The 72,089-nt window shown below is 38.8% G+C and overlaps 1 protein-coding gene across 1 annotated transcript; it reads right to left on the bottom strand.

The window, feature by feature from the left end:
* Positions 1 to 26,733: 26,733 nt before the first annotated feature.
* On the bottom strand, positions 26,734 to 48,806 carry LOC145981631 (lipopolysaccharide-induced tumor necrosis factor-alpha factor homolog). Its single transcript, XM_083115012.1, has 4 exons — positions 48,708 to 48,806; positions 42,320 to 42,470; positions 34,632 to 34,758; positions 26,734 to 27,325 (listed from the first exon to the last, which is right to left on the bottom strand). The coding sequence occupies exons 2-4, from the start codon at positions 42,456 to 42,458 to the stop codon at positions 27,223 to 27,225; spliced, it is 369 nt and encodes a 122-aa protein (XP_082971138.1). The 5' UTR covers positions 42,459 to 42,470; positions 48,708 to 48,806; the 3' UTR covers positions 26,734 to 27,222.
* Between the last annotated feature and the right edge of the window lie 23,283 nt (positions 48,807 to 72,089).

Genomic DNA, 72,089 nt, shown 5'->3' with positions numbered 1-72,089 from the left:
GCCGTCGACGTTGAGATATTTATATTGCAGATGAGCTGTACACCCTTGCTGTCTGGCTTCATAAGAGATGCTGCCTAACTGTCGTTGTTGCCTAACTGAAAATTAATAGTCTTGCTCGATGTAAATATTTGAGCCTTTCAATTTGCTGCTACTTCCAAGAATTTTCTCTTTCTCCGTATCGCGGAGGAATCTGCACACAATGGGACGAGGTTTTCCGGACCGCGTGCTTCCGGTACGATGAGCCCTCTGGATTGCATTCGTTGGTAGGGAAAGATGAAGTATTTCTTCGACTACTTGTCGCAGTGCGCTAGCCAATTCATCCCATGTCTCGTTCATTTTTTCATGCATGTCGTGGAAAACAAGGTTTTGTCGCCTCGATCGGTTTTCGAGATCGTCCAGATGATCCTCCAGAGTCCGAACATACGATTGAAGCTCGCCGATGTCACACTTAATCTTGCTTGTCTCGGCCTCAATCATGTCAATCCTTCCAACGAGTTTGTTCACAGTAACGGTCAGCTGCTTCACCTCACACATAATAACATCGTTCGAACTTTTCACTTGAAGCAAAACTTGCTTCCGTTCCATAATTTCGCTTGAGAAATCAACATTGTTACGGAGGCCTGGATTTTGCTCGATGCCGCCTATAATGAGCAATGATAGCAGAACCACTCCATAAGCATGGAACACAGTTTTCGGAAAAACACTTCCCTTTTCTGTTCGGATGTTTGGGCACCAAGCTGCGCGAAAGAGGCCGATTGCCTGCCGCCACTGCCCCACGGAATTTCCCATCTTGCTCCGCTTCGCTGCACTCTGGAGACCACCGAAAACACGTCCGTTCGCTTTCACTTCCTCGAAGGGCGATTGTGTTATAATATCCCCTACCTCCGATCGCATCGGGACCGGTTGAATTCGGATAAATCCAGATCCTTAATTATACCTAATATGATCCAGCACCGTCGCCACATGACGTCATCGACGCCTGGAAACCTTGCCTGACGCCATCAAATGGCTTAGAATAGCCAAAACGTGTCCTGAAAACGCATTAACTTCAAGTACCCCGACTGTATAAATCATCCCTGACTCATATCCGGCTGAAACACATATATAAAGTACAACAATTGTTAGATTAGGGTAAATAAAACGGACTCCATAATAGTGTATTTTGTACATCAATGGAAAACCATTAATTCCAAATTCCCACATGTGCATGAGGCACCCATAGCTCATATCCGGCTGTAACGCACATATAAAGTACAACAATAGAGTTAGGTTAGGGTAAAAAAACGGGATACATAATAGTATCTTTTGTGCACTAATGGAAAATCATTAATTCCAAACTCACACGTGTGCATGAGTCATCGATGACTCATCTCCTCCTCCACCCCCGACACGTGGCGCTTGATTAATTAACAATAGCGTCACCCCTCGATAAGGAATTAAAAAACCATTAATCATAATTAAAAAGCCATTAATGTCAATTTAAAGGTCTATTGTTAGGCTCTATCAAAGTTATAGTATACTGGCTGTTTCCATTCACCTGTCATTCCTCTAAGCATTGCAACCTGAACATTTCTATGGGAACCCAAAACTCTTGTCATTTTCACTGTCGTAGCACACTCGTCCGTTAACATTCATTTCATCAAACAAGAGGACACTTAGTTTATCCACTTCAGTTATACACTGTCCCTGCTGTTTCATAATATTCAAAACTGGTGCAAGAATTCCCGGTGGGAGTCTCAATTTCTGCGCCCAGCGACGAAGTGTTGTAATGCTGGGTAATGGAATTCCGACCTCTGATCTCATGTGAGTATACAATCGTTCACTGATCGCCCTTTGTGTTAATGCAGGAATTATATCTTCCTGTTTCCACCTATGCTTTCTTTTACCCTTAATTAACATATTGATTTACCCTGGAGTAAAGGTTTTGCTCAAAATGTGTCTCTTTTATGTTCACGATAGTTTTCACTTTCTTCCGTTCCCTTGTTTTTAAAACCCCTTTTGACTGAAATACCTTCTTATACCTTGCGTGCCATTTTTGCAAATTGATTTTAAGGTTTTTGATTTCTTCATGACAAATATTTATATCTGTCTTTAGCTTTTTATTTTCCCCACGAAGCACTTCCAATTGTTTTGTGTTTTTGATTGTTTTAACTTTCTATTGAACAAACGAATGACAACACAGATAAGGGCTTTTGTTCTTGAGGTGGCACGCTGCTGTTCAAAAATAATTGTTCACTTACCTTAGAGAGAACCCTTTTCCTAGCACATCTTGCCTTTGCACGTCTTGCACGAACGCTGTTGTCGTCACTGACCTGCACATGTGTGACTGGAAGTAGCAATGTAGGAATGGCATCTTCCTTCAGTCTCTTCTTTGGTGTGATTCCTAATAATTCCGATTTTAAATCGCGTTCGTAACATTCTGGTGAAAAATGTGCAGAACAAATATTCGAGTTAGCAACCTGAAATTTGTCTTTTCGATAACATTTACTCTCCCAGATTTTTCGGAACTTCTCGTTGGGAGGAAATTTATGGTAAACAATATCAAAATTTTTAGTTTTCCTGAGATAGTTTCGACATGTGCTCACAGCACAGTTAGACATTATTATTATCACTCACACTACAATATGAAAAACACAACAAAATGACTAAAAATACACACGAATACACGAGCAAGGAAAGAACACAAAGACGTTTCCCCTGCTAAAACTAGCGGATACTAAACTTTCCCCAGCGATCTGTCATGTGTAATACGTCACAGTTTTAGAACCACCTCGGCTTGCTCAAAAGGCCCATTATGAACGGACCTTCCAAAGCGAGCGGCAAACACAAGTCAACGGACCTTGAATTGAGAGATTTAGTTGTTTTAGTGCATCTGGGAGGATAGTTTGATGGATCGGCATTTTCAATTTTCTCTTTGATGATACTTTCCAACCAGTATTTCAAGACTGAGGTGACACTGTAGATGGCCAGATTAGATGTGGCATCAATGGTGGTATCATAGAGGACATAATGAATCTGCTTCACGTCTTGCACTAGCATAAGGAAAATATTTTCTTTGGGATACACAATAAAATATTTCGTAATTACAATTTTTCAACCTTCATTTTAAAAGTTGTTCAAAGGCAAAAATCCTAATTAGGGGTTATTTTAAGGATGTTTGTATTTTCCATATTGGGTTTGCTCAATTTCCTTATAGCTTTCATTTGAATATTGGGGTTTTATAAAAATTTCGGGAGGTGAGGTGCCCCATCAGCTACTCTCTGCGTGTGAAAGTGACTCCATGTATGCTGTTCTTGTGTATTGTGAAGTCCATCTGTAAACATGTACTCTGAGAAAGACACCCCACCGCATCAAAGGGGCTGAGGTTGGCAGATAGTCCTGGTGGCAGAGACATAATGGGGCCCCTTGCAGACATGGATCACTTGCCGTTTGTCATTGTCACAAGCCATGTATATTTTCAAGCTGACACTAAAATTGGGAGTATTTCACAGCAATACCGTATGTCATGAGTTGGTGGCTACAAGACGTGTTGTCTGTTTACGGCAAAAGGTGTCGGAACTGGCAAAACTGGCAGCACTGATGCCTCTACTGTTTTTATCAGACACACCAAGGCACCGCATGTCTAGTGTTGTTGCAATCCGAATGCACAATTTCCATTTTTTGCCCAGTTTTCCATTCATCTCATATAATAAGTAGTAGTGGTAGTATTTTCATTGGCCCATGTTCATGTATGTGAAAAATGTTAACAAATTAATCACATCCATGCTTATAGCTTCTTCTTTGCCAGACCAGATTCACTACATTCGAACCACAGTCAGGGATGAATGTACAATTGTGTACATATTGTCACTATTAACCAAAGATGTAAAAAAGGAACATAAAATAAATAGAAGCACACATGAGCCTTGTATTCCAAGGATAGGATATGAGAAGACATAGCAAAAGACTATGGACGTGAACCGAAACCTATTCTAATAAAAACCTGGCTGAATTTCCCTGAAAAGTGGAAATATCTCCTCATGTGACAACACTGCAAGTGCAGAGGTGGCAGATAGTGAGGGTGGCTGGCCGAGGAAGAATTTGGCAACAATTTCGGGATGGCAAGCTGAAGGATTGGTACGTACCATTCTCTCTAAAATTCTGTCTTTTGTATGTATTTCGCTAACTGTACAATTTTATATCAATAATTTTCATCTTCTGTTACTTTTGTTCATTAAATCAATACTAATATTTCTGTAGGTTGATGCTTTCTATGGATTAGCTAGTACAAAGAATAATGCTGTGGTTTTTGTGACCACAAATTTCAATTTTTCTGATACGAGGGGGAAATATTGGATGGAAAAGTGGTCAGATTGTGGTAACACTGATGTCAAGCGTTCGAGTTGCATATACAGTCACTCCTGGCTTGATGTGTCAGACTTGTCAGTTGGGCTGTTTGTGCCAAAATCAATGATTGTGTGTGGGGCATCCAACCCACAAGTGGTGACCTGTTGAGCCCTGTAGAGACTGCATTAGTTAGGACCTGGTCATGGGCTATCGATGGCAGGAACCAGTAACTATAGGTGTCACGTCATCAATTACATGGTTGAAAAATGCAAGTTTGCAATTATCTCATAAAAATCCCTGAACATAAAAATCAATATTAAACAAATATTTATCAGTCTAAAGACAACAATGGAAAGTATTTATCACAAAATATAACAAAATGCAGTATGAATCTTGCATAGCTTAAATTAACCTTGAAGAGGTTTTCTTGGGCAATCAGCCAGCTTGAAGTGATTCAATCCCTGAAGACAAGAGTGACTGTAGCTCTTTAAAAATCGGAAGTCTATCCGGAAATCACATGGCTGATTGCCCAAGGAAACCTCTTCAGTATTCGCCATCGGGAAAGCTTCAAGAATTATTTAAATTAACCATGTTGCCAACATGGGGGCTTCCAACTGCGCATGGAAAGTAATTATCACAATTTTAATTATGTAAAAATGTTACCATGTTGTATATAGTGTTACAGTGTCTTCACCTAAACGCTATATGTATGTACATCTATACGCTGATAATGTAGAACATGACACACATTAAGACAATGCAATCGACATAACTATGGTGGCCAGTGCAGGTTAACATCAAGCACGGTTACAAGGTAATTTGTTTTAACGGTTACAAGGTAATTTGTTTTAAGTCCAGAACAAGGTAATCAGCACTGAAACTATAGTTTAAGAAAAGAGAGAGAGAGAGAACATTAATTACTAATCTTTGTAAAGCAAAATTTCAGCAACTTATGGTTTGTTTTTATTGTAAACATTTCATGTTTTACATAAAGTTATTACAACAATGGTAATGTGGTGTAATATTTGACACGTACACATTTAATAACAATAATAATAATACGTATACTTTTTGTGATGTTACCAAGCATCCTTCTCATTATTACACATTTGTTACTGGAGATACACATAAATAATATTCCTACTTAAGTACTATGTCTTGCCATTCTTTCAAATACTGTTGAATGCAATAAGTATAAAACAAAAGATAGCAATATTTCTCACAACTTAGGGATTGGTAAAAGCGCTTAAGAAAACCCCCAATAATCCACACAATTCTCTACAGTTCTGCCGTGCAGGGCAAAGATGGTATGACCTTTAATAGATTGCACCACCTGTTCATTGTGAAAGTTTCCTTGCATTAATAAACAGTTTAAATCAAACAGGAAAGGTAATTACCACCTCAAACTCTATTTTTCTTGCTTGACACAATATTCGATCCAGCAACACAACTTATAATGCACTACCATAAAAAAAAGTTCACTAGTAAAAAAAATACTCTATACTGAAAAAAATACATTGACGTTTTTCAAACAAACACATGCATTGTGGTATATGAAAATATATTTCACTTAATACTGTATTCACTAGCATTATTTTAAAGAAAAAAAATAAGTTCAACTTTCATAATATATTCACAAGGAATCATCAATGCTAAATCACTATTGCGATTATATACATTCCATTTTGGTATCTTCTAAATTACCCTGAAAAATAAACATACTTTAAACTTACTATTATCAGATTAATTTAAATGCATTAACATGCTTCTCTCACCTTTTCACAAGAAGTTAAAATTTAAATAAAATGAGATCATGAGAACAAGTAAACGAAATAAGGGACAGCACAGTGGGACAGAATGCTGAAAATTGAGACAAAAATCTATCTGGGTGAATAAAGATAGTTTGCACTGCCAGTATTTATAATATCAGAATATATATACAGTAAAACTTCTCAAAAATGGACAGGCCTGGGGGGGAAAATAAATGTCCGTTATTAAGAAGTGTCCGATATTCAGAAAGAAGTGTAGGATCACCACCAAGGATAATGTCTACTGTCTGCAGAAATTGCGACCGTTTCCTTTCAGGCTGTCTGTTATTAAGAAGTTGTATTTGCGTTGAGAGGTAGTTTTCAGTGTCCGCGTCTGTTATGAAGAATATCCATTATTGAGAAGTAATATTGCCATTAAACCCATGTATTTCTGCCGGGGAATTTAAAAATGTCCGCTATTCAGAGGTGTCCGTTAGGAGAAGATTTACTGTAATACATAAAAAAATATAAAATGATTGAAATTCTATGATTATTCACACGATGACAATGCAAAGTAATAAAGTAACTAATCGTGAAGATGAGGTGGAGTGATTGTAGGATGAAATTGATGAAGGGACACTCACATGCCTAGGCCAGGATTCAAACCTTGGTACTCCTGGCATCATTTATGTAAATGATCTACCCAGCTTCATACCCCATAAAACAGTTTTGTATGCAGACGATACTACTTTCCTCACAATTGGCAATAATAAATACATACTTGAAGAACTGGACGAAGAAATAAAAGAGAAGTCCACTCTCTGGTTTGAAACTAATCAATTGACTATATTAATCAAAACAAAACAGAGAAAATAATCTTCACCCTAAATAAGGACATTGGATGTACCTCAGTAAAGCTTCTTGGATTCAAAATTATCCTGGGATGTGCAAACAAACAAATTATGCTGCAAACTGGCCAGAGTCATATTTTTATTAAATAAACTTAGATCCTGTGTAAGTGAAAATTTATTGGTACAATCTTATTATGCTTTTTTCATAGCCATTTAACATACGTGGTTTTATTATGGGGTAACTCGTCAACTGCTGGCAATGTATTCATTTGGCAGAAAAAGGCAGTAAGAAATATGGTTGGAATATTCAATCAATCTGTTTCATGCAAACCTCTTTTCAAACAATATCAAATAATGACTGTTCCATGTCTATACATATTTAGTTGCCTAATGTTTATCAAAAAAAATATTCATAAATTCAACATAAGACACTCTGTACACAGACACAACACAAGATTCAGTTATAAGTTGGACACACTACCAACCAGGCTAAGCAAAGTACAAAATAATTACAAACACATGGGAATAAAACACTAAGCACCTCTTGAAAATTTTAGAAACGTTCTGCAAGACTGGCTAAGAGAAAAGGTTTTATACTCAATAGATGAATTTATTCTGCACTCAAAAGAAGATTTAAATTTCTAGAACTTTTAATATGTGCAATACTATTCTCTCCATACTCACCCTATGTATTTATTATATATATATATATATATATATATATATATATATATATATATATATATATAGGCTTGTTTATGCTATTCTTGTATTGAGTTTTATATTTAGATATATATGCTATTCTTGTATTCTGTCTTATATTTGTATGTTTATGCTATTCTTGTATAATGTTTTACATTTGTACCAATGACGACATCTATTGCATTATTGTAATGCTTAATGATGAATAAACATATTGATATTGATATGTTGTCAGCAGGGGCGGAGCCAGAAATTTTCGACCTTGAGCAGAAGCTCCATAGTGATAGATTAGGGTGAGCAGTATAAATTTAAGACCATGTATGTGTACGTAAGACGTATGTATACCCCTCTGTCTTCCACTCCCATTTTCCTCTTACTTCTTTTCCCTTTCCTTGTTTTCCTCTTTATTCTTTTCTAATCTATTCTCGCATCTTGTTCCATTTCCTTTCGTTTTGTCTGTGATGGACACAATTATTTCAAGGAAGTGTTTACACATGCGCAGCCATACCCCAGCCATACATTCTAATCCAATTCTTTCATGCATGTTAATACAGTGAAATAAATGTGAATTAGGTTTAAGCTTGTGTTGCAAATACAAGGCACATACTTGATTTTATGTATTCGGCGACAATGATAGAAAGTGCGATGGTAGACAATCATGAAGTTTCTCGTAATTTAAATGCATGTTCCTGAGCATAGTATTTTCATCGTATAAGTTTTTGACTGAAAGAGTTTTCTTACTCCTTGGGGGTTACTTTTCTTAGCTTACAAGGTTTGTACAACTGACAAATCTATCTGAATGTTTGTAGTAGCAGCGATTGGGTGCCAACATTTGAGGGGCAAGGACAATATACGCAGGGGTGTCCATCCCCCAAGGCCAATGGCGCATCCCCACAAAAATCACGTCCATGTCATCCGTCACCCCCCACCCCCACCCAAATCATATCATTTGCGCCCTGAAACTATATCGTAATCCCTACACCGAAAGTAACTTTTTCCTTAGCTTTTTGTTACAAATGATGCACCTGCTTTAAAATAAACAGTATACCAACACTAAGCACTATATTTTAAGAAGTGATGTTACTCATGAATATGGAAAATATCGCTCATGTCTTGTAATGCAGCTATAGCATAAAAATTCACATCCACCTCAGTAAAGCGCCAAACACGCATTGTTGTAACAAAAACATTATTGCGAGCGAAGCAAGTCTTTTCCAACTTCTGTTTTGGCACGTTCGGGGTCGAAATCGTGTGGATACCATATCGCTAAATACAGTCTCCAAAATTTAATGTTCAAACTCTCTCTTCACTACAGAAATCCCTTGACAATCTAAGATTTAACACTTTATCAAGAGCTTCCTATCTCCCCCTTTAAATTTAATACTCAATCCTACCACAAAAATGTCCATGCCAATTTTAGACTTACTGTTGATATTGAAGACTGGATATTGCCTCCTCCAAAAAATTAATTCTCTGTCTCCACATCAGAATTTCTGCAACAGTCTAAGACAATAGTAATACACAAGAATTGGATACCTTAATGCTCAATGCCCCTCTAACTAAAATACCCGCCATAATCTAAGACTTAGAGTTGAATACTGTTCCCGCCAACGTTTAATTCAGAATTCCCCCCAGACCCCACGTGTCAATTAAGGTCTAATATATAAGAGTTGGATATTTGTCCCCCCCCCCCCCTTCGCACCTTCAATAATGACCTTAAACGCTTTCTTTTCTTCATCTAATGGATTAAATATGGTGAATTTAAGGTGTAAAATTTTTAGAATATTTGGATTAAAATGAACGTCTTATTAGGAATGATTTAAAGCACTATAACCACGACGTTCTTTCCTCGGCAAACTGACAACAAGTCGTAATTATTTTTTCAAAAGAATTAATGAAAATTGATTTTTTGATTATATCATACGTTATAAGAAATTCAAGTCAAAATTTAATATCTATTTAGTTACCGACCCAATAGTGATTTTAACTTTAAGAGTAATAAATAAAATTACCAGGAATTGATAACTAACGAGCAATGTATTAAAAGAAAATTAACAACATTGAAGCATGCACTTTTCATACTATTCAGTGTACATATATATCATAAATTGAGATTTTGCTTTTTTAATATCACTCTTTTACATTTTCATCCTGTTCTTTTCCGCATTAAACCGGATATCATTTCATTTTCTGATGACCAGTAATATCTTTCACATTACGTCAATTTAATCGAGATAACTCGTTTCACTTTTTACAAGTTAGTCGAAAGAAAAATTCACCACATGTCATTACAAAGTTCTGTGGATACGTCAATTTTAAAATAAAAGATGATTGTCCACGTTATTGACTTATATCTTGCATTTTTATGGCTACATGCAATTCGAGAATACTTATCTGAATCTTCCTTATGAAGAAAGGATGGCGGTCAATTTTCGTCTTTCCGACAGGTCACTATTTTAATGTCCTTTGAACTTTAACGGCACATCACGGCCTTTTTGAAGATCGAAAAACAAATACGATGCTTCTTTCAACAGGATTATCACATTTTACGGATAAATCTTGTTTTCGTAAAGAAAATAGACCCAATTTAAGTCTCTGTAAAATTTAACGACTCCATCCACTGAGTCAGCGACCTTTTAGATCATGCAGTGTATCCAAACTCACACTGTTACAACCATATGCACAGAATATAAACTTGTTAATATTTTTTAAATGATAATCATACAATTGTACAGTGTTAATACATGAAAATGATTGTAAAATAAACTTGGTACAATAAAACAGATATTACAATACTCTATTACGTGTTTTCGTATCCTTTTTTAATTATCAAAGGTAAATAAAGTTTTTATAATTTTAGTGGGAAAAAGGTTTTTTACGCACGTCTTAGATTTTTTCCCTCTATGAGAGTTGGCTATGTTTCACAACTTTATAACTTTAGGATTACTCTTCAAGACGCTTATTGTAACAAATCTTAATTTTATCGTCGAAATTCTACCAAAACTTATTTCAAATGGTTTGTATGTGTTAGTAATCAGTATGAAATGCATTTTTGTATCCATATACTTATGAATAATCAAGTAAACTCTGGTGAAACCAAACTTATGTGCGATTTTGCATTAATTGACAATCTACGGTAAGTACATTCCTGATCCATCACAAACCAAATTACATCGCTGAGTTATAAAAATATTTTAAATGCTTGAAGTTTAGATAGGTACTTCAATTAAAACAAAGCCAAAGTGATATAAATTTAATTTTGGGCAAATATAAACCTCCAAATATGAACTCAAATCGTAAATTTTAACTGATCACATCATTTTATTTTTTACGTTATAATGGTACTCATTATGGTACCGTTATAACACACACGGAAACAAATCATTGTTCATTGTCCATTAAGTATCCCTAGGCTAATGAAAGGCTATTTTGACAAAATATCACTCGTCATAAGTAATAAACAAGTAAGATTGGGAAATCTCTTCAGAATTTAAGAGATTATTAGCTAAGTTGCTATTCGTTTTCTGAAGAACTGTCATATTACTAATGTGGGAGAAGCAATACACGTATGGTTACATGAACATATTTTTTGAGGTAACAAAATGATTTAGGACGCAAGGAATTCATCGAAGTTGATCATCGTACCAGTAATACTTAATTTTTTTTCATCGGGTTGTATGGCGTGACCATTTCGAACACACTAGAATGTCAACCTCTATCCTGTGCAACATACCCTGGAAACGTTACTTTCATCTAATCACCATTGAACCTTATAACGTCGTCATTATTAAAATCACTCTTCCAAAAATGGAGTTTGATTAGTTTATACCTCTTAGAAAGTTGAGGTGGTAATTTCAATCGCACAGCGTTTCATTAGTGCATCAAGGCAGCTAATTCCGTGAAGAATGACGTTGTTTTCCGAAAGTCTCAAATATTTTTCTCAGGCAATCACCCTCTTCAAATAGACGCACCTTCTGTGGTGATAAACTGCCACGTTTGGTGCGAGTTCTTTCTGTATATTTTTCCCCAATGGCATAAATCTGTCGCATTATACTAAAGAGGTCCTGTGTTTGACTCCCCCCTCCTCTGGTGGAAGCACAATGCACACTGGTTCGGACTAAACGTTAAACTGTAGGTTTAGTCCCGATTAGCCTATCTGAGCATGAAAGTGGGCTTAGAAACAAACTAACAAAATCGTCTTCTATATACTTCGTGACATAACTTTTTTTCTTTACTTCAGCTGCATCTACAGATTCTGTTGACATTTTCGGCTGATTCATGTGACAGAATTTATGTGTGGAACGAGGATTTCTAAATAGGATAAGCCACTCATTAGCAATTGAATAATTCTGTAGCTTTTTCCATATATAACTGATTTATTAAAATTTATTCACTTCGGTATTGTAGTGATTGTTGTGATTCCTTCTTATTAGTAGAACGAATATAAAGTTGATATTTCGTATACCATATTGATATTTGAAGATGACAGGTATATAAAAATTGTAATGAAAAGAAAAGGGACACTTCTGGAATTTTAATGCAGAGCTAATTAAAATTATATTATACTCTATAGCAGGCATGTCCAACTTCAATCAAGCAGTGATCTACTTTTTATTGTCACCACAGGCAGTGAGCTACTATTAATCGTTAATCTTTGCAAAAATTTGTACCTACTCAGCCATTATACATTATAGAAGTTGGATTCAAATAACGTATATTCGTATAATTACAATAGATAACTGCGATCGACCAACAAACGCCCCGCGATCGACCGGTCAATCGCGATCGACGCATTGGACATGCCTGCTCTATAGCATACCTAGACCCGAAGGTTTATGGCTGCAGCAACACAAGCCTTCCATCTGTCCCTATCCTGGGTAAGATCAATCCAATCTTTCCCATCCTTACACATTTATTTTACGTCCATCTCAACGTTATCCCTCCATCCTCGTCTTAGCCTTTCTACAGGTCCCTTACCACCAGGTTTCCCAACAAGAATCCTGTAAACTATTCTTTCCTCTGCCATTCGTGTCACATGGCCTGCCCATCTAACTAAGTCTTCTTGATTAAATTAGTCTAATATTAATTAAAAAGTCGAAATAATTTATTGTGTTGCTGGAAGAAGTAACGCTAAGATGATGTTTAGATTTGTTAATTTGGAGATTATTTTAACCATAGCCAGGCCGGAATATATATACGTAGTGGAGGCCCGGAGCTGCAGTCCTCAACTTCACCCTCAATTCTGATTTAATCTTGATCATACCCTGCATAATTTTGAGCCTCCTAAGCCTACTAGCTGCCTTTAAACATGGAAGTATTAATTTGATCACAGTTTTTGTTTCAACAAAGACAAAAGTGGCTTTTTATGGGTTGATAATAGGTGAACATTTTCGGCATAGATAATATTCACAAGTAAAATATACATGTTATGAACACCAGGTTACACTTAAATATTTAATCATTCATATATCCCCGAGTATATGTACTTATTGAATTTGATTGGGTGGGCAATCGGGTGGGCACAGGAATTTTTGGGTGGGCGCTTGCCCACCCGTGCCCACCCTTGTCGCCGTCCCTGCGTAGCACGATGTTTTTACTGACTGAAAAGTTTCTGTTTCGTAATTTTGATTGAGCAGAGGGGGGCTCTCTCACTGCACCAGCCGCCACCAACCCTATGCTAATCGTTTGAGTATCTTGAGTTTGAGTTACTGTTACTTTATATACAGATAGACTAATCGGGACTGGATCTACATTTATACATTTAGGCGTCCACCGGATACCAGACTCGGGACATTTTAAATTACAAGGGTCACCTTTACCATTATTCTATAGTGGATGCAAAATATATCTGAAACTAAGAAGAAATTTTGAATGGAATGTAGAATGAAGAAGGCACCGTTCACACTGAAGGGGAAGAAGCCAGGAAATTCTCCCTCCCCTTTCCTATCCTGTAAATATCTAATTTGATTCTCAGCGAAGGCAAGAATTTTATCCAATATTTTCTATCACTTTTGTTATTGTTAATGAAGAATTCGAAGTAATAATTAGTTCTAGAAATATTTTTAATGTTATTCGTAATACCTTTAATTTGCTGCGTGATTTTTGTGTTATTTAATATTAAGACCTATTACTTATGATATCACAGAATAGTGACTCACCTGTATGTATATATCTTGTAATACCTGATGCTATGGTAATTATGGACTGTGTTTAGTTTTTAGCTTTGGCTATCGCACCCCTCAGGATACAGGATAAGTCACGTATCCTATCTGGTCATCTTGCTTCGAAATAGGCATATTCTGCAGTGTAGATGGAACAATCATTGCAGAGGCAATCACTAATACTGTTTTCGTAGTGAGAATAACACTATAATAGTTTGTGCTAAGGAAAGAAATGTAGATACATATGTACAAATGAACTATCATGAGTGAATATATTTTACAGTATTTTTCAATAGCTGTTAACTCGACATAAATCTTCTTTACTGATTTGAGTTGATTTTTGTTATTTAGCGTCGCATTCCCGTCACTTTTGGCTAATCGCGACGAGTTTAAAATCCTTTTTACACCACAGTAAACTATCTTATGAACATGGACGTCCGCAGGATCTTTTCCAGGGCGGGGGGAGGGGGGGCAAAGAAGGCAGATTTTCCCCATGATAGTGATGACCCCTCAAAAAACATTATTTCAGTCTGAAATTATCACGCTCCCGAAACGCAATTATAATGAGTAACATAAATTACTGTGATGGAAATTAAATTATCTGTGAAATGTATATATATAATTATTATGTGGACATTCATTCTCCCGTAGGGGGGACATGGCCCCTTCTTGCCCTCCCTTCCGGAAGCCCATGCTTATGAAGGTACAGGAACTTTTTTCCCAAAGAGAAAATAAACTGAATAAACAACAAGCTATCTGTCGTTGACAGATAGCACTAAGTTCCTCTGCTTCAATGAGAAATGGATATTTCGTCCATGCTTTAGTGTATTAAATTTTATATGTATGTAAAGCAAAGGAAATATACCATGTTGCATGAACAATATATTGTTAATTTCATACAATGTTTATCCTCTGCATATGTTCTTAATTATACATTTTCGTGGTTGAAAATTACACGTTTGACACGTCTGTATTTGTATTTTATTTTCTGCTTCTGCCACGTTTGACAATTAGCGACGAGGAGGATGAATGAAGACACGCAATCACACACACACACACACTCTCTCTCTCTCTCTCTCTCTCTCTCTCTCTCTCTCTCTCTCTCTCTCTCTCTCTCTCTCTCTCTCTCTCTCTCTCTTTTACACACTCGCACTCTATGTCCAGGCTGATGCCACGGCTGGAACGTGGAACCTTCCATGGTCAGACCATCGGGAAACTGCTGAGCGCGCTCGGCCACAGTTTCCTTTCTTATAATCTTCAAGTCCCTTTGTGCAGTTCTCATCGTTGAGTTCACAGCAGATATAATGGGCCAAGGTTGATCTGTTTGGTCTATTTTACTTCGCCTTCCTGCCACTTCTTACTATTAGCGAAGATGGGAGGGAATGAGTGATGATATGAAATTGATGAAACAACACCCCATGCCCAGGCCGGGATTCGATTGATTGGTTTCAAACTGAAATTTCAGTCCAACTAACGATAGTATGATCTTCGAGATGAGCACTATACGTGTTACAAAGTACTCTTAAAAAATCCCCAGCGAATTGGTCAAAATAAATAGACAGAATTTCGAGGAGAGATCGAGCGGCTGTGGGCCCACACCTTACGACAATATACGTAAGTAAACCCGTGGCGCAACAGCCCGTGAAGGCAAGGGCCTACTCACTCACTCACAAGGGCCGGCCTCACTCACACTCCAACCAGTTACAGGGTGACGTGTGGTCAGCACGACGAACCCCCAGTCGTTGTTGAAGGTTTTCGTGACCGGGTTACTCATTCGTAGCTCCCCAATCTCCTCAACAGGTCCTATAGACCAGCCATGTCAAACTCAATTCGTGAGTAGGGCCGCATAACGATAATGTCAAAACTATCCGGGCCACACATCAAGAACCCCAACACCTTGAAGTCCAGAACTAAGTGGTTCGACCCAACGGGGCCGGGGGGGGGGGGGGATTCCAGTGATTATTATTGCAGCATCGATATGTAAATTATATATAGACCTTCATGGTTATAGTATTTTACATGTTAGTTTCGAGTATAAATTGGTTACAATTGTGCAAACATTTTTGCAAGAAACTGTTTGTGTGCAATTATAGTTTCGTTTCGCACAGATTTGACAGTTTTTTTTTAACAAGCTTCTCAAAAGTCTGCAATAAGTTTTTTTGTGAGCATGAAACTCTTAATGCAGACAACAAATGTTTTGTCAGTCATTCTTGATCATTCGGCTCGGCTGTTTCATTAATCTTCATTATGGAAAACAACTTTTCATCAAGGCAAGTACAACCAAAATTAATAAACTTTGTACAGCAAAATAGCTTATTCGAGGATACTGCTATGGGAGATATGAGAAAAATCAAGGATAACCCACCTCGCGACATTTATTTTTCAATACGAGTTGCACTGCAATTCAATAAGTTCCATTCGAACGCAGGACTTGCACACGCATCATCAAAAGAAAAGGGAGCAGAGCAGAACAAGAATATTGCCCTTCGCACCCTCTGAAGTCTTGAAACCTGTTTCCAAATTCATCACGTAGTATTTTTACTGTGGACTAATATTCCTGCCATTCCTGGTATTCCTGAGAAGTTGGGAAGGACAAATTATAACTTTATTAAAAAGTTTTAATATAACGGAAGACTGTAACTTTGCAAAGTGGCCTCCACTTCCTTCAAAATATCAGCCCTTGTGTCACGGGGAGGAATCATTCAAGTAGTTTTACTGTCATATCGAGATGAGAATCGCATCCACGAATGAAGGGAGCTAACCGAGCTAGCTCGCAGACGTTCGTAATTTCACATATTGTGAGCGAAAAGGCAACAACACGAACAATTTTCGCTTTCAATTGTTCGTTGACTAAGTCATCAATCCTCTCCTCAACTGTGTTTCTGAATTTCTTAATATTTTTTTTATTAGCTTTGCTTTTCTGCCACGTTTGGCTAATGGCGACGATGAGGATGAGTAATGGTATGATGAAATTGATGAAGAGACACATACAAGGAACACCCATGCTCAGGCCAGGATTCGAACCCGCAACCTCTTGTGTGGCAACGGACTGTGCTAACCACTCCGCCACAGAGGTTGGCAAATTAATTTCGTGATAAAGAAATACTTCTGAATGAATTAACTTTATCAGGGTACAAAATTTCTACGCTTTTCACTATTCACTTCACAACAAAAGTAAGCATTTCACTTGAAAAATCTACATTCCTCTTCTATAGTCCTTTTTTTACTCCCACGAAGTTTGCGCAGCGATATGGTTCTCTGAAACTTTTACAGAAACTGACTTTTCTTCCAGATAAATCCTTGAAAATCAAGAAACAGACTCATAGGCGACAGAAAGTATGCACGCTGCCCTCCCCCAGCTGGCAAGAAATTTTCGTACTACAGAAGTAACCTGTCAATCAGCTTGCTTAGTTGACACAACACCTACTTACTCTATAATGGAATGTATATCTGTGTAGGGAAAATTGGTCAATGTGTTGAAGTTTGGATGAGTCTGGTCTTGTATCACGAGAAAAGAGAAAACTACAAATGTATAGATAATTTCAAGCATGAAGTGTTAAGTGGGGCTAAGGCGGGCCGCATTAACGGATGCTGGGGGCCACATGCGGCCCGCGGGCCGCGAGTTTGACTGGCCGAAATATCAGGAGAAAAGTTGTTACGCTTCTTCCAGGAGACTCGAACCTGCGCGCGTCCCGTAGTTGGAGCCCAAAGCATGACGCCTTAGACCGTACGGTCACGATGCAGGACAGCAGGCCCGTAGGCAGAAATTTTTTTTGGCGGGGGGGGGGGTTGCTCATCCCTTATCAGCAGCTTCCATCTAAGGGCGAAAAAGTGAGCGAACCCCTGAATATAAGTTTTGGTTTCCTAATTTTGATTTGCCAAAGGGGGGCTCTCTCACTGCACCAAGCGCCGTCAACCCTATGCCGGTCGTTTGAGTATCTTGAGTTTGAGTTTCTGTAAGTCTACTTTATGTATAGATAGGCTAATCGGGACTGGACCTACATTTATAGTGGGATTGAACTATTGGGTATCCACCAGGTACCAAACTCGGGACCTTTTGACATAACGAGGGTCATCTTTACCATTACGCCATAGGGGAGGCAAAAATATCTGAAACCAAGAAGACATTTTGAATGGACATGTAGAATGTAGAAGGCAGGGTTCGCGCTGAAGAGGAAGAAGACTGAATTCTCCCCTTTCCTAACCTGTACATCTCTATTGTAATTCTCAACCAAGCCAAGAATCTTGTCCTTCTACATTTTATGTCACTTTTGTTTTTGTTAATGAAGAATTCAAATTAATAATTGTCTTTAAATCTCAAGTTAGCAAGTCAGCCAAAATTATGTTTTTATACTAAATTTTACATTAATTGAAGATTTGCAAAGAAACAGTAGACCTTTTCATGATCCTTCCACTCCAAAAACAAATGTTTTATAAGAGTCACATCGAGTTTATGCTTGGAAGCAGGGACGCCGACTTGTCAAAATTATTGGGGGGGGGGGGCTCTGATCACTGAAATAAATTAATGAATGACTCACTCCCTCTCTTTTTTAAGTTTTGGCCTCAGTGTTCGGAATCTCGTAAAAGCCCATGAATTCCTCAAAAATATTAAAATTTTTATTTACAGTTCGAATGCAAAATGTCAATTGTTCACGGATAGATATGTCACAAGTTTCGTCAACCATAATAGCAAAATATTCCGACTTTTAATATCTGCTACCACGGAGCGCAAAACAGATCCCTCTAATATATCAATTATCTCGTTCTGAATGTCATGTGAGAGCCATTTGTAGCCCGAACGTCCCATCCACTCTCCTAATTCATAACTGGTTTTGAAACTCTTTTTAGTAAAAATGTTAACAATAATCATAATTATATACTTAGTATATAGTAATAAGTCATGTGTTTTGCTGTCTCTGGTCATAGCCCCCCCCCCCCAAAGTTGATGGTTTAGCGGTCTCAGCCCCCAAAGTTGATGGTCTATAACATTTCAAATGTGTATTTAAAGTTAAGTTCATTTGGCACAATTCAGAGTAAACTTTACAAGAGGAGCAAAATAATACATTAGATCCTCTGAAGCAAAATTATTTGGGGGGCACGGCACCCACATCGTTAACATTGGGGGACTCGAGCCCCCCCAAGCCCCATGGAGTCGGCGCCTATGCTTGGAAGTATTGAAGTTCTAGGAACCACACACACACATATATGTAAGCAACAACAATAGTAGGCTATTGTAATCTGGAGAGGGTGTGATTTGTGAGGGGAACAAGCATGGGAATTTAACGAAGTTCCTTTGCGAATCATCAATTATGTATGCATGTGTGTGTGTGTGTGTACACGTATTTCCTATCTGCACCGTTGACTCACAAAGTACTACATGTGAGGTAAAACTATCGAAATGTAAAAAGAGGAAGCGCTACCACCCTCCCCGCCCTTTCTACATTTTATTCAAATAGAACACGAGGAACGTATCTAGATATATATTTCGGAGGGACGTCCTAACGTAATGTCTCAAAATAATAATATTAATAATGTTAAATTAAAATAAGTATAATTACATTAAATTAATTAATATATTTTTATTACATGAATAGGTAAGAAGGCTATATAACAACAGTGATACAGTATAACATCACGTATTCATTATCTAGCTTACGTGTAGTTAAGGTCTGCAAAATTTGTAAAAAAAATAGAAACTGCCCTGGCAAGGAAATTAATGTCAAATAGATAAAGAATATAATATTTATTGAGTATGAAAAAATTATGTTAGATCCAGTTGACGAAAGTAAAATTCCTGGTAATATTTTGCATGTTATTATAAGTAGTAATAATTCTTGCATAAATATTCTTTGGTACTGTCATTCAAAGTCGTATTGCTTTCCAATATTTTTGCGGAAATACACAATTTGCGATTAAACAACAACCTTATTTTCATTAGTTAATTGAAGTTATTTTATGATCTCATTATTTAATTTTTTGTACTCGGTAAGTCTTTCGGGGGAGGTTGGGACACCTGAACCCCCCGAAATACGTCCTTCGCGGTAGGGGTTGAGATAAAGTTACTGTGTCACTGGTTCCAATTCACGGTAAATATGCTCTGCTTCTCTACACTCAAACATACAAAAACTCATGGCCTTTCTGCTTTCTTGCCTGGGAAAGAGGCAATAAATCAAGCTGTGACAGCTACGGGACCTTCTGACGAGGGGACGGAACCCAGCTGTGCAGAGGATTCAAACACCCGAGCGAACTAGCCCTCCCCGTCAGCCTGAGGCAATTTTAGAACAGAGACATCTAGTGGCCAAGTGGCGAACCGCTTGCGTTTTCAGAACATGCTGGCGGCCGTATCTTTAGCCGTTGATAATACATGAGTTTTTAAACAATCATTTTGGTCTGTGTAAGTGACTTTTAAAAGAAAAGCCCTCCTAGCTTAGTCATAAAAGGATTGAGCATTACGTTAGTATGCATCATAATGGCCATTTTCGTTGGTGCTACCCACAAATCGTATAATCATTCTGTGCTTATTTACGTATTTCCTTATGGGAAATTGAAAAAAAATTAAATTTGTGCACATTTATCGAATTGAAATTGTATAAATGTGTCATGTACTCAAAGTTCCATAAAGTAAGTTCACATCTACTGCGTGTTTTCCGGCAAATTTTTGTCCTAAAACGTTATATTCAACAAAATGCAAAAAAAAACCTTGTTAAATTTAAGCGCTTTCCACGGCGACCTTCGCCAAACTCCACCTCCCGGTCAGGCGGGGGCTTACCTTGGCCGCTGTCCGTTGCACGTGTCTCCCTCGGCGAAGCAGAGATAATCGTCGGGAGAAAGCCTGCCGCTGGAACAATAAAACACCTCTCACTGCATTTCCACTCACTTGGGTTAATGTTTTTACCGTCGGCACTGTTCAATAGCAATAGCTTAACACCCGTGCAAAGTACCACAATGAAGAAATAAACTGAGAACACAGAAAATCCAATCTTATGCGGAGCGCGATCCGACAGCTTTCTACAGCTGGCGGCCATCTTCATTTGCTGTATAACAGGTGGTTTCTGTCTCTTTGACCACAGCAAGATAATCACACTCCGCAGCTCGATGGCCGTGTGCACGAACGAGGATCAAATTTTAAACTCGGATCGGGAAAGGATCACTGGAAAATTCCATTGCACGAAGACGGTTTAACACTTGATCGCGATCTAGGAACATCAAAACGAGTTTATCTTCTGATCGGCCATTCGCCACCGTTTTGGTGTCTGATCCTGGTTCACGATACTGACGCTTCGGCTGCAGGCAGTTGTTTTTTTTAATATAAAAAGAGCGGAAAGTGATATCGAGGGCTTGCAAACGCTAGAGATGTTGGATGTACAATGCTGATAATTCCAGAACTGTGTAAACTAAAAACTGGCAAAATAATAATAATAATGTGTGGTTCTGTGGTGCAAAGTCGTAATGTTTCAATATACTCTACTTTCTATCCCAGAACACAAAACATATATAAATGTCATATATTACTTGCAAGTTCAAGGTAAATTAGAACAGAGCAATAACGATATTGCTACATGGTGTTCGAAATATGATTGTATAAATTTACGAAAATACATGTTACGGGCTATTTGCACGAGACGCCAATATAAATATATAAGAATTAAGAAATTAGAAATACTTACCACAGTAATAATAATAACAAATCTTTATTGAGCGGGCGAGGTAGCGTACGTACGCTGTTCTCTCAAAATCGAATGCATTTCGTAAGGCATTAAAGTCCCGTTGAAGAAGGTTCCATGCTTTCTCCTTATACTTTTGTCTTGTGCCGTCAGTTCTTTTTTAATATTTTTTTTTTTACACTCTACTACATCCTTGTACACGTTGACAAGGTTGATTAGTACATTTCTCAAATTCAGAGAAGTTTGCAGCCCGAATTATTTTCTTCTCCTACATGTTGATACTTTAACACATCAAACTACCTGTGGGGTTCTTGATTGTCATTTGTTTTAGCCAACCAATCAGGTATAGCCTTACAAATTAATCTCGGATCAGTTGAACGGAATCTCGTGATCGTCGTTTTTCGTTGGTGCAATGCAAATCATTAAACCAAGTTCATTTAGAGTGGATTAAAATTCATCTCGTTCATCTGAACTTCGAAATAATCGGCGTTGGTGCACGCGGCCATCAACTGTGTCGAACGTCTCAAGTGTAGCTGCCATTTTGAAACAACTGCCTCTCGGCGTGCGCAAGGTGTGCACGCCTGCCATCTCGTGGAAAGGTGGCGAAATACATGTACTTCGAAATGTATATTTCAGTTTTTGTGAATACATTTCCGTTTGGCTGTAAAAAAAATTACTCAATTACTTTTTGATATTCCCTCGCAATTAGTGTACCTGCTATTAATGTTCAAAGAGTATAAACACTATTTTGGGAAACTGTATAATCAATAAAGCCCGCATCACACGGAACTGGATTCCCAGTAGGTATGCCCTAGTTGGCGCTGAACTGGCTACCAATTTGCTAGTTTTCGCCTCACACGATACTTATCAGCGTACTTTTCGATAGACTTTTGTTCCCATACGAGGGAAGTTGTAATGGCGGCCGCGTGAGATGTAAACAATGTATCACTTCACATTTTTAAAAGCCGATAACTATTCAACAGAGAGAAATAACGTTTCGTATAAAACGTTTTTAGGTACAAAACAATGGCGCTGCTTAAATACATACTTTACAACGTTTACTGTACACGTATGGAAGAATATTTTAGTTGTTTCAAATGTAAACACCGTGCACTCAGCATAGATGGTGTAACCCAACGCGCCTTTCATGCTGTATACGTTATACATTGCTGGAGTAACACTCGGAAACCACAGACAAAAGCGCTCCTTTGCACACTCACAGATTATCTTCACATGGCGAAACTTTGCTCTGATTGGCTGTTCCACAGAATCCAGTCGAGGAAAGCAAGTAGCAATTAGAACATGTCCTATTCCTCCAAACCAGTCAAGCAGTCAGCCAGGCGGCCATGATTGCTACCTAGAAAGTTAGTTCAGCGCCAACTAGGGCATTCCTACTAGAAATCCAGTTCCGTGTGATAGGGGCTTAACATTTCCGTATTATATGTTTTGAAGTATACCTCCTCGACGTATGCTCTTACAACCAAAATCTTAAAGACTTTTATGTATTCATTTACTCTTCTTAAACATGGCGGAGATTAAAAGCTCTTACATTTAGCCATGTGTAATTAATTACATACAATAAGGAGATTAGATCGAGAATGATACAGGAGACTTAACAACAGTAGAAACTTATTTTTCGATCCAGTTTTTGGTAAATTATAGAAGCAAGACAAAATTTCCTTTGTGACTTATGTACACACACATATGTACCAGGTGGTTGTTCAGAGTGGTACAGCATGGACTGTAATGAGAGTAGCAGTCTGAAACTTCGTAGATATCCTAATGAAATAATGCGCTCGCGAATTATGAAAAAAAAAGTTCCAATTCTCGCCACCAGGGTAAAAAATGGCGTTGTAAGCAGTCAAAACGTGGAATTTTCCGTAACTCTGAAATCAAAGTCGCTGACATTGCCTAACCATTGTGTGAGCTCCCTGGTTATTGTTGGTGACGCTTGTTGCTTTTTTCCCTTTAGTGATGTGAATGTTCGCCAAACATTAAAAGTTTGATTTTTTCCGTGTAAAAAGCAATGGCTATTGCGAAGAAAGACCATGCACTGCTAGTGAAGTTGTTTTACCAGAATGGGATCAATAGCAACGCTGCACTGCGGAAATATCGCCAACAGAAAGGGCTGAGAAGAGGGCCAATGTCAATTAATGGGCTGAAGAAGATGATGAAGAAATTCGAGAAAACAAGTGAATTGGGTGTTGCACCAGGGAGAGGAATGCGGCCCATCCCCGTGGAAGTTGTGGACGAAGTTGCTGTAGCAGTAGTTGACCGTGCAGCACATGCCTCAACTTCTGCAACCCGTGCTAGAGCTGTGGCACGTGAATTGTCACTCCCCTGGTCAACAGTTCGCAAGGTTTTGCGGTGCATTTTACACTGGTATCCCTACAAGATTCAAACTGTGCACCAATTGAAACCTTAAGATATTCCACAACGCAGTGAGTTTGCCCATCGGTTTTTGGCACGCATGGAAGTGGATGACATGTGGCCGGGGAATATTCTGTGGACTGACGAGGCGCATTTTACTCTGGACGGTGCAGTGAATACTCAGAACTGTCGCTTATGGGGTTCCACTCGTCCACATGTTGTGCAGGAACAACCATTGCACTCAGTTTACGTGACTGCTGGGTGTGGGTTCACTAGCTCCTTCATTCTTGGTCCGTTTTTCTTTGAGGAGATTACACCTCGAGGGCCTGTTAGGTGTACAGTAACATCTGCACGTTATAGGGACCTCCTTGTGCAACACGTGATTCCAGCTTTCAGGAACGGAACTGTGATCACACCACCATTTTCATGCAAGATGGGGCAACACCACATGTCGCTCGCCACGTGAAAGATTTGCTGCGAGAAACCTTCACTAATGACCGCATCATCTCTAGGCAGTTTCCAGATGCATGGCCTTCCAGATCCCCCGACCTTAATCCATGTGACTTCTGGCTGTGGGGATATTTAAAACATCGGGTCTATCAGGGACATGTCCGGTCTCTGCCTGATCTGAAGGCTAGCATACAACGACATGTCGCTCAGATTTCACCAGACATGCTGCGAGCAACCGTCGACCATGCCGTGTTACGAATGCAGCATGTTACTGAATTGGGAGGCCATATTGAACAGTTCTTGTAACCGTAGTTCCTAATAAACATGCCAGAACCATTGTTCTCATGTGTTTGATCTTTCCTGCCATTTTCCTGTGACTATACCACATTTTGACTGCTTACAGCGCCATTTTTTACCCTGGTGGCGAGATTTTTTTTTCATAATTCCCGAGCGCATTGCTTCATTAGCATAACTACGAAGTTTCAGACCGCTACTCTCATTACAGACCGTTCGGTACCACTCTGAACACCGTCACTTTAATTATAACCACTTGGTATATTTGTACTTACAACACACTTTAGCATTTAGCAGCAATCTTTTAATTGATATCATTTTTCACGATTTGAATCTACACTAAGATCAGTATTTTTGACACATTGAAAAGAAAATCAAATACGTATAATATAGAGGGTTTATATGTGTTGGTACGATTGTAGAGTTCGATAGGTGGGGGGGAGGGTTGTTGTTGTTAAAATCCTAAACTAATGGCATTAGTGTAATATGTACAAAGGTACTATACAAATAATGTGGTACTGTAATGTACTATACATACGAGAAAGAGCACAAAACTCGACTTGCATTGAGAACCAATCATATAGTGTATATCAAAGCTGGTATTTTCTGTACTACAAGAAACCCTCCTGTGTTTGCTCCTGTATTTGCATGTATACTGAATTATGTTATGGAATAAATTTTTACCGTATTCCCATTTCTTAAAATTCCTATGACAATGTGCTCTGTCATTTTCGAAATTGCATGTCAAATTATATGTTAAAAACTCGATAGATTCTAAAATAGATAAACACCTCAATAAAACCTGGGCGACAATCTAACTTTTAAAATCTTTCAAAATTTAAACATTTTTCAAAATTTTGGCAAATATTTCAAAAAGCTCTGCCTCATTAATTTTGTTCACATTATTATAATTCCTAGCTAGGCACTTCCTCTATTCATTGGCAGAGCTTGGTGAAGGTAACTGATTCTATTTTAAAACTCCTGACTAAACAAGAAAACACTTCATGACATAAAATGTGAGGGTTCGAAAATTATTACGTATGGTACGGCGACACCCTTGGGGGAGTTCAAGGAAGAGGATGCTGAATTTTAGGCATCAATAAGGCTTCATTTACTATATTTATTATAATAATAATATCACAATCAATTAATTTGAGAAATGCCAGTGGTTTCATCTGTACTGTAAAGGTGTCTACAATTATAGTAAAGGCTTGACTATTAGCATACAATCTAAATTGGACTTTATCGAGGCTCTATCTTTTTATCTTGTACATTATCCAGTGTATATCATTTGACCTACTATATATTCTATTACTATGTCTCGATTCCCACCACAAACAAAATTACACATGTTCAAGAGAAGAGGCTCTCTCTCGAATCAGAACGATAGAATATTACGTAAAAAGATCAACAATGGATAATGTCCAATTAAGATTGCATGTTAATAATAAAAATCATTACCACTAACGAGGGTGGTCATGATTTTTTATTTTAAAAAATTATTTTCATGATTATTTTTATTTAAATCTATTTTTTAAAAAAACTCTTAAAATTGCTTGTATGGTTTCTGGCACCATACATATATGTTTTTCTTACAGAAAGGCTTTTACTGGTAAACGGCCGTGTAAAATATTTGAACAGTTAAGCAAATTAAAATTATATATTTCTGTTTCTGATATTACGTATGAACCTACTATGGAAATGTTTCTTTATAATAATTTCAGTAACTTTTTTACAGTGAGAAAAAAAATTGGATGTACTCTATAATTGTAACTTCAAATATTTTTTACAGTCTTTCTAACTGAATTTTGGCAATTTCTTTAATGATAGTTTGGAAAATAGCAGCTGCCATGTTTATTTACAGTTTAATGATAATTACACTATTTACGGTTTAACATGATTCGTATTTTGTATATTTTTCTACACAAAATGAGGGGTATTTTTGCCTCCAACAATTAATGAATTTTAAATCAAGAGAAATTTAAGTGTGCTTACAGTTTACATATTACATTTCCTTTCGTATGAGCTTCACCCCATCAGTACACATATTTTGTTTCATTTCTTTTCCTTTCTCAGAGTCTAATAAACACTATTAGATAATTACGAGATTAATGTATTTTCATCAAAAGTGATTCTGATGTCTACAAAATCCATATGTACATTATTCTATAAATTATTTAATTAAATCGCGATTTTAATCAACCACCTTGCCACTGACATTTATGCAAATATTAAACATTTTAGTGATTCAAAGATTCGAACCCAGTAACATAAACTTTAAAGATAAGAATTTTCAGTCGCCAATATAACACCATCGATTGTCAACTTCCATTATAGCACTGTCAAGTGGTGTAAATATGTCACCATTCACCACTTGGATCCTCAAGCACATCAGGAGTCCTTACGAAAATTCTTGATTCCAAACGGCCCTTGTTTTGGCCAACAACAATTTCATGCTGGCCTTCCTTCATTTTGATATGAATTAATCCATTGTTCTCGTGTCGTCTATCATCCACTTATAATACCCAACACAGCTTAGTCACTTAACTGCAATTGTACAGATAGTATCATCAAACAAGAACGTGAAGCGATTCCTGGATTACGTGATGGTCCTTTCTTCTGAATTTTGTACGGCATTGTACCTGGTTATCCATTGTTAAGATGTGTATGCACCTACATAAGCCTGGCAATTAGGGCAATAATGATTGGCTGTTTTGCAAGAATCCATACAGTATGGGAAAAGACAGCATGGCCAACACCTGCAGTGAAAAATAAGTATTTTTTTATACTGGAAGTTGCACAAGAAAAATCTGGCAGCATTTACATTTTTCAGGATATATGTTGTGTGACTAAACAGTTGATAGTTTATTTATAAAATCTATTCTTCGTAACGTAATTGTAATTAAATTTACGTACATTAAATAATATCTTGTGAATTTCTAATTTTGTTTCTAGAATTGATTGATTGGTTGATTTGCTTTATTTTACTTCTCTTCTTGTGCCACTTTTGGCTAATTTGCGAAGATGTGGAAGAGTGATGATATGATGAAATTGACGAATGGACACTCACAAACATTCATGCCCAGGCCAGGATTCGAACCCGGGACCCCTGGCGTCGGCTTTTGTCTCTAGATGTCGAAATAAATGTTGTGGTGATAGTTGTTTTGCGATTTATATTATCTCAAGGCATGAAAAATAATATTCGATCGTGAGAAAAAAATGGGTTATACAACTTTGAAGCTTTATATTGGACATTAAAAAAGAAAGAAATAGTGAGTGAAATTCTCACACGTAAACTTGTGTCTTGAATATATTCTGGGAAGTTGCAAGAGTAATACTACAATCTTCGGCCATTAGCAAAGTCCTTCTCACAAACCTTTGTTTTTGGTCTTATCTGATCAATATTCAGATAAGGAAAGGGAGGAGGAAACGTGATGAGAAAATTAAATACATTATCTGCCTTTTAAAATTATCAATATCTACGTCACAATTGACATGCTTTTGAGGTTTTTTAGTTGGTATGTGAAAAGTGTGATTCTTTATTTCCCTCCATCATAGGTTTTCTCCTCGTTCCATGTACAAGAAGCAGGGATAGAAACATTTTCATTTCATTAGAAAGCCAAACTCTTATATCACGATAATGGCACTTTCATAATTAGAAATATTATAGCTCCATTGTAATAACTAATGTAGCTTAGGTATTACTTAATACAGGATGATCAAAAAGAGACGCAACATTATGGGGTAATGTAATTGATTATTATCACTATATTTTTGTTTGTTAGGTGGTAACACATAAATTGGGGCTGTAGACTGCATAAACAGCTGATTAGGCAAAATTGTATGGTGTTTAATGACACACAGTAGCATCTTCATAACATTCTTTTATGACACTGTGAACAGTGACCAATACATACATGGGGCGAGAGTTTGTTGACACTATACAGGCAGATTTCAACAGGATAGTTCTACAGCGCATACCGCCAACAACGTAATGGCGTATTTGGTACACTGTTTTCATGGTCAAGTAATCTCTCAGGAGTTGTGGCCAGCTCGGTCTCCAGATTTATCACCACCCCACCTGCCTACGTAACCATCCACACACTTTTCCGGGATTGCAAGCAAATATTCAAAACTGCGTTGATGCAATTTCACAGCAATCGTTTAAAAAAGTCTTTATCTTTAAAAACATTATTTACCGTATTACCTTGTCTGAATCTCCCAATGGCGACCACTCATTGCAGCACGTATTGTAAATATTGTACAATACATCGTTTCCCCATAAGGTTGCATCTCTTTTTGATCACCCTGTATGATAATGCATTACTTCTATTAGCCGTGTAAGGTGTGATCTTCTGAGAAGGTATCAAATTGTCAACCTCTCTTCAACGCAGTACAGGCACTCTAACGAGGCTCTGCCGCCTTGTCCCACAGCCAGTGTAACATTGTGTGGAATTGTGTTGACCTGTGTTTATCCTTACATGTGCTGACTGTTCCTTTACAGCCTAGTCTTTAACTAGAGTGTGGAAATTTTATCCTCAGATGGCTTTAGTTGTTGGTCAATTTCAGTATTTGGTTTACATTTTGAGTGAGGAAGTTTTACAGAGGGTAATACGAGACAAATGTACAAGGCTGTTACTAATCTTATCAACCAATATTACACATATGCAAAGGTAAAGATGGGAAGCTACTTACGGATCAAAGTAAATGCCTGAAAAGATGGGCAGAATATTTTCAGGAGCTCTATGAATGTAACTTCACAGATATTGTGGATGAAGAGCAGCTCCAAGTAACAGAACGTGAGTTAGAAAGACCATCGTTCCACGAAGTGAAATGTGCAATATTGAAATTAAATAATAATATAGCACCTGGAGAAGACTTGGTCTCCGCAGAGGTATTTAAGAACGGTAGAGAAGCACTCTGGAGGAAAGTCCACAAGTTAGTCTGCATGATATGAAACCAATATAATATACCCAGCACCTGGAGTTATCTTTCCCATCCATAAAAAAGGCGATAAAGTGAATTGTGGTAACTACAGAGGAATAACCCTGCTAAATATTGGATACAAAATATTCTCCAATATTCTGTACATGAGAGCATCTAAAATAGCATAAGAAATGCTAAGAGAATATCAGTGTGGATTCCGTTCAAATAGATCTACTATAGATCACATCTTTACCATAAACCAAATTATGGAAAAGTTCTATGAACATAATATAGATCTGCATCTTTTATTTATAGACCTACCAGCGGGCATTTGATAGTTTGCACAGAGCAGGGTTTACTACGGTAGGCTATTAAAGAAAGCAGGATTCCCAGGTAAATTAATAAGACTGATTAAATTGACTTTAGAAAATACAACAGCTGGAGTCCTGGTGCAGGCTGAAGTCTCGAAAACTATTAAAATAGAAACAGGGGTGAGACAAGGGGATGCGCTATCCACTTTAATTTTTATTATTGTGCTACGTGATATTATAGGATCACTGCAAAAACGGGGGAACATACTCTACAAAACAACTCTGATACTCGCTTATGCTGATGATATTGTGATAATATCGCGGACCATAACAGATCTTAAAGGCACTTTCTTAAAGATAAATATCAAATCCAGAGAAATTGAACTATTAATTAATTAAATCAAAACGAGATACATGAGAATATCCAGATCACAAACCAGACGCAATCCTGTGGTTCTGCATGTAGGTACATACTGTTTTGAAGGAGTTTCCACTTTTACCAACCTTGGAGACCTTCTACATAACAATATAGAAGAATAAGAGATATAGTTAACCACAGGATCCAGGCTGGAAGCATACAATATTATGCACATATAGAATTATTCAAGTCCAAAATCCTCTCCAAGAACACAAAATTAAGACTATATAGGACACTCAACAGACCGGTGATAGCCTATGGTGCAGAATCCTGGAAACTTGCATCCAAAGTAGAAAGCAAGGTAATGTGCTTTGAAAGAAAACTCTTACGAAAGATTTCTGGCCCCATTAAGAATGAAGATGGATCCTATAGAATTAGGAATAACATGGATCCTGAAGAGTTGATCCAACATCAACACGTGAGGAGATACATCAAATCACAACGGTTAAGATGGGCAGGACATCTGATGAAAATGGAGGACAGATTACCACGCTTGGTATTAAACCAGCAACTATAGGGAACAAGGCTGAAAGGAAGACCGAGGGGAAGATGGATCGATGCGGTTGAGAATGATTTGAAAAGGATGAATGTACGAAATTGGACGAATGTAGCAAGACAGAACGAGGTGGAAGAAGTTCTCTCGTTTGGTAAGTCTTTGGTCTCGACAGAGCCGACAGTCGGTTGCCTTTGTTGTACATTTACAAACGATGCCGGCTTTCGCAACAAGAATAAGAAGTACATATATTGCCACCAGACGATAAGCCGCGCGCTTTTTCTTCTGTTATGAACTTGTCACCCATCAAAACATGCCAATTTTAACACACACACAAACCAACATGCATCGCATTAAGCAGCAAAATTAACAGCTTCCATCATACAATTCCTACAAGAACATATGCCGATGCCGGAGCCGAGGGTTGAAATGCTCATGTATCCACATAATTTATTTCTTTTAAGCAATTCTAAAGTGATGAAATATGAACAATAGTACTGGAGGCATTATGGAATTTAACGTTCACTAACCAAACACATGCACTTTCACTTACACACACGCAATACACACACACACAATGTCAAACCAGTCAAGTACTTAAAATAAAAATATGGTGTTTACAATCCAACAAAACTCACCGTCATTTTGCCTTTCTCCTTCCGTAACAGAAATAGTGCTTCATATTTACATTTGGCAACACTAGTCGCTAGCTAGCCAATGAATATGCACTGCATAAAAGAAGCAACCACTACGCCATGCTATATTGCCACATTACCGTCCGTTCCTGCCGAACGGTGTGAACCGCGAGCTGGAGCGCTATTCAATTGTTTTCAATGATGTTTGACAATATGGCAACAATGGCGAAGGTTGGCGAGCAGGGTAGAACACGTGATGCTACGAGAGAGAGAGACGAAACGAAAATTGGTATCTGCGCAACGGCAAAGATATGTGTGCTTGCTCTCTATAACCTGTATCAAAGCCCGTGTTGAATGTTTCTGTAGAAAAATATATTCTGTATGTGATAAAGTACTTGGTTATCTATCTAAAGGCATGGCTTTGATGAGGGTAAATGGAGGGACCAGTCTTAATACAAGGGATGATCAGATAAAAGGAATGCAAATACTGTAAATTTCAGTAGGTATTCTTTAGGCAAAAACAAACTGACACACGTGAAAGGATACTTCATTCGCTACTTCTCAACATAGTCTCCTCTCCAGTTCAAGCATTTATCTCAGCGCTTCACGAGGTTCATGATGCCATAGAACTCAGGGTAATGTTGTCAGAACCGAACCCTTACGTTCTGGCCTGGCAGGTTTTAGATGGCACGTGCTCCATCATCCAGCATACTTCCTGGCAGGGGTGTACCGAGAATCTCGGGGGCCCTGGGGCAAACTACTAAAGTGGGGCCCCAGTAGTTATAAAGGGGCTAAAGGGGCACGTTAGCACACACCCCCAAATGCAATTTGAAATTTTGATATTACACCAAAAACTACTGTTTTTTAACATCAAATTCCCACTCAGACCCTTTTTAGCTGTGTTTACGAACCCAACCCCGAAGCTCGTTTCAGTCGTTTTTCACTATTTTGTTTGTAAATGTTCCCCAGCAAATTACTTGTTATTAAGACTCGCGCATTTTATTCTTCAGCCCAGTTGTGTTACACCTATGTGGTCACAGAATACATTGGTCATACATTGGAAGTGAATAAATTATATGTATACTCTATCCAGACCCTCTCTGTAGCAAGCGAACGAAAACAAGTCTCCTGCGCAAGTAGTGACGCGAGACGGCTCCACCAATGAACATGTGAGAGGGAACGGGATTGCATGGAGGAGGAAAGCGGCTGCAGTTACCAGCCTTCGCAGCAGCATGTACTGCTTCTCTCTGCCACTCGATTCCCCCTTCCCTTCTCTGCCGTTATGCGCGGCCTCGCTTCAGAGGTAGCCAGAAGAGAGTATATTTGTTTTGAATCTGCTAATCGAAATCAAGTTTATATGTAAATTAGTCTGAACCACAGAGAAGTAAAATAAAGGGGGAGGGGAACGGAGAACCTTTGTGTCAGAGAAGCTGGAATTCTTCTAAAAGACTGATTTTTTTAGTGAGTTCGGACACACACTACATACGCCCCTGTTCAGTATCCATCAATACAATAGAGCAGTGAGATGGAATTAGGTTTTTCTTTCTCAGGCTGAACTTGCAACATGGCTTTGGCCCCCCTTACAAAGTTATGGATGGACGGTTAAGATGCAATATCGCACTGCACGGGGGTGAGCATCACCCCCAAGGCCCATGACGCACTCCTCCCCAAAAAGGTAGAATATTCTCTCCCCGTTTATACCGAATTAATTACTCAAATTATTTTTGTCAGACAAAATTTGCGTAAAAATATAATACCAGAGGTGTAACCACGAATTTTTGTCTGGGGGGGGGTGATTACCAGGATAACCGTAACAATAATAATAATAATATTAATAATGGCTTTAGTATTATTATTATTACTACTACTACCAGTAGTAGTAGTAGTATCAAAGACGTTATTATCCTTATAAATTACGCAAAAAGAGGGTAGAAGTTTGTGCTAAAGCATTTGTTTGGAACAAACTATTTGAAATATTTTTTCAACACCATCAATTTCACATTAGCTAATAATGGAAATAAAGCACACAAACTGTATTTTTGAATGGCAGAAAATGAATGATAAATGTATTCCGAAGTTACATGTGTAACTTTAATGTACAACATATGTTTTACACATATGCAACATGGAGCAACATAAAATAGAAAATACATATGCAAGAAGCTAACACTAAATTTTTTACGTATTCAAAGCTTATTCAATACAAATATACAACACATATTATTTAAATACATTACGTTAGAGAAAACTAGTACAATGCGAGCGAAGCGAGCAACAACATTTTTTGATCCAATTTTTGCAATTGAAAACAATATTGATTTAATAGGGCCCAAATAATTTCACTGGACGCCATGGCATTCTCTCTTTCACAACTTTTTTTTAGATCATTCGACTCCCATGGCCGACTTCCGCCGCCCCTACCTACAGTTCTGATCTTGACGAAAACGAGAAAGGAGATAATGCGAGCAAAGCAAGCAAGCAAGAAAATTTTGCAAAATGTATTTTTATTTGCATAAAATTTTAAATAAAAGGGGTAATTGCTTCTCTGTGCCCGCCCTGCAGGCGCACTTGGCCGTCAATGTTTGTCTCCCCTTGCTACCCTAGAATTGACTTCCGTCGAATAACCCCCTGTGGATGCGTCACTGTATAATACAGACATATTTAAGAACCTTATTCTGCCCAGTTTGTGTGCTCGACTAACCTTGTATTAATGCGAATAAAACACCCCCCTTCATCCAAACCGATTCTAAAGGCATAAGAGGTGGTGCTTCATTTCAACCCTATCGCCGCGATCACCCACAGGTAGGTAGAAAAAACTATACATAATAACCAAAACTAAAAATCAATAGCTAACAAGTCAATCAAACGATACGGTTTTGTGTGAAGATATATAGAATTGGTATAAAATGTTGTCCCCCAAAAAAATTCCCATGACGTAGGTGCGTCATCAACCCCCCTATGGGCACCCCTGGCACTGCATGAACTTTCCTTCAGAGTAGCCTACTTGCAGAAAACGTAGAACAAAGAATTAGTTTACATAGCAATTTCTAGGGAACCTAGTATTCAATTCGTTGTTCCACAGATTACCAAATCTATTTAATAAGATCTCGAGCAAAATAGATATTTTCAACCTCATGCTCGACTTTTGTGTAGAACCTGCAAAGAATTTTTCATAATTAATTAACTGTTGTTCTTTCTTACCAGTTAAAAATTGCTCCTCCTGTACTGGAAGGTTTATTATACGTAAATAAAATTAGTTTTCTTTTCGGAAACGTTACTTACACGAAAATACACATTAGGAGAGCTATCATGTGTGTTCTTGTATTGCTCTCATATGTCACCCTAGTGTGTATGGCGTGATGGCACGACGGGCAAGTGATGTTGGTGGGCCTCGGCCCTACAGCTGCACCTGCAGGAAAAAATTCCATTATAAAAAACACAGATACGTGGCAGTATTGGGTTTGAAATACAGATAATGTAAATTAGGCATGCACAGTGGCAATGATTAGGGAGAGGCGTCGGAGGGCAGTTGTCCCCTACTTCTTTCCCTTTTTGTCTAAGCAATTTGGTCTCTTAAGAGCCATTATTTTGAAATTCGAAGTGAGATGTTGTATTTTTTGATTGGCTTCATTTTTTTATATGTTGAAGTAGGTCATGAGAAATGAATTTTGTGCAATTTTGAGACCTCGGTTTTCTTTCCCCTGTAGAAAATGTCAAAGTTCAAGGTCAGGCCGCCCATTTTTTCATTTTTCAAAGAAGTGTACCCCCTCCCCCAACACTCAGCTTGTCCCAATTCTTGATCAAATTTCCTCCCATCTAGGTATTTCCACTTCAAGCTCTGCATTCAGTAAATGCTTTGACACTCCATCTGGATGCTACTGTAGTTTTCTCGTCATGTATATTTTCGTACTGACACTTAGTTCATTCACATTGTAGAGATACTGAATTTAACAGAAGTAATTTTTGCAGACTCTGACAGCTTTTCTCATTAGTTCATGGAACAGCCGTAGTCATCTGGTCTTCTTCTTGCCTGATTGTTCATGTTCAGGATGGCTGCATGATTTAGTTAAGAGCAAACATTTGGCCAGGTGGGTAGATAATATTACATTGAAACAATTTAATTTACGAGAGACCTAATGGCTTCACCTTTTGTGGAATACTTGTTGTACGTTTCGTCATCTAGTTCTGTCAGACGGGAGAACTGATCACTTTTTGAAGGCTTGTCCGCACCACAATTCAAACAAAACTAAGCAAATCTGGAATACCCCATTATGCTTGAAAGGTGAAGCCCCCGAAAATACTATACATGTGTGCCTGATGTTTCAAAATTTCTTTAAAAGAATTGCAATGATGATAAAAAAAAGCACCTTGGTTATTTGCAGTAGCAATATTAAAGATGATGGAAATATCCTAAACCTACTTTTCCTTCGCCTATTTGAGATTGATTGCCTGCTGGGTTATTTTACGTTGCCTTTCTGTCACGTTTTTCTAATCACGGCAAAGAGGGTGAGTAATGATATTGTGAAATCAATGAAGTGACACTCACAAAGAAAAATCAATCATCCCCAGACCGGGATTCGAACCCGGGACCCCTGGAGTCGTGGGTTGCTGTGGTAACCACTCCATCACGAAGGTCCGCTCTTAGGCCTGCCTGAATTGAAATTGGTTTATTCTGGGAATCTCAAGTTATGTATAACAAGAAAGTTATGTTTTATTTGGTACAATAATACAGAATCATTTACAAAAAACTCTTATTGCAATATAGACAGTGGCGTGCTTAAAGGGGGTGGTGGGGATAATAACCCCCCTTTGGCCCAGTAAAAAGAATTTCAAAGGCAGGAAAAAATGGCAAAGAGATGGCTGCCTACTAAAAAATGTATAGCCCCTCCCCTCCTTTCGAAAGTCCTTAGTACGCCACTGTATATAGAGCTTTGTTTTTAAGCTCACTTTATTTACAGGAAAGCTACTCGGGACTGGGTGCTTACAGTTTTGAAGTGGGATCCGAACAACTTATACCTCAATCTTGCATCTTGATTACAAGGATGCGACGTTACCACTACGCTATCCATCAAAGAAAGAAAAACGAAAACTGCCCCACAACTTGTCAAGACATGGGCTGTTCTATTTGGAACAAAGAAAAGTAGGAGAAAGGTCTGTTCCACTTTCTGATAGGGGAGGAAGTGTGATAATTTACTTTGACATTTCCTAATATTTTAAAAATTATTTTCTCGAAACTGGGAGGAGGCCCCAAAGATTTTTTTCGTTTCCTCGTGGTAGTACATACCTATATTCACCTACAAGTTGGCATACTTAGTGTATTTTTACCTTGATGCTGTTTTGAGATAGGCCTAATTCTAAAGACGCGGATTTCGCAAATTTTGAGTATTCAAAGGGTTATATCTGCTAACAGCATCAATATCCCAGTAATGTGCTATATCAGGTAGCTTGTCCTAATAGTGAGCTTCAATGCCCAGCAAACAAATCTTTGGGGCGTTGCTCAACCAAGATATTAAGGGCCGAAAACAGGAAAAAAATTCATTTTGGACCTTCTTTGTTGCCGCATAACAATGGAAAGCAACAATGTCCCATCAAAACAATTGGGTGTATATAAGCAAAAAGTCTTATATTAACAGTATATCAAAACAAAAGTTTGGGATGTTGTTAATTTCCAAAGATACAGCACTCCGAATTTACCCATGTTTCACTTTTCATGAAAAATGGGCGGTCTGACCTGGAACTTTGACATTTTCTACAGGGGAGGGAAACATTTTTCGAGGTCTCAAAATTGCACAAAATTTCTCATGACCTACTTCAACATATAAAAAAATGAAGCCAATCAAAAAATACAACTATCTCACTTTGAATTTCAAAATAATGGTTTTAATGCTAAGTCTTGTCTACAAAGGTAATAAACTTTCCTTGCCCCTTCAGTTTTATTTAATTATGTATGCATTTATTTACCTTCAACAGAGACAAATCTCCAATTACATATTATCACATTACATGTACAAATGATTTAGACTGGGGCTGGTATTGTAACCCCGGAATAGGCAAGCCGGCAACAATACAGTAGTCTGAAAGAGTCGACCTTGAAGAGTGAATAATGATGAGGGAGGCAGCTAGATGTCAGGAGTAGTGTGACTTGCGCGCCATTTTACGGGCAACCTGTGTGGCGTCACTGACAGATCATGGAATGTGATTATCACGGACTGAGGTGGACTGCGTGGTTCTTTGGAAAGAAGAGGAGAGCCCAGATTGCGCGAACATGACCATCAACAGCGGTGTGTATCGTGCTTGTCTACAGAAGCTGTGTCGCCGGATACGGCAGGATCGCAAAGGAAAGTTGTCCAAGAACGTCCTGTTTCTTCATTTCAATGCTCGTTCGCATACCAGCCACCGCACTGAGGATAAGTAAGCTGAGATCACCGGAGTTCAATGTGTTGGTACATCCTCCTTACTCACCAGACCTCGCACAGAGCGACTACGCTCTCTTCAATGAAAATGAAGAAGCCTCTACTCCGTGTCAGATTTCGGGACAATGACGCCTTCCAAGCAGCTGTCAGAAACTGGGTGCGTGATATCCAAGAGATTGGTACCATGCTGCCATACGAAAGCTACGGGAAAGGTGGCAACGTTGCATCGCTCTTCGAGGAGGATATGTGGAGAGGGCTGAAGCCTAACCTGGGAGCCAGGACCATCCACGACATGGTACGTGTCATTAGTCTAAATCATTTGTAAACACCCCTCGTACATTTACAACATGTACATACATAGACACCCTCACTCAAGACCTCTCCCTCCTTCCTCCTTTACACACACACATACATTCATATAGACATGTAATACATAACACACGTTACATCTTGGATTTGATTGATTTGCTTTATTTAACTTCGAATTTTGTGCAACTTTTGGCTAATTTTCGAATATGGTGATGGAGTGGTGATATGGGGAAATTGATGAATATACACTCACACACATCAATGTCTAGGCCAGGATTCGAACCCGGAGCCCTTGGCCATTACATTTATGCAGGATTGTTAAAGGTCCAGGAATTTTGAATAAATTCAATTCCGGTCCAGGAGAGAAAATCAGCAAGCGTAAATGGGATCCGGACCGTAAAGAACCTTCTTATCTGAAGTGTTTCAATTCGGTCCAGGGACCTTTTTACCAGATCAATTTAAATACGGTCCAAGAACTTTCTTTCCGGCTGAATTTAAATTCGGTCCAGGTACCTTTTTCCGGATGATTTTAAAAACTATCCAGGAATTTTTTCCGGATGAATTTAAATTCGGTCCAGGAACATTTTTTCAATGAAACAATAAGCAACTTGGACCGAAATTTAAATTGTGCGAGAAAAATGGTTCCGGTTCCCCAATAGAACCCATTAGAATTTCGTGGACCTTTAGAAACCCCGCATCTAGGTGACAGAAAAAGTTTACCACTGAACTGTAACAACAAAAAAATGTCCATATGACAGGAATCACACAGAACACGTATCAAAAAACACTGATACAAAATATCATTACAACAGACTTCAATATGACATAATAAATTCATTATTTAAGAATAATATCCCTTTAACACGTTCATAAATATTGGCACCTAATCGCCGTTACTGGGCATGTACACTTGCGTGCAAAGAAATAGACCCACCTCACACTTTTGACATAAAATGTTTTTCAGAAACAAAATAAGAAGAAAATAAGACAATAAATGAAGTATGAAGTATGGTGTTTGAAAGATCATTTAATAACGCTTAAAGTGAACCTAAATTTATTAACATTCCTTTATTCTTATAAGCAAAAATTTTCAAAATGTAATTCTTTGAAAAAAAAACACCGTTTCAGAATGATAGAAAACTGCGTTTTCAAGAACTTAAACAATAACATATGGTAATAATTGTTAATTTCTAATAACGTGTATGGCCTCCCCTTGCTCTAATAACAGCCCGCATACGATTAGGCCTAGACTGAATCAAATTTAATATTTTTTCCTGTTGGAAATTACGCCACTCGTCTTCTACCGCAACACGAAGTTCTAGGATCGAATTAGGGGAAGGAACTCTGGCGCGAACTCTTTTTTTTTTTTTAGCTCGTCCCACAAATGTTCAATGGGGTTTAGGTCGGGACTGCATGCTGGCCACTCCATCACTCGAAAACCAACCTCTGCAATGTACTCACGAACGATATTTGCCGTGTGCGGCTTTGCATTGTCGTGCATAAAAGTAAAATTTTCTCCGACGAAACCAACATAAGGCACAACATGTTCTCCCAGAATCTCTTCAATGTATCGATGGGCTGCAAAACCCTTTCTGTGGCGACCATGACCCTCCCTAGTGATCACAACAATATTCGTTCGTGCTTCCATAGAAACTGCATTCCAGAACATGGATGAACCAGCGTTATAACTGGTCCGCTCTTCAATGCAGCACTCAGCAAATCTCTCGTTGGGTCTCCGGTAAACTCTTTTTCTCCTGTCCTTGCCATAGAGACGAATCCTGGTCTCATCGGAGAACAGAACAGACCTCCATTGCGCCAATCTCCAGTTCTGATGATATTGTGCGAACCGAAGGCGAGCTCGACGATGAGCCGGTGTTAGTTTTGGACCAGTTGCAGCTCTTCGAGGGGTCAGGTTCCCTTCCTGTAGCCTACGTCTTACTGTCCACTGACCAATAACTACACCTCTAACCTCACAGAGCTGTTATTGCACTTGTACTCCATTAAATCCTTAGCGTTGTTGACACAATAAAGCGGTCATCTCTCACAGTTGTAGAACGCCTTCTCCCTGTTCCTGGCAGCCGACGATTTGTGATTTGCGATTTAATTTGCTTTATTTTACTTCGTTTTGTGCGACTGTTGCCTAATTTGCGAAGAAGGGGATGAGTGATGACATGATGAAATTGATGAATGGACACTCACCAATGTCCAGGCCAGGATTCGAACCCGGGACCCGTGGCGTCGTAGCGCAATGTGCTAACCACTTCGCCACAGGGGCCGGCCTGGCCACCGACGAAAGGAATCAGTCTCTTCATAACGTTGGCATACCCTTCGAACTGCTGAGCGAGTCATATCTAATTATCGCGCCACATCTCTCTGACTAAGCTCACTTTGGATTAAAGCAACCGCTTGTGCGGCTAATTCCGGTGTTGCGTGCATTTTACAAAACAGTAATAAGCTTATGCACACAATAACACACTGATAAAATTCTGATAGTGAATAATATAAAGACTGATGCAGAAAGTTCTCAAAAAATCAATTCTGACAGCGATTTTTGTACCTGTCAGAACACGTCATACGTATTTATTACTGAACTTTATCTACATATACGAGTGTGGTTCAGCATGCTCCGCCCCTGACATAGAAGGAACCCTCGTACGAAAACCAAATCACTGTCACTTTTCAACATAGTCCCCTGCAACATTAACACACTTTTCCAATCGGCCTTCCAGTGCTTCAATCCCAGCAGAAAAAAATTATTTTGGTTGGTCCTGCAACAACATCCATAACCTCGGTACACTGGCAAAATGTTTTCCACAAAGGTGTTTCTTCATGTTCGGGAACAGGTGGAAGTCACTGGGAGCCAGATCTGGAGAATAAGGGGCATGAGGGACAATTTCGAACCCTGCTGCATAAATTGCAGCCACCGCAACTTGGGAGGTGCGGGCGGGAGCATTGTCACAATGGAACAACACACCACGGGCGAACATTCCATGGCGTTTCTCCTTGATGGCAGTACGTAATCCTTCAATTAGGGTTGAAGAATAAACACCTGTGATTGTCTTTCCCTGTTGGAGATAATCTATCAAAAGGATTCCTTCTGCATCCCAGAACACAGATGCCATCACTTTGCCCTTTGATGGTTGAACCTTGAATTTCTTTGGGGGTGGAGAATTGGGGTGTTTCAATTGCATGCTTTGGCGTTTACTTTCGGGATCGAAGTGGTGAACCCACGTTTCATCCATTGTAACAAATCTCTTCAGAAACTTTGGCTTGTCAGCCTTTATTGTCCGCAACAGGTTCTGACTTGACACACGACGTGTTCTCTTTTGGTTGACCGTCAGCATTCTCGGGCCCCAATGTGCAGAGATTTTTTTCATTAACAAATGATGATGAATAATTGAATGCACACTGCCAGTTGAGATGCCACATGTGTCTGCTATATGGCGGACAGTCACTCGTAGGTCTGCCAAAATCATGTCATGCACTTTTGTAATCATTTCTGCTGTGTTCACCATTGCAGATGAGCCACCACCATGCTCATCTTCACAGGTCTGCCGACCACATTTAAATTCATGGCACCATCTGTTCACTAGATCATATGAAAGGCTAGAGTCTCCAAGAGTTCCCACCATATCTGCATGGATGTCTTTCGGTGTTAGATTTTTCTTGAGTAAATATTTTATCACTGCTCGGACCTCAGATTTTTCCATTGATTCACATGTGGCTACACTTCTTACTAATCATCAACGTGTAATGAAAAGAGAAATTGTTGTAAATTCTTGAAACTTTGTGGATATTAGTCTAAAGAATAAACAATGTTACATATAAAATTACAGGTCTCTACTATCACTGGAAATGGGTCAGGGGCGGAGCATGCTGAACCACCCTCGTAAGTAGGATTAGACGCTTCCATTTGGATAGGCGAATACAGAGTTCACTAGCGCCTCCAAACGGTTGGAAGAAAAAGTAAAACATTTTATGTGCCTCCAAACAGTTGTAAGAAAAGGTAAGAACAGGTAAACATTTTATGTCAAAAGTGTGAGGTGGGTCTATTTCTTTGCACGCAAGTGTATATAGGAAAATATAGTGAACCACCTAAGTACGTTCAAGCAGGCATAATGAAAATTAGTGAAAACCCTGTACTCTGTGATGCAAATCCTTCACTTCCGGTCATCAGGAATCCCCCCCCTCCCCCCCAGTCCAGATCTGACGTTATGAGAAATTTTCACACGTCTAAATATTACTTACTTGCCACTGTGACTGTTTGCACTGGAATGACGTAGTGAGTTTCAACCTTCGGAGGTGCTGGCGGGTAAGGGTTCGGTGTATAGGGCGGCGGGGCTTCCCTGTAGGCTGGCATTTGCTCGTTAGGAGGGGCAGTCGCCATGATTATAATTATCTGAAAAAAAAGTGACATAAAATTACACTGTGGAAATCATAATATTAAGCATACATACGTATACAAACACGCACGCACACACACACAGGCACGCACCCCCCCCCCCACACACACACATTAAGGTGCTTCAAAAGTGGATGGAAAAAATATCTTTGTATTCTTGTTGATCACACCCTCTCATTTGGTGTCGTCCTGATTGCGAACAGTCCTAATTGCGAACATCTTAATTGCGAACACTTGCTGCCTGAACGGATTGGTTTGATTTGGTGTTTTAAGTCCACTTTATGCACAGTAAGACTAATCGGGACTGGACCTACAGCTTAAAGTGGGGTCCGAACCACTATGTGCCTCCACCGGGTATCGAACCCGGGACCCCTTGATTACAAGGCTACGACGCTACCACTGCGCCATCGGGGAGGCCCTGCTGCCTGAACGGGAATAACACCATATTACCTGGAAAAGCTCTGTCCTAATTGCGAACACAACGTTTCTGCCTTTGGACCTAGAACATTTTTAACGAATTTTTGAAAAGAGCTCAGTTCCACACTTGAGACCGCTTCTAGCTCAGTCGTTGTCGACCTCCGTGGCGGAGTGGTTAGCACAGCGCGCTGCAACGCCAGGGGTTCCGGGTTCGAGTCCCGGGTAAGGCATGGGTATTTGTGTTTGTCCAAACGTGAAAAACTGAGAATACTGTAAAAATTGAAAAGTGTAAAAGTTGAAAAAGTGTGAATGTATGTCCTAATTGCGAACACCGCGTAGGGGTATTCCTTTTTATAACGAAAAAAAAAGTCGTTAGGGCGTCTGACTATCATGCAAGAGACTCGGGTTCGATCCCCGGTGGGGAGAACCGGGATTTTTTCCACCTGTTCAAGCTGTTCCGGCGCCCACCCAGCGTCGTATAAAGTGGGTACCTAGAGGAAACTCTGGGTGGTAAAGGCGGCCAGGGGCTTGGTGCTGATCACATCACCCCCACCTTCGGCCGTGATCAAGAAAGTGTGGGGCCCTAACTCCACACTCCCTATACGCCTTCGTGGCGTAGTGCAAAGCACAGGGGAGCATTTTACCTTTTTATTTTTGTTGATCTCACCCGCTTATTTGGTGGCGTCCTGATTGCGAACAGTCCTAATTGCAAACAGTCTTAATTGCGAACAGTCCTAATTGCGAACACTTGCTTCCTGCATGGACAGGAATAACACCATATTACCTGGAAAAGCTATGTCCTAATTGCGAACACAACGTTTCTGCCTTTGGACCAAGAACTTCTTTTAACGATTTTTTGAAAGAGGCTCAGTTCCACACTTGAGACCGGTGAGTGCCTTATCTGTCACGGTTGGAACATACAAGATTAAAGTCGTCGCCGAAGTTTATATAATTTAATAATGAAAGTATGAGTTATTTTTTTATCCGAGTACATCCTACACAATTCTTAGCTGAAAACAGATTATTAACTTTAAATTTCAAATTCAAATTCGAAAGATATGTTCTTTAAAAAAATAGGATTATCACTAATCTCTTCCGCAAACATTAGATATTTTGGGGGCAAGGTTGGCTTAAACAATATTTTATATGTGTAAATATATATATATATATATATATATATATATATATATATATATATATATATATATATATATACACACACACACACACACACATACACACACCAACACACACACACACACACACACACAATCTGTCCCTGTGTGTGAATTTTTGGGGGGCAGAAAGTGCCTTGCAACCCCAAAGTCGGTGCCTTATTACTACTACTGCTGCTACTACTATTTCTTCTTATGTTATTTTGAATTACATATATTTGTAATTTCCATTTTCTGTAGCCTATATCTATGTACAAATGTGTGCAGAACTGTGTACTTAACATTAATTCATGTAGGGCAAAATGCTGTTTTTTATAGTTCGATAATAATCAGTGTAAGATTGGCTGTAAGCTTAAATGTAACCCTAATGATAATAATAATAATAATCATACATTAACTCTTTCCAAAATCTAGAAATCTCAGGGGAAGGAAGTGCCCCTCTGGCCCCCCTTCGAACGCCCATAGTCCCAGCCTTTCTAGATTAACGTTGATTTTGTGGTTCTATCCCTCCACTGCATTATTTGTCCGGTGCCCAAAGGCGTCAACTGAAAATAAATTTTGGGGGGGCCAAGGTTGGCATAAACAATTTTTATGTATGTAAATATATTATGTCCCTCTACGTGAATAATGGCCTTGGAGGGATTTACAAAGTAGAAGACCACGATAACACAATCAGACTGGCTATTATTGCTAGTCAACCCAACTGCCTCTCTGGGTCACTACCCTTATTTGTGTCTGAAAACATGTGCTCGCAATTAGGACATGGAATTACTTCTTATTTTTATGTGTTCCCAATTAGAACATTGTTCAAAATTAGGACACAACCACTCATTTTATGCCAATATACCGTATATAAAGATAATTTGTGTAAATTTTCGGTAAAATATATTTATATTTAGATGTCGCCCAGTTGAAATTTCGTAATACAATTGTAAATACTAAAATTGGAAAGGATGCGTGATTAATAATAAAGTTACATATGTTTCATATCTATAAAAAAACGTAATGGGTCGATACGCAGTTTTCAATTTTTCAATTGTTAATTGTTATTTAACATATAAATACGTACAGGCTCCACTTAGCAATTCAATCTATCTTAGTCCGAGTAAACAAATAATCGAAGAAAGACTCATCATGAAAAAGACAATTTACAATAAGGGCATTCCATTCTCAGACTACATTTTTTGACATTAAAGTAACTAATCTACTGATAGTTAAGCAACATTTTTCTTACAGTTTATGTGCAGATAATTATGAACTAAACACTGTTGATTAAGCATAACTACCCTTAAAATACTTTCTTATATTTATAGCTACAAGTGAACAAATTTGTGTCACGGGTGGGGCAGATAAAACACTGTCTCTCCACTTAATAGTAAATTTATTTTAATTTCTGTGAATTGTTAAATGATGATATATAAATTATTGAAGACAAAGAGATGAGTTAATTGACCTTTGAATATTCTAATGGAGTTGAGGGGAAAATGTAACAGTTAAAGAAGAAGTTAATTGTTTTTTTGGTGTAAGGAGGGGTACACGATAGAAAGCACAAGTAAATCAAAAAGTTAACATAATCGAATAATATGCAAAATACCTTCTAACTTAATTATGCACTACTTGGATTTCTATCCAAATGATAATTTCAGATTGTTGACTCATAATATAGAATAAAATTACAGAATTTCACATAATTTCAAAAATTGAGATTCAGTGGCATTTTGACATGGAATGTCCTAATACGATAATTAATTTCCTCGTCTAACCAGTGAATCGAAGCCAGCACACTTAAGAATCATTCTATTGAGCTGTCAGGCATTAGGCATGCTGTTGGCATTATTACATTAATTAAATATATAATATGTAATGCATTCATGGTGATTTGTGCAAGATTCTAAGGAGTGGTGGTTGAACCTAGTGAACTTCATCTTGCTTGCTTGCTTGATACTGTTTCCTTAGCACATAATCGCTTTTAGTATGCTATTCGACAGGCAAAATACATGTTAGTTGCAACAGTGATTCTCTGCCACGTGGCTGCATGCATAGAGGACAGAACATGGCGTTTTCCGAGGGTTCGTAGCGTCGAAATGGTATCTCAAGGAACAAAATATCACCAAGAAAAGTTGTTCATCTGCTGTGCAAGTTTGTCGGTGTTGTAGTGAATACCCTCTACACCAAAGAAAAACCGTCTCATTACGAACAGTTCTAAAAATCTCTACCAGATGGCATACCATGTACTGAAATGTGGAATATGTATTGTCTTGTAATCACAGTCTGACTGAAATTCCTCAGATAAGACTAATCTGATAAAAGGCCGTAAAAGATGAAGTTAATGTTTTCCTGCCACGGATCGACGTATGATATTGAGAGGAACAAAATACTCGTAATAACATTCACATATTACTAATACTGAATCACACGAGGCTAGACTTCCTGCAGGATTTGTTGCTTCGACTTGGACTAGCGATGTTGTACGTACTTTTTCATTTGAATATGAGGCCCACCAAATGGTGGGGCTCACAATCTCCATGTAAATCCCGGCCTGGCACTGAGCCAGCTAAAAGCGTGGAAGTTTGAAAAATAGTAAATATCGCGGCATCTTGTGAAAGTGTTGTCCTATTAATTTAATATTCTTTGTAATTGCAAGGAAATAGCTCGGAACCGTTGTGCATGATACACAGCATGTTGTCAAATATACTGTAAAGCGGGGGGAGGGGGAGGGTTGGTAGGCGCCGTTACTGGATGAAAGTTGTATAATAGTGCACGGAAAATTAGTACACAAAACACCCAAACACTGAACAAACAAGCTAATAAAAGCAACTGACTAGAACAGACGTACGCTTGGCAAACGTTGTAACGGGCGAGCGATGTTACCCCTACAACTTTTATTTCGAAACTGAAGTCGTTGACACTCATCGAGGCACACACCCACAAAGATGATTGGTGTACAGATAGAGCTATGTAGCAAAAAAAAAAAGTAGGTCAGCCATAGGCGTGCACACGCCCCCCCCCCCTAATCAAGGACGTCCGGAGGTTTTTCCACGGAGGTACAAGCAAGGTATTTTTTTACCCCGCCCTCAAACAACACCACTTGAATTTGAAATTATCGCATTAATGTAAATTACTATGACTGAAATCAAATTATACGTGTGAAATGTATACTCTTCTAGTTGACATTCGATTTCCAAGGGGGAGGTGTGGCCATCCTTGCGCCCCCCCCCCTTTCCAGATGTCCATGTCCCTACATTATTATAGTCCTTTCACCTAGAAATTTAGTGTAGAGGAATCTTATCGCCGATATTAAACGATATGATACTCTTAAAGAAAATCAAGTATTTTCAAGCCTATTAAAGTTCAAAGCAACTACGGGGAAGCGGCTGCCATATGAAATTAATATTGTTTTCACTTTGCAAAAAATTCGATCTAAAAATCTTCTTGCTTGTTTCGCTCGCAATTTTCTTCTTTTCTGTAATGCATTCTAAATTGCCAGAGAGAGAAGTTATAACTACTAAGTACTTCAGACTCTTGCTGCTAAACAGTTTTCTGTTAAATGCATGTGTTTGGAAAAAAAGAAGCGCGGCACATTTCAGAGACAATTTATTTATTCGTTATGGTTGGTGCCTGTATGTTGCTGCATTCTATACAGTGTGTAAAAAGTGTTTGGACACCATTGATGGTACGTAAACAGGGGATCCGCTCAGGGTTGTGGGTGCAGGTAGGCGAGTGGAATGAAAACCACATCATTCTACCTCATATACTTGTTTATATGATACAACAGGAAAATACAAAATATAAAAAAGAAACCATCTATCAACAATAATAACGAAAATATCACATATTTTGAACACAAAATGTCTTTGGACACTTGCCATTCTTGTCCATATTTTCTGCAAAAAACACAAGCATTTAATATTTTGTTGGATTTCCTTTGGCACAAATCACTGCCTGGAGCCTGTCTGGTACAGATTTTACCAGATCTGCAGTAATCTGAGGTGAAATGGCGTTCCATTCTTCCTGCAATACTAATGTTAGGTCGGATTTGTTGGATATGTTTATTTTTCTTATCTGTTTCTCTAATACACTACATACATTTTCTATGGGTTCAGATCTGGGGATTGAGGGGGGGGTGAAGTTGTTTTGGGGTGTTATATAACAGCCACAATTTTATATTAAGGGCGGTATGCTTAGGATCGTTGTCCTGTTGAAACAAGTAATCACTACCCAAGTTCATTTGATCCGCACTAGCGCTCAAATTATTCTTCAATATATCAATGTACATGTACTGATCCATCGTTCCCTCTGTGAAATGCAACTTGCCGACCCCGGCAGCATTCATTCAACCCCATACTAAGAGTGAACCGCCACCGCGTTTGACAGTTGGGATTAGGTTTCGCGGCTCCAACTCTGTATTTCTTTGCCGCCATACCATATGCCTACCATCCGACCCAAATAAGTTGAATTTGCTTTCGTCCGAAAAAAATGACCTTGTTCCAGAAGTCTGCATCTTAATTGCGGTGATATAAGGCAAATTCGAGGCGTTTCTTTCTGTTTATTGCACTAACCCAAAATTTCTTCATTGCCACTCGTCCATGGTAGGCATTTCGTCGGCATACATTACGAACTGTACTGGAGGAAACTTGCTTACCTCGGTCTTGAAGGCTTGCAGCCAACGTCGGAGCACTAGTTTTGGGGTCCTTTTTGATAGTTCGCAAACTAACCCGTTCGTCTTGCACAGAAAGCACTCTTGGTCCTCCACACCTCCGCTTATTTTCTACTGTTTTTCTTTCGCCAAAGCGATCTATGATCACGTGCACTGTTGATTTAGGAATTCCAGATAAGCGTGACATTTCCCTTAATGATTTGCACTGGTTGTGTAACCGGATAACTTGCCGACGTTCACGAAAGGTGAACTCTCTCCTTCCGGGACCCATGTTGCACTATCGTGTTCAATGAGGCGGAGCTACTGCCAGTACTGAGACTTCCGAACTGACAGCTGTGAGCCCAGAGGTTGAATGGGTCAGTGGTACGTGTATGGCAGTCCAGGTTTATTGATCGTGTTTCACAGAGGTCCCTTTTAATGTTTTTTTTTTTACTAAGTGTCCAAAGACTTTCTGTGCCCATAATCTGAGGCATTTTTGTTATAATTGTTCATGGATTGTTTATGTTTTGATATTTTTATTTCGTTGTTGTGCGAAGAAAGAAAGAATTTGAGGTAGAACCATTGCACTTTTATCCCGCTCACCTACCATCATCCACAACGCCAAGAGGATGCATTATTAACGTAACTACAGTAGTGTCCAAACACTTTTTACACTCACTGTATATATATATATATATGTATGTATGTATGTATATATGTATGTAGCCTACTATATGCATATACACAAAAATACAATGAAACTAAAACAGTGCGTGAGATAAAAAGAGATTTTTCTTTCCCAACTGAACTTTCATCAAGGCTTTTGGCCCCCTAATCAGACGGTCTGCGCACGCCTATGAGGTCAGCCGCCAGTTGCGCCCGCGATGAGTCTGATGATACTGAGTTTGAGAGAAATTTGTCAAGACGTTTCAATGCAGCGGCGCAACCACAGGGAGCAGGGGGGGCATTGCAAACACCAACCTTGGACGGAAATCAATTCTAGGGTGGGCAAGGAGGCATACATTAACGGTCAAATACACCTGCAGGGGACACAGAGGGATAATTGCCCCCTCGATTTCAAATTTTATGCAAATAGCAATACATTTCTAAAATTTTCTTGCGCCCTATTTGCGCCCTATTAAATCAATATTGTTTTCAGTTTGCAAAAACTTGAATCTAAAGATTTTCTTGCTTGCATCATCAATATTATTATGCATTGTAAATTACCAGACAGAGAAGTAAGACCTCTCATAATGCATAAACAATTGTTTGGAGGACAAGGAGCGTGCACCTTTGGGAGACAATGTATATAATTTTTGCTGTTGGCTTATTATGAGGTGGATGCAGTGGCGGCGATTGGGTTCCAAACCTGGGGGAGGGCGAAGACAGTATATTTCCCTTTGGTTTAGCATAGTGCGGGGGCAAAAGTGGCAAATATTTGTGCCCCCTCACCTCGCCCCGCTTATCGCCGCCACTGGGTGGATAAATTGATTGTGTAATGCATTTAAATCATATATGTTGCATACATGCGTATTAAAGAAACTTTGAATACGTACACAATTTAGTGTTAGCATGTTGCCTAAGTGTAAAACATATGTTGTACGTATGTGAAAGTTATAATACACGTTATATGTACAAAAAGAATCATATTCGGAATTTATCATGCATTTTTTGCAATTCAAAAACACAGTTTGTGTGCTTGTTTTCCATTATTAGTAAATATGAAATGGAACGTATTGAAAAATGATTGCAAATCGTTTGTTCCAACACAAATCTTTTAGAACCGACTTCTACCCTCTTTTTGCGTAATTTACGAGGATAATAACGTCCTTGATACTACTACTTGATATTACTACTACTAATAATAATAACAATAATAATGTCATTATTATTATTATTATTATTATTATTATTATTATTATTATTATTATTGGTACGTTTATCCTGGTACCCCCCCCCCCCCAGTCCTAAATGTAGGTCAGAAGGAGAGAATTGTTTTTGCAAGCGTTTGACCTCTCTGTCCGACGTCAGCCGTTTCCTCCAACAGAGTAAAGGGCAACGCACTCAGAACAAAACGATCGGCTGTTACGACATCCAGGGAGACGCTTTTCCGCATCATCTTCCTCGAAGATAAACAAGTTGGAACTGCGATAACGGCACAAGGTCCGCAATCGATTTGCTCCCTAGGAATAATAGACCCGTCTAGTTCGATGCGCTTTTAGACACTAGGTAAAGTGCAGGCAAGGACGTATTTAGGGGGTCCGAGCCCCTCCCCCGAAAGACTTACCAAGTACTACAATTAAATAATGAACATATAACACTGTCTAAGAAGGAACTGCCTGCTAAGAGATGCCTTGGAGGGAATGGTTGAAGGAAGAAAAGTCCGTGGAAGAAAGAGATATCAGCTTATGGATGATATTAAATTAACTGGGTCGTATGCTATTACGAAGCATAAGGCAAAGAATAGGGAAAGCTGGAGATTGCAGTGAAAAACCTGCCAATTAGACAGAAAACAATGAATGAATGAATACTTATTTTGAATTTGTTGTATAGGTGGGTTTCATGTCAGGATGCAGCCAATTTTATTTGTCGATTGCAACGAAATATCCACCACATAGCGCTCGTTACATCTGCACCAACTGAACGTTTGTTTGAAATCACGAATGTCTGTGTTAAGGCTTGTTTACATTGGTCGAGAGAGAGGGAGAGTTACTGGGACGAGTTACTGGCCTGTCTGCTCGACTCAACCCTTCTATGGCGAGTATACCCTGTCCCAGCTAATTGTAGAGCAGGGCCGCGCATATCGGCGGAGGAGGAAGAGGAAAATCGAGTGGTGAAAGCGCAGCGTTGCCAACCGTACGGTCCTGACAGTACATGTACGGTCGTACGGTTCAGACCACGCTAATGCACGGCTTGTCAAAATACGCTCTTGCAGTTTTATCCCTTATATTTCCCTAAGAAATTCTAAAACCAATCGTACGGACCTGGAGACAAAAATACGGTCCGTTTGCCATGTGCGTTCGGTATCATCCTTTTCAAAAGTTTGCAACGCTTACAGGGAGAAAGAGGAAATCAGGTAACTCCCGTCGCCCATTACACAATCCCGTTTCTCTCACTGTTCATTGGTGGAGCCGTCTCGCGTCATTACTTGCGCAGAGACTTGTTCTCGTTCACCTGGTCTTCAGTTAGCTTGTACGGAGTTTAGCTGTTTACACACTTTCTACTCGACTCTAGCAAAGTGAGATAGTGGTTACAGAACCCATCGACGTCGTTGGCGATTTTATTTTTTAAAAAAAGGTCTGAAACGGTTTACACACTATTTTTCACGAGAAATGAATGCAGTAACACGATATATATCGCCAAATATCGTGACGATACATCGCCGACACGATATATATCGTCAAAAATATCGTGACAATATATCGTTAGTTGATATCGCCTGGACAATATTTTTTCAATATCGCGATATATCGTCTGGACGAGATATCGCCCAACACTAGGTCTTTCACATAGCTACAGTCAGCCTCCGTGGAGGTGTGTGTTCAGCGCAATGCAGAGGAACGCCGACGCTCCCTTCAAGAAACGTTTGACACGTTCTTGGAAATTCGACGTACGCGTCGTATTATTATACTATTAAAATCAATTTAATAATACTCATCGGTGAACGATGAGACTCGGTGAAGTACACAGACTCCTCTCAGGTACAGGGATAGTGTTAGGCAAAGACAATATTCACAGCACAGAGAAATAAAACCACATTACTGCAGTATGTATAAACTGAAAGGTTTTATTCTTTATTTATTGCAATTATAATGCAAATATACTTGAGATGAAGGCGAGGATTTCGCTTTGTCGATGAACTGACTCAACTAAAACGCATAAACTCAATGCGTGGCTATCGGCAAGCCTATGATCACATAGACCTAGCTTGCGCCCCGAACTACCACACCAAGAGATATGCAATGATAACTGAGCCAATATTTGCTCTTTAGCCTTTTATTTCCAAATTAATCTTTAGGCTAGCTTCATTATTTAACGTAGAATGGTTGCAGTATTGTGCATATCATCAATGCATGGCTATCGGCGTACCTATGTTCACATAGGCCTAGCTTGCGCCCCGAACTACCATACCAGGATGTATGCACAACACCGAGGAGTTCTTTTTTAAGTTTAAGAGCTTCGACGATCCGTGGCGAAAGTGTGTTGATTCTTACGCGATATCCTCGCTTTTATACTATTTTTGAGAACACAGATTAAAGTACAGATGAATCACTCACTATCTACAAAAGGATACTACAACAAAACTGACATCTATACATGTTTAGAAATACAAATTCGTATAGTGAACTCTCGCAAACATGAAGATACATTAAATTACCCATAATGTAGCATAAAATACAATAAACATTAAACAAAAGATATACATTACTAATAAGGCGCAATATTACATAGAATAAAAAGGAGATTACGCTTTCTTTCACAAAATAAATATATTAGTGACACATTTTCTACTGATGACGTCACACAAAAATATGGATCATATCACGTTTATTGTCACTGTTTGTCACCTCTCATCAGGAGTGCCCATCCCCCCCAAAAAAGAATTGTTCATCAAATTCCCCTCCCCCCCCCCACACACACACAAATATAGTTTGGATCCGCAGTAATTGATGTTTGTTTGAATGTCTATAATTTGATTTCATTTTTTTAAAATTAAATTTTCGAAAACTGGAGGGGGGGCAAGGACAGTTCACTTCCCTTTGTAGATAAGGTTTAGCATAGTGCGTGGGCAAAAGTAGCAAAAAGTGAGGGGACGACTGCCCCCTAATCACAGGTGTTCTGCGACCGCTGTTAACACATCTTCTGCAAACTGATGTGTGCGTACACTTCGGGGTCTTCCAACTTCTTGTCGCGGTGGTAACACTGACCCTGTTTCACGCAGTCGACTGTCCACTACCTGAAAGAAGGTGTGAGACGGTAAACGTCTATGTGGAAAGCGTTCTCCATAAAGACGCCTTGCCTCACGGCTATTACCACGTGCCTCCCCATACATGAGATGCATGTCTGCTAGCTGCTGGGTCGTATACGCAGCAATCTGTGTAATAGGGAGCTGGAACTGCAAAGTATTGTTTTTGTTTAACACTGGCACACTGCACAAATTGGCCGTATCACCGTACGAACACCACAGACCAATTGTTGCGATACTTGACTTGCCCACTCCACCACGTCAACTTCTTTCAATGCAACATACTAGTACTCTTCAATGCGTATGACAACCTAGAGCGAACTGCTGATCATATCCCAGCACCTGCAACACGATTGGGGCGACTGCCGGAGAGAACCAACCCTTCGAGCTCCTCTCGCGGGAACAGCAGTCATGAAGGTCAAACGTAGACTACGAGAGCCAGACTTGCCTGTGCAGCGCTTCCAAAACTGGTCTCTTTTACGTCACAATGATCGCGTGCGAACACTTTTGGTATTGCTCCCCACCCCCTTTGTGTGGTGAAAGTGACATCTTCAGTTGGTGTACAGTGACACGGACTGTCTGTGCGTAAGATATTGTAGCATTTGTTGTTTGTTGTGTGTGTGTGGGGGGGGGATATTACGTAGTTGTCGCGTGTAAAAATACACGTTGTCGCAATCATCTGATATTGTGTTTTTCTTTCCCTCCTCCTGTCTCTCGTATGCCACATGACATGATTCGTTCATTCCTCGCGTGTAACTGGGGTATGCAACCGTGCTCAACTTTTCGGATTTTGTGTTCGGTGGTCATGTTTTGATGTTTGAGGTCGGGATGTGTTGTCTTGAACGCATTTCTCATTGTCACGGTCCTTCTTGCTGCGTTACATACCTTTTCCATGCATTGTTGTTGCTGGAAATCCCCAATTCCTTTGAGGACTCCATTGCGCATGCGTGCAGTGAACTTTTCATAGTGACTTCCGGACTGAGCACATACGATTCCTTTATGATTCCCTTGGAACCGCCTCTCTATCTGTGATAGTATTCGTCCCAGTTAAGTGTGACGTTCACTTTGTCACCTTTTGCGAGGCTCCTATCTCGGAAACGAAGCCTCTGTCGTAAAAATGGAACTTAGACTTTTTGCTTGTTTTCGTGTGAGGAATCACCTCCCAAGCGTTGTAAACGACCTTTAGAAACACCCTGTATACAGGTAAAGGTAAAGTTCCCAGTGCGTATAGCACGTGCCATGAAGGTACTTTTAGGACAGGGCCCCACATATTTTCGATGTCGGCCATCTTGGAGGTGATGTGATCAGCACCACGCCTCGGCCGCCTTTACCCTCCCCCGAGGGTACAATTTGATTTGAGGCTGGGTGGGCTCTGGAGCCGCTTTATGCGGAGACAAAACCGGAAAAATTCCGACCTTAGATCACCCACCCCGGGTTTAGCGCGTGACAGGCAAGACTAGAATCAAACCAGGCTAGGCTACTTTTTATAGAGGATGATAAGGGACTTTTGAATCACCCTCTAGGCCTTTATATGTGACTTTGTCAACATGAGATCAAGAATTACACACACACATATATAAATTATAGGTGATTTATCAATGTAGATTTAAACGTAACAGATCAACTACAGATCAAATTTTTCACATTAGACAGACACTTGAATAAAAAGTGGGAATATAATCAAAATGTCCATCATCTGATCATTAATTTTAAAAAAGCATATGATTCGGTCAAAAGAGATAAATTATATTATATAATATATTAGTCGAGTTTGGAATACCTAAGAAGCTTGTTAATATGATAAAAGTATGCACCAATGAATCAGAAAGTAAAATGAATGTGTCTGACAAATTTACAATTCAGGATGTGTTAAAACAAGGAGATGCATTATCTCCATTGCTCTTTAATTTTCCATTAGAATATGCTGTTAGGAAGGTAAAAGAAACTAAAGAAGGACTAAAATTAAATGGTCTGACTCAGTTGTTAGCATATGCAGATGATGTAGACTTACTGGGGGATGATATAAATACAATTAAGAATAATGCTAAAATATTTTTCAAAACTGCTAAAGAGATAGGTTTGGAAGTTAACAAAGAGAAAGCTAAATATATGCTTACAGGTCGAAACCAAGTGTTAGGTAATAATCAAAATCTAATTATTGATAACAACTCGTTTGAACCAGTTTCCAAATTCAAATACTGAGGATTAATATTAACAAATGAAAATTATATTAAAGAGGAAATAAAAAGTAGGCTTAATTCAGGAAATGCATGTTACTTCTCTCTTCATAAACTTTTGTCTTCTCGTTTAATATCTAAGAAACTAAAAGTTAAAGTATACAAAACAGTAATTTTGCCTGTAGTATTATATGGGTGTGAAACTTGGTCCCTTACATCGAAAGAAGAACATAAATTGAGAGTATTTGAAAATAAGATTGTTAGGAAAATATTTGAACCTAAAAGGGATGAGGAGACAGGTGAGTGGAGAAGGTTACATAATTTACAAGTACATAATTTGTATTCATGTCCAGATATTATTAGAATAATTAAATGAAGAAGACTTAGGTGGGCAGGCCATGAAACCTGATGGTAAGAGACTTGTAGGAAGGCCAAGACGAAGATGGAGGGACAACGTTGAGATAGACATAAAGGAAATCGGTAGGAATGGAAAAGAGTGTATAGATCTTGCTCAAGATAGGGACAGATGGAAGGCCTGTGTTGCTGCAGCCATGAACCTTCGGGTTTAGGAAGGCTAAAGAGTTAGTTAGTTAGTTTATATATATATATATATATATATATATATGTGTGTGTGTGTGTGTGTGTGTGTGTGTGTGTGTGTGTGTATGGGGGTGTAAAGGTAGATAGGCAGAGAGCGTTTGTTAATATTTTGTGGGGGGGCTAAGCAAGATTTGTAGATCCGGCACTGGTATGCAGCCTTGTGGATTAAATTAGGAAACTGACCAACCTCACCAATCCAAGGCACAGAAGGCTGTTTTCCACTTACGTTTCCACGCAATAGAGCTGATATTTTACATAGATTAAAGCGTTCACAAGAAATTTGTTGTACGGCAGGTGAATATTAAAATTGAACTAGACAATAGAAATCTGGTCCAATTTTCGGTGTTATTAGTTCGATATCTCTATTTGTCTATGAGTGTTCGTTCTTTTTTTTAATGTACATATACTGTCTCAAAATTATCTAAATGTTATCATATTTAATAACCTAAATTAGAACCAATATTTAAGGTACTTAGAACCGCAAGGCAATAGTTTCGTTTACTGGCTGGTAACATATACAAATGAAAAGAAAATATTGATTCAAATGACTTTAAATAAATAATTTATAGAATAATATGCATAAGAATGTTGTAGATATCAAAATCACTTTTGGTGAAAGTCCATTAATCTTGTAATCATTTAATGGTGTTTATTAGGCTCTAAGAAAGGAAAAGAAAGGAAACAAAATATATGTACTGATGGGGTGAAGCTCATACGAAAGGAAATATAATATGTAAACTGTAAACATACTTAAATTTCTCTTGATTTAAAATTCAATATTTTTCATAGGCAAAAACAGTAAACATTTTGTGTACACAAATATACACAATGCTAATCATTTTAAACCGTAAACAGTGTCATTATCATTAAACTGTAAATAAACATGCAAGCTGATATCATTAAAAAAATTGTCAATATTCAGCTACAAAGACTATAGAAATATTTTAAGTTAGAATTGTAGAGTACATCCATGTTTTATTTTCACTGGAAGAAAAATTACTGAAATTATTATAGTTTCATTAACACACTCGACAAACATTATCATAGTAGATTCATGTATACAGTATCAGAAACAAGAAAATGTACATTTACACATATTTTTTATAAAAAATATGTCTATCTATATATATACAAGAAATTTTAAGCATTTTTTTTAAAAAAATGATTCAATTAAATGAAAAAAATACTTTAAATCCAAAAAAATCATCAAAAATTATTTTCTTTTAAATAAAAATTGTGATTTTTATCCACCCTACTTGCAAGACACGCATTTTTGTCTTCAAGGTTACAGTATTTACTTATGCAAAATTTGATAACTGGTAGATATAGAATTTGTCGAAAATTCCTCTTTTCCTTTAAAGATTTGCTGTTTTTTTTAAGATAACAAAAATTTTCAACCTTCAAAAATGTTTACTCTTTCTCTAAAAATTATCTGGAAGAACTCCAAAGAATTATACAGGAATCGATTATCAATTTTGTGGTATTCTGATCTGATCTACATCGTAATTTTGTATCTTCCACCGTGGATCGAACTCGGGACCACTTATCTCCTCACTCCCCACCCAAAGTCGCTATGGGAAATTATTTAACGCGAGTTGTATTGGGATTTTTTTTTCGTTGTTGTTGTTGTTATTTATCCACACTTCTATGTTAGGGTTTGAGTTTTGAGTTTTTGTGTTTGAAGTCCACTTTAAGCACAGCATGCCTAATCGGGACTGGGCCTATAGTTTAAAGTGGGATCCGAACCACTTGTGCCTCCACCGGGTATCGAACCCGGGACCCTTTGATTGCAAAACGCTACCACTGCGCCATGGAGGAGGCCTTCTATGTTAGGGAAGCAGTGTGATAATTACATGAAACTGAATACATGATTTAGTATTTTTGTACGTATTTTTTATTTGCAAGTAGTAGAACTTCAGGTTCAATAGCGATTTTATTTTACCCAACGAACACAAACTGAACACTTAGCAGTGGTTTCTGATACTTGTGCATCGTGAAAAAGTACAAAATGACAACGAAGTGTTTATCAACAAAATGTTAGATGTTTATGGAAAGGATATAGTAAGGTGATTTCAGTTTCTGTTTAAATAGAGGGCTCAAGCCTGAACGTGGCACTGACGCCATAGTATTTTCAATTCAGTTTCAATTTTACGAGATGTATAACAACAGCAACAATAATAAAGGTAAAATATAAGTTCCTGAAAGGATATGAAATCATACTCTGCCCCCCCCCAACCCCCAGGAGAAAAAAATCGGTAACATTATCGTATGAGGGAAACGGATTCCTTCAAATTTCCTTCAAATTTACAGGAGAAAGTACTTACGGAAATCATTTTCTTTAGCTTTGGGGAAGTTCCTGAATATAGATTTGATCCATTTTAATGTGAATGCGTGTTGTTTTCTGCGAAAATCTCTGTCCGACACGCTGTTTCTGCTCCCGCCATTTGCTTTCTGCATGAGAGTGCAATGTTCCGTGTGTTAAGATGATGCAACCCCGTAGCCAGTGTTTCAGCATCGCCGTGTTTTCACTAGAACCACGTGTCGAGTATTTTTAATTTTTTTTTTGGAACGAGTTTACAATATCGGACCACTCTCCAATTGCTATGAAATTTCGCCTACTCACTAATTGAGACCTCCTAATCACGAATCTGCATGAAATAATTGGCGGTCAAGTATGGAAATCGATAAAAAAAAACGATATAAACTATGTTTTCTTAACGCAACGTAACCCTACCATAAGAACAGCAGCTCCACGGAACAAGCCATTTTCCCCGAATGGGTGTCACTTATCGCACAACACTGTAGCAACATTGTGTTCTGACGTCACAGGAGAGAGCATTTTCATGTTAGGCAATACAAGGTAACGCGTCTCTTAGAGAAAATATTAATTTTTCTTTGTAAAATACTATAGGATGAGGACACACATAGCGTACAAATGAAGAGGTTATTTGATTAAACAGCCCGATTTGGCTACACTTAAAATTATGCCAAGATGCCCATATGCCCCAATTGTTCAAGTGTGATATGCTCTTAATCCCAAGAATTCTGAATCCTAGTGTACAAATGAAGAACCCTCAACAGACAGATTTGGTTACACTTAAAATTATGTCAAGTACCCATATGATCTTATTGTTTATAGTGTGCTACTCTGTCAAAATCCCAAGAATCCTGAATTCTAGTGTACAAATGAAGAATCCTCAACAGATTGATTTGCCCATGTGTACAAAAGCTGAATCTGTGAGATTGTTGTCCATAAGCTTGTTAAAAATATGCCCCTCTTGATATTATTATGGCCACACTTAAAACTAAGCCAAAAATGCTCATATCCTCATGCTCTAACAATTTATAGATCTAATTCAATATAGGGTTACCTTGGACAAAGGCAGTTGCAAATTGAATTGTTACGTGCTTTCTTTCTAATCTTTGATCAGTTTTATTGCCCGGGGTAGTAATTGCTTAGCTCAGAAATGTATTAATTTTCCCGATCGAAATTGTCTGACAGACTAATACATTTCTGAGTTAAGTAATTGCTTAGGGGCTTAGGGGCTTTCATATTCCATTATTGATATGGCATTGACTCCAATTCACTGAAAGGGCATAAAACTTCCATTAATATTTCTGTGTAATAGGGGGACAATTCTTAGTAAAAGAACATTATCCTCTTGCATGCTTTCATGCAAACCCGACTCTATTTCAATAATATATACACAAGTGAGACTTATGGAAATATTCACTGCAAAGCTGATATCCAGCTTACAGCTCTCGGTCTGAAGACCGGTAGAGAGTGTGGGCATAGCTCTATGGCTTTTATGCCTTGTAATCAAGAGGCTCCTGGGCATCTGATATTCAGTAGAGCGTGGCATAGCCCTATGGCTTATATGCTTTGTAATCAAAGGCTCCTGGGTTTGAGGCCTCCCCATGGAGAAATATTAATATTGCTGCCTTGTAATCAAGGGCTCCGAGTCTGAAACCTGGTAAAAATGTGTAGGCCTCCCCTGATGGCAAAGTGTTGGTATTATATGCCTTGTAATCAAAGGCTCCTGGGTTTGAGGCCTCTCCATGGAGAAGTGCTAGTCTTGCTGCCTTGTAATCAAGAGGCTCCCAGGTCTGAAACCTGGTAGAATGTGTAGGCCTCCCCTGATGGCAAAGTGTTGGTATTGCTGCCTTGTAATCAAAGGCTTCTGGGTTTGAGGCCTGGTAAAATGTGTAAGATTGAAATACATGTGGCAGAATAATATCCCATTAAAGTGAATGGTGTTCCCATTCACTTTAATTATCTTGCTAATAGCAATATATTTCTCATTATTTTCTGCTAAACTATTTAAATTCTGCTTGTCAAACCCCTCGTACCTGATCAAATGATGAAAATCATAATTGGATGCACCATGGCAAAATATGGGGACAAATTTTGGTCTCTGGATCTTAATATTACAACTATTACACAGAGCCATTAAGAATTTACCATCTGTATGAGAATGGTGTTTCATCTTGATATTTGTATCTGAAAATTCAGAATCACATACTGGGCATTTTTCTGCATTGTTGAAATCTTCAATCTGATCCTTTGTTAAAGGCAACATAGGTTTTGATTTTAATAAGACATCAGATGCTATGTCATGGCACTCATTTTCTATTCTATGTGCAAATTTTTTGATGGCATCTGATCCCATGTATAAATATTCTTTACTAACAACCCCATCCTGTACAACCACATAATAAAAACTAGAAGGTTCATGTGACTGGTATGATGTAATTGAAGATTCATCAGGATCTGGGCTGCAGAATGCAAGGGGTTTGAGGTTTGATTCAAAATCACAGACTATATATGCTGGGTGTTCCAACAAGGCTTCAAATTTTTTGAATTTGGCATTTTCATTTGGGTTAGGCATAAGCATATGAACAGGTTTATGGTTGCCACAGTATTTTAAATGTTCAATTAACTTGTTTTTAGCAATTTCTGCATTTTGTTCCCGAACCCCATTTATTATTTTTTGACCATCAAATACAGTCAAACATCTTCTACACAACTTGAATATTGTATTAGATTTGTCTAGTTGTTTTCTGACTAAAGCTTCAAGACTGTGTATCAGAGTGTAATGGTGTGTGTCATCCCCTTCAATTAAGAGCAGATCAATCGGGACAGCAGAATCATCATCAAGTGCCACGGCCAGTAGAACAAATAAAAACATTAATAGATAATTGTTTACCATTGATATCCCTGGCCTTCTTTTTCAAATTTATCAATATTCTGAACAGACATTGGATATTCTAAGCCCTCCATAGCATCATGAAAATTGTGTTCATATTGTTTATAATAAGTTATTTTCTCAGGATGCCTTAAAACTGGATACAAAGCAGCTAAAATACACCACAGAAAATATTTCTCATCATTATTTTTTTATGTTAACCACGGCTTTTTTGTTTTTAATATTGGCAGGTAATGGCAGATATGTAGAACCTTGTAATGGGCTGAATTCAGAAATATTAACATAGAGCTTGTGTGGAGATCCGCATAGGCTCCATCCTGACTCTTTTGCTGCAAATTCAGAGTGTTTAATATTCAATTGCTCTATCAAACTGCTTATTATTTTGTCTAAATTTGCATTTGAATATATAGGTACAGTTTCTGTTATGTGGGGCTGTGTAAATTTTGTGCCATTTGGCTTCTTATATTGTGTAAACAATTTGAGGGACAGCTTATAAGAGCCATTTTGTGCATTTAGAATTGCCTGCATATCAGGATTTATACTGTTCAAAAAATTCTTAATGTCACATCTTGGCTCTGATTCAAAACAGTGATCCCTAAGTTGGCCATTAAAACTGCTATGGATAGGTGGTGCATAGCGTGGCTGCTTTGCCGGTCTAGCATTAACAGGTGTTTCATGCTTTCTTTTCAAACCAGATGTAGATGGCTGTGAGGGCAATGTTGATGACTGTACATAACAAGTACACTTATGCCTTTTGTAATATGCCTTGCTTAATATTTTATGGCATCTTGGGCATATTTTTGTAGCCTTTCTGCATTTCTTAGGATCACAATTATGCCGGTGCCTAGCCCAATTAGAACTAGATATATTTTTATTGCATTGATTGCAATATTTCGAGTTTGGCATTTTTATTGTTTGTTTATATAAAATTTCTTGGTCCAAAAAAACAGAACTATGGATAATATGCCAAAACAATTATAACAGCAGTTAGTGGCTGAGCTGGTGCTTTTATACCCAGACAACAGCAGTAACTAGGCTCTGGTGATCCCCAATATAAAATAGTTTTGCTCTATTATGCTGTTGTATAACACACTTTACCAGGTATCAAACCTCAGCTGTATATCAGCTAGCAGTGAATATTCTCAAAATCTCACGTGTGGGGATATTATTCTGCCACATGTATTTCAATCTTACACATTTTACCAGGCCTCAAACCCAGAAGCCTTTGATTACAAGGCAGCAATACCAACACTTTGCCATCAGGGGAGGCCTACACATTCTACCAGGTTTCAGACCTGGGAGCCTCTTGATTACAAGGCAGCAAGACTAGCACTTCTCCATGGAGAGGCCTCAAACCCAGGAGCCTTTGATTACAAGGCATATAATACCAACACTTTGCCATCAGGGGAGGCCTACACATTTTTACCAGGTTTCAGACTCGGAGCCCTTGATTACAAGGCAGCAATATTAATATTTCTCCATGGGGAGGCCTCAAACCCAGGAGCCTTTGATTACAAAGCATATAAGCCATAGGGCTATGCCACGCTCTACTCAATATCAGAGCCCAGGAGCCTCTTGATTACAAGGCATAAAAGCCATAGAGCTAAGCCCACACTCTCTAACGGTCTTCAGACCGAGAGCTGTAAGCTGGATATCAGCTTTGCAGTGAATATTTCCATAAGTCTCACTTGTGTATATATTATTGAAATAGAGTCGGGTTTGCATGAAAGCATGCAAGAGGATAATGTTCTTTTACTAAGAATTTTCCCCCTATTACACAGAAATATTAATGGAAGTTTTATGCCCTTTCAGTGAATTGGAGTCAATGCCATATCAATAATGGAATATGAAAGCCCCTAAGCTCCTAAGCAATTACTTAACTCAGAAATGTATTAGTCTGTCAGACAATTTCGATCGGGAAAATTAATACATTTCTGAGCTAAGCAATTACTACCCCGGGCAATAAAACTGATCAAAGATTAGAAAGAAAGCACGTAACAATTCAATTTGCAACTGCCTTTGTCCAAGGTAACCCTATATTGAATTAGATCTATAAATTGTTAGAGCATGAGGATATGAGCATTTTTGGCTTAGTTTTAAGTGTGGCCATAATAATATCAAGAGGGGCATATTTTTAACAAGCTTATGGACAACAATCTCACAGATTCAGCTTTTGTACACATGGGCAAATCAATCTGTTGAGGATTCTTCATTTGTACACTAGAATTCAGGATTCTTGGGATTTTGACAGAGTAGCACACTATAAACAATAAGATCATATGGGTACTTGACATAATTTTAAGTGTAACCAAATCTGTCTGTTGAGGGTTCTTCATTTGTACACTAGGATTCAGAATTCTTGGGATTAAGAGCATATCACACTTGAACAATTGGGGCATATGGGCATCTTGGCATAATTTTAAGTGTAGCCAAATCGGGCTGTTTTATCAAATAACCTCTTCATTTGTACGCTATGTGTGTCCTCATCCTATAGTATTTTACACTACTTGGAACCTAACCTAACAGGCCTAACCTAACCACGTAGGCATTCCTCGTCTGACGTCAATATTCAAGGTTGCAAGATTGCTGTGCGTAAAGGAAGAGCATTAACGAATTGCGAAAGAAAGATGGTTCCGAATTGCTGTGTATGGACAATGAACGTGGTAAATCGCAAGGTTATTTTACAAGTTCTACACGTAAATGCGACGTATTAGCATAATTTTAAATCCGGGCACGAAAGTAGATATTTTCCGGTGAACGAGGTTGCAACACTGCATAAATCGACAAAACACTCTCAGAACGCCCCCTAAACCTGTACGCTATCACGGCCATAATGTGTTACAGATTCGAAACAACAAGTAACAGTAAGTACTCGTAAATAGAAGAAATAGACATTATCTTAGTTAGAAATGCATTATTTCACCTTAAGAAATGTTCCGCATTCGAAAATAACACGTTAGCAATGTAAAGATGTCCGAAATATATGATTCGTAGGTGTTTCCCTCATACGATAATACAAGGTGTGGCTATTAATATCCAGGACTGACGTCACAGCACGAAACCGATCACTCACCCGAGAGGAGCGCTGCTGGTATCCGGTAGGTAGTACATCTGCACATGCATCCCGAAGCGCGCGCCAGTTGGAGACAAGAGCTTGGCTGGGAAAGACGCTTCGAAACGTATCTGGTGAAGTGTTGATGTCGAAGTGGTAAAGTGGTGTTGTGGAATTGCAGAAATGGAGCAAAGGGTGAACATCAAATTCTGCTTCAAACTGGGCAAAAGTGCGACAGAAACACATGCAATGCTAACAATACGACCCTGAAACCAAGAGACAGAGCGCAGAATGTCGGTCTCCCAGCTCCCCTAAACAGAAAGAGTTTCGAATTAAAAAATCAAAGGTCAAAGTCATGTTAATCGCTTTCTTCGATAGTGAAGGACTGATTCATCATGAATGTGTTCCACCTGGCACGACTGTTAGAGGACAGTATTAGCAGAAGTTCTTGCCCGACTCCGACAAAGAATTCGCAGAGTACGTCCCCGTTTTCGACAGAATGGGAGTTGGTGTCTGTTGCACGACAACGCCCGCCCCCACATTGCGTTGCCAGTGAAGCTGTTTTTAGCCAATCATGAAGTCGTAGAGCTGCATCATCCGCCATACTCTCCTGAATTGGCCCCTGCAGACTTCTTTTTGTTCCCAAAACTCAAAACTGTGCTGAAAGGAACACGGTTTGTGGATGTTGAAGACATCAAGAAGCACGTGACGTCGACATTGAAGAGCCTTCCGAAAGAGGACTTTAAAAGTTGTTTCCGCAGCTTATACAGCCGAGCACAGAAGTGTATTACGGCAGGTGGGGATTACTTCGAAACATATTAAAAGGGTAAGTTTTTCACATCATCTGTTCTGGTGTTATTAGAGCAGTCCTGGAAATTAATAGCCACACCTTGTAGTACCAAAAATTCTGCAAGCGCCTTTGTATGCTGTGGCGGCGAATAGGGGGAGAGGGGGCGGTTGCCCTCCACTATTTGATACTTTTGCCCCCGCACTGTGCTAAACCTTATCTACAAATGAAAACTAAACTGTCTTGCCCCCAAAGTTTCGGAACCCAATCGCCGCCACTGCTTGTATTCATGTTTAATGTTTTCTATATTTTCAACATCACACCACCTAAATTTCATTCCGCCCCCCCCCCCCCTCCCCACCTTCAGATGATTGGTCCTGTCGCCGCCGCTGCTTGGAATCAGCTAAAGAAAACGAATTACTGCCCCCTCCTTCACCTCATCGCACATATTGCAGCATGGGGGGTGTACGGAGTCATGCTTCCACGTAGTATACCCAAATGTCAACCTCACTTCCACGTAATACATTCTGGACTGCATTTGGCAGACTTTTTTTTTTTTTAATGGGATACGGAGGGACGATCCTCGCCTCCACTCGCCACTCTCTCTCTCAGTTATTGTACCCTCTCACTCAGTTCTTCTGATCTTGATCCATTGTTCTTATTTTTGCTGAGTGCGGTATTCGTATCCCAGGAAGGAAAGGGAATTTCGTAGGTGAGTGGAAGGAGGATAATATTAGGACTCCGCTTCTACTTAAAAGATTTGGATAAACAAGAAGAGAATAAGCGAGTACTAAATGTCCAAGACGTTTTTCACTTAGAGAGGTTTATAAGATAAATATTAGTACTCGTAAACAATACATAAAATAAATATGAATATAGATAAGAATAAATATATATATAAGTAAATATAAAGAATAATAGATATAGGATTTGAATATCATTAGTATATAAAATAAACATCAGCAAATTTATAGATGATAAGTGCTTACAAACATGCAATATAAGATAAAAATACATAGATAAGTTTCATATAGCAAAGGAATAAGTAAGGGAAGAAGAAGAAGGAGGATAATATTAGTTATACAAATTGTACGGAGCTCTCTACTCCAGAACAAGATACATCAAGAAGGGACAACCCCGTAGACTGGGGAGTTCCCAGGCAGACTAACGAGGCCCTGGCGTCTGGCCCTACGGCCAGTATAATCTTCGTAGGACTGTGTGTGTGTTGTCCTGAGTTTTGTCTTTATATGTGCCGAGTGCCTTTTTACAGGCTCATCTCTTAATCAAGGTAAGAATATCTTAATCCTCAGAAATGTGTTATATTTGTCTTATGATAAGGGGCTGGGCCCCGTATAGGGTGACGGGTGCAAAATAGTCTAAGTGTTGACGCATCCAAAATTTTAAATTCAAATTCAAATTCAAAAAATATTGCAGCATGGTGTCAAAGCGCATACGGTGCTTTCAATCAATTAGTCAGCTTTTTAGTCAGTCTATTAGTGATTCATTAAGTCGCCTGAGTCACCACCATAGAAGCAGAATAGAACCATATGTACATCGCTTTTTTACACATATTTTTTAAAAGTATACATGTTGAATTTTATAGTCCTCTAAGGAAAAAATTTTCCCTCCAATTTTGATGGCGCTGTTCCGTCTTCTTTTACATAATTTATAATTTTGCGTAGCAGACCTTTTTCCTACACACACTCACTCTATTGTTTCTATTTTGATTTTATTTGACGTCGCTTTTCCACTTCTTGACTAAAAAGCGACATTGGATGATAGACTAATTAAATAGGTTGAGTTCGAACATGAAACCTCTAAATTCGTAGCGCTTTACGCTGACTCACATCCCGCCACAGAGGCAGGGTTGCACACACACAACGGAAATGTGTTACGTATATATATTCAGGGGCGCCAACTTTTGATAAAGATTAGGTGGACTCAAACACTTAAGTTCACAAAAACCTCATATATTCTACCTTCCACGTATCATACACACAAACAATGATCTTTATTTAATATTTTATTTCGTTATTTCCTGATCTTACTAAGCACGAATAACGATATCAAATATAATAATAATACAGCACTGGGTGGGTTCGGGCCCTAAGTTGGCTCCACTGTATATATCATATGATAGTACTCCACATCCAAGGGACCTCCCTGATGGTGTACTGGTAACGTCGTCACCTTGTAATCGAGGGGTCCTGAGTTTGATACCCGGTGAAAACATATAGTAGCTGCTCGGATCTCACTGTATTGATTTGGTGATATAAGTCCACTTTATGCACATTAAGGCTAATCGGGATTGAACCTACAGTTTAAAGTGGAATCCGAACCACTATGTGCCTCCATCGGGTATTGAACCTGGGACCGCTTGATTACAAGCCGACGATGCTACCACTGGGAGGCCCAGGATCCCAATTTAAACTGTAGGTTCTTTCTGTGCATAAAGTGGACTTAACAAACTCGTTCAAACTCCACATCCAAAACACAAAATATAAAACGAGAAAGTAGCAGAACAGAAAAGCACGCACTGTGTAAGCAATTTCGTAAATAGGAGAATTTTGCATTTTTCGTGGGTTTTCATGATATTAAGATTCAAAATTGAATCACTCTGTAGAATTGGCACTGATAACAAGTGGAATTAAAACTTGATCATATTGCCTTTAAAAAGAGGACAAGAAAGCAACCACACGACATGGTGGAAAACAAGACACGTACGTTACACCTGAAGTTAGGTGGCAACCTGTGCTTCTCGCTTTTTCCTGCCAAAACAGAACGAATTAAACTGAACGTATGTAACATGCTCACCTGATGCAAGAGACTATGTTTCCTTCGCACTGATCAAGGACGTAGCAATACAAAAGCACACACGAGTGTAAAACGTCACGCCAGTCAACTGATGCTTACGCAGAGTCACACTGCGAGCTACAGCTTATCGCTTAGTGACACAAAGCGTCACGTGCTTTGCTTGAGTCACACGTCCCGATTCTCGTACGTGAGCGATTGTCTCCTCCCTCTCTTATTCGAGAGTAAGCATTATGCAACGTAATTTGCGTTCGTTCGATAAAAAAAAATAGTTTCGCTACCGATATCGGAACAAATTAGTGAGTCGAGAACATAGGCGTGCGCAGACCCTCTTATTTCGGGGGGGGGAGTCTTGATGAAATATCAGAGACAGAAAAACCTCATTCATCTTAGTTTTATTGTATTTGTGGGTACGATACAGTGGCCGCGGTGGCTCAGTCTGTCGGCCCCCGTGGCGGAGTGGTTAGCACATCGCGCTACAACTTTTCTAACGATGGAAATGGCCCCGGCGCCCACCCAGCGTCGAATAACATGGGTACCTGGGGGAAACCCTGGGGGGTAAAGGCGGTCAGGGGCGTGATGCTGATCACATCACCCCCACTCACGACCGGATCAAGGAAGTGTGGGGCGTTACCCCCACACCCCCTATACGCCTTCTTGGCGTGGTGCTAAGCACAGGGGAGCACTTTACTTTTTACTTTACCTTTTTTTACGATACAGAGTGTGTCTGGATCTGCCAGAAATCATTGTATTAGAATAATTCAAACGTCTGTGACACTAATGTTCTTTGCCCCCTCTCTTTGTGGCTGAGAGACTATTCAAGACAACTGCACATAATTTATTAATTTTCAACAGTGATTGCAATTAGGGGCGTGTGGGGCAGTTCCTAATCCACACTTTTTGCCCCGCATTATCTATGGCCTCTTAATGCGAATCTTTGTCTGCGAAGAAAAAGTAAACTGTCGTTGCCCCCCCCCCCCCCGCTCTCTTTTGTCACCCAATCGTCGCTAGTGTATGGGCAATATATTCTGCAAAGTGTATGCGAGTGTTAATAACAACTAATTTGCTGGCGAACGAAGTGGGGTAGTTCAATTACGTAGGAAATAATGCACTTTCCTCCCCATCCGTAACTGATTGTAACTTTAGTCGTCTTAAAAGAGTATAATATTGTTCAAAAAGGATGATAAGAATTCTCTACACTGCATTTCTAAGTGAGAGTATTAAGGGGGACAACTGCCCCCTCTCCCCCCAAGTGCGCACGTCTCTGGTCGAGACGACAGACTTTCCTGTGTGGGCATTTGCGGATTTAAGGGGAGCACAGGGGCATATGCATGCCCCCAAAAGCGATCACTTTAAGTGCGTTTTAATACCGTTTTTATGGCAGTGACCCTCTGTTGCCGCGTTTACCTGCGAAGGAACTATTAATCTCGTATTTTAATGGTGTTTATTAGGCTCTAAGAGAGTAAACCGCTCCCCGTGGCGGAGTGGTTAGCACATTGCGCTACGACGCCAGGGGGTCCCGGGTTCGAATCCTGGCCTGGGCATGGATGTTTGTGAGTGTCAATTCATCAATTTCATCATGTCATCACTCATCCCCATTATAACACCATTAAGCCTTGTTTCCATGATTATGAAAAAATATAAATATGCTGACCAAGGCAGTACTGCCTTGGTCAGCATATTTATATGTTTTCTCATCCCCATGTTCACAAATTAGCCAAAAGGAAACAAAAGGTATGTACTGATGGCGTGAAGCTCATACGAAGGGAAATGTAACATGTATTTCTCTTGATTTCAAATTCAATACTTTTTATAGGCAAAAATAGCAAACATTTTGTGTAGAATAATACAAAATAGCTATCATTAAACTGTAAATAAACATGGCAGCTGGCATTATACAAACTATCATTAAAAAATTGCCAAAATTCAGGTACAAAGACAATGACCATAAACAATATTTTAAGTTACAATTATAGAGTACATCTAGAATGTTTTATTTTCACTGTAAGAAAAGTTACTGAAATTATTATAGTTTCATTAACACACTCAACAAACATTTCCATAGTAGTTCATACATACAATATCAGAAACAGAAAAATGTATATTTACATATAATTTTTTATTTGCTTTAATCAAACTGTTCAAATATTTTACAGAACCGTTTACTAGAAAAAAGCCTTAGTATTATAAAAAAAATCTGATTTAAATTTTAAAAAATCATGAACAATTATTTTATTTTAAACTAAAATCATGATTTTATCCACCCTGCTTCGAGGCCTATAGTGTAAGAAAGAATCAAAGATTTCACGAGGAGAAACAGTCAATGTGCAAGGGTTGAATTTCCACTTTGACCACCTGGAAACGAGACCCCAACCTCTGTAACAAGCAACTTGCCTCTCAAATTAAGGTGAACACTAGATAAACATTTGCAATCATGATAAATGGCAGACGTTGATAAGATAAAATCCATTGTGTGCTTGTTTCAAGTGAGATATGTTGGTCGTTTATTTCTTGAACTGCCATAACCAACTCTTCCATTATCTTGCCCGTTTAAGCTGTTACGAGTTAGAATTAATGCTATTTTATGGTTGTTTTAAAATGTGCAATAAACCTCAAAGTATCTTTCAAGTCATTTTATGTTCAGATAGGTTAATCGGGACTGAACCTACAGTTTTACAGCCACTGTAAAATATGTTTTCAACAGGAATTGAACCTGAAATTCTCGATTACGAGGTAAATCGTTAGAGCGTGCAATAAATATTATTAAGAATATACAGGGTGTATCATAAGTAATGGCGCAAACTGGCACAGTTGAAAGTACACAAGAGAAGCAAAAAAGTCTCAGTAAACATGGGTCCGCAAACGAGCAGTTTTCTAGATAATTGCGAATGTGTGATTAAAAGCCGCCACTGACTTCATTCTTTGTAAACGTCGACCTAGTTGGTAAAATGCTAATAATGCGTGCGAATGTGTGGTTAGAAGCCGTCACTGATTGCATTTTGTAAATCACCGAGTGCATTACTCCTTGCGCGTTCTGAGGTTTGCTCTTTGTTTACAAAACAGAACATTTCCGAGAGGTGGCGTTGTAACCAAACAGGATGGATACAATCAGTACAGAGAATTGTAATGCTTGTGACCAATTCCGAAATGAAACGGGAGTGTTGGAAATAATTCCAAACTCAATGCGGAATCGCGTACAGCATTGCATCCCGCTGCAAGGAAGGCACTTTGAACACCTCCTTTAACAGGTACGAGTGTACAGTAATTGTAACATGTCACATACTAACGTTTGTTTGTTACGTTCCCCGGATTATTCTCAATGGATCAACTTACGTTTATTCCTCAACGGCGAGCCTGAGACTTATCAGCCTACTTTGAAGCCCTCAGGTAGTGGGAAATCAAATAAGGATATGTTAACGTAAACCTTGCTAACTCTAACACATCAATAATATATTTAGATGTCAGTTAATGTTAATATATAACACTTGCACTCACAATTAAACTTCATATTTCAAACAAAATTGCATTAAGATCATAATACTTCTTGACTACACAAATTAACACGTTCACATTTCCAAAATCACTTCCATTATCCACCAACCACAGATTAATAAGATCGCTTACTTCCTATCTCTCCTTTGTAATCTGTGCGTATACCAAACCGGACATGTGGATCCACCCTACGGATGTTTCGAAACGTAAAGCGTTGTCATAGCAACCTCTCCGCCAATCATATCTTACTCTTGGCAGTGACAGTTGAATGCGTTTCAGCGCAATGTTCCGCTCAC

This window comes from Lepisma saccharinum, chromosome 29 (assembly GCF_977018435.1).
Source record: "Lepisma saccharinum chromosome 29, izLepSacc3.1, whole genome shotgun sequence".
NCBI lineage: Eukaryota > Metazoa > Arthropoda > Insecta > Zygentoma > Lepismatidae > Lepisma > Lepisma saccharinum.
The sequence above is the reverse complement of the archived record's forward strand: the minus strand, read 5'-3'. Positions and strand labels throughout refer to the sequence as shown.

Coding starts and splice junctions, on each gene's coding strand:
- LOC145981631 (XM_083115012.1), bottom strand. CDS start 42,458: ATGGCGACTGCCCCTCCTAACGAGCAAATGCCAGCCTACAGGGAAGCC. Junction 34,759..42,319: donor GCAAACAGTCACAGTGGCAA/GTAAGTAATATT, acceptor TTTTTCCTGCAG/GTGCAGCTGTAGGGCCGAGG. Junction 27,326..34,631: donor CTCCTAATGTGTATTTTCGT/GTAAGTAACGTT, acceptor TTTTCACTGCAG/GTGTTGGCCATGCTGTCTTT.